At 41.1% G+C, this 72,089-nt stretch overlaps 2 protein-coding genes across 2 annotated transcripts; both read right to left on the bottom strand.

The window, feature by feature from the left end:
- Positions 1-20,864: 20,864 nt before the first annotated feature.
- Positions 20,865-38,092, bottom strand: Wbp2 (WW domain binding protein 2). The gene is made up of 7 exons (XM_053771293.2): positions 37,962-38,092; positions 34,297-34,471; positions 26,626-26,785; positions 23,702-23,860; positions 23,012-23,113; positions 21,875-21,957; positions 20,865-21,663 (listed from the first exon to the last, which is right to left on the bottom strand). The coding sequence occupies exons 1-7, from the start codon at positions 38,084-38,086 to the stop codon at positions 21,616-21,618; spliced, it is 852 nt and encodes a 283-aa protein (XP_053627268.1). The 5' UTR covers positions 38,087-38,092; the 3' UTR covers positions 20,865-21,615.
- A 2,333-nt stretch (positions 38,093-40,425) lies between these two features.
- Positions 40,426-64,650, bottom strand: rswl (tRNA methyltransferase roswell). Its single transcript, XM_070104479.1, has 7 exons — positions 64,556-64,650; positions 63,591-63,805; positions 61,765-62,605; positions 53,431-53,547; positions 44,641-44,861; positions 42,070-42,303; positions 40,426-41,008 (listed from the first exon to the last, which is right to left on the bottom strand). Exons 2-7 carry the CDS (start codon positions 63,683-63,685, stop codon positions 40,990-40,992), a joined length of 1,527 nt encoding a protein of 508 aa, XP_069960580.1. The 5' UTR covers positions 63,686-63,805; positions 64,556-64,650; the 3' UTR covers positions 40,426-40,989.
- Positions 64,651-72,089: the final 7,439 nt, after the last annotated feature.

Genomic DNA, 72,089 nt, shown 5'->3' with positions numbered 1-72,089 from the left:
ATATTGTTAACCGGGGGTCCACTGTATATTGCAGAGACTAAACCTTCAATGGACACTGCTTCACTTCCTGTTCCTTCTCTTCCCTCTCCTCCATCTTCACAACCCCATTCTTCGCAACGCTCTGTTCCTTCGCTGCTTGAACGTCTTCCAATACCACCACACGTTGACTTTTCTAACCCCTCTAGTCCGTAGGTGCCTTTACCTACAGATTCCTGGTATTTTCTTCATTGCCAATCATGGCCTATTTACAGTGGAATATCCGCGGCCTCAGGGGTAATCGGGGTGAGCTTCAGATGTTGCTTTCCAGGTTTTTCCCTGTTGGTGCTTGCTTACAAGAACCAAAATTACACTCGGCTGTTTTCCAACCTATCTCAGGCTATAATTTATTGTATTCTTCGGATCCTTTCTCAGATGGGACCTTTAATGAAAGTGCCCTTCTTCTACGCAATGATATTCCGTATTGTCAACTCTTTGTCCATACCTCTCTGCATTACACTGCAGCCCATATCCACTTGAATAAGTGGTTTATAATATGTTCTTTATATCTCTCTCCTTCTCGAGCATTTTCTATCCCAGACTTTGCCTTTCTTGTTTCATCCTTACCACCACCACTTCTGTTACTTGGTGATTTTAATGCCCACCATTTCCTCTGGGGGGTCTCATTGTGACTCACGTGGCATCCAGTTGGAGGCTTTTCTCGCCTCTCACCCCCTCCATGTTTTAAATACGGGTTCTCCCACCTATTTTGATCCTCGTACTCATACTCTCTCTTGCATCGATCTATCAGTCTGCTCTTCCTCCACTGCACTAGACTTCACCTGGTCTGTTCTACCGGACTTACATGACAGCGATCATTTTCCAATCATTCTTACTTCTCCTTCCTATTCACCACCTTTCCGTAGCCCTCGCTGGCAATTTGATCGGGCAAATTGGGATCTTTATTCACACCTCACTGCTTTTAGTGAGGTTCCTTCTTCATTCTCCATTGATGAGCTCCTACACCTCTTCTCGACGTCAGTTTATACCGCAGCTTCTCATTCTATACCCCAAACCTCAGGCAGGCATTCTCAGAAGTGTGTGCCTTGGTGGTCTCCTGCTTGTGCTCGTGCACTACGTTTGATACGCGCTGCATGGGGCAGGTACCGGTACAATAGAACAGCTGAGAGACTTCTTGATTTTAAGCAGAAGCGTGCGATCGCTCGCCGTGTCATCCGTGAAGCTAAACGCACTTGTTGGCGAGACTATGTTTCCACCATCACCTCTGCTTCTTCTATGAGTGCAGTCTGGAAAAAAATGAGGAAATTGAGTGGTAAATTCTCTCCTGACCCAGCTCCTGTTCTACGGGTCGCTGGTGTTGATGTAGCAAACCCTCTCGACGTTGCCATTGAACTTGGCACACATCTGGTCCGTATTTCGCAAGGGCTCCATCTATGCCCCTCGTTTCTTTCCTCAAAGTCTGCCAGAGAGTTAGTACCCTTGGACTTTTCTTCTCTCAGAGAAGAACAGTATAATGTGCCTTTTACACTTCAAGAACTAGAGGCAACGCTCTCAGCTTGCCGATCATCGGCAGCTGGGCCTGACGACATTCATATTCGTATGTTACAACATTTACACCGGTCAGCCCTTGTAGTCCTCTTACACCTCTTCAATCTTATTTGGGCACAAGGAGTTCTTCCCCAGCTGTGGAAATCTGCCATTGTTCTCCCTTTTCGCAAACCGGGTACTTCAGGACATGATGCCTCTCACTATCGTCCCATCGCTCTTACTAGTGTAGTTTGCAATGTGATGGAACGTCTCGTAAATCGACGTTTAATGTGGTATTTAGACACACAACAGTCTCTCCGCTAGTCAATATGGCTTTCGTAAGGAACCCCTTACTACACTTGGATATGTATGTTCGTAATGCCTTTGCGAATAATCACTCGGTTATTGCCATATTTTTTGACCTTGAGAAGGCATATGACACAACTTGGAGGTATAATAATTTGGCCCAGGCCCATTCCTTAGGCCTCCAAGGCAATCTACCATCCTTCCTTAAGAACTTTTTAACTGACAGACATTTCCGTGTTCGAGTCAATACTGTTCTTTCCCCGGACTTCGTCCAAGCTGAAGGTGTCCCTCAGGGATGTGTTCTAAGCACAACACTTTTTCTCCTTGCTATAAATGATTTGGCCTCTGTTCTTCCACCCAATATTTGGTCATCACTCTATGTTGATGACTTCGCTATTGCTTGTGCAGGCGCTGACTGTCAACTTATTGCAGTTTCTCTCCAGCATGCGGTCGACCGTGTTTCCACTTGGGCCACCATGCATGGGTTTAAATTTTCAAGTACCAAAACTCACCAAATTACTTTCACTAGACGCTCTGTTATCTCTGATCATCCTTTGTATCTCTATGGCTCTCGTATCCCCGAACGTGATACAGTCAGGTTTCTAGGCCTTCTCTTTGACCATAGGTTATCCTGGAAACCTCACATTACCTCTCTGAAGGCAACTTGTCACAGCCGGCTAAACCTTCTTAAAACCCTTGCTCATCTTTCCTGGGGAGCTGATCGTCGAACTCTGCTTCGCCTACATTCAGCCCTCGTTTTATCGAAACTCGATTATGGTGACCAGATTTATTCCGCGGCCTCTCCTGCTACTCTCTCTAGCCTTAACTCTATCCATCACCAAGGATTACGTTTGTGCCTTGGTGCTTTTCGCTCTTCCCCTGTTGAGAGCCTCTATGCAGAAGCGAATGTTCCATCCTTGTCTGATCGCTGCGATGCCCATTGCCTTCGCTACTATGTACGCCCTCACGATCTCCACAATCCTTCCATTTATAGAATGGTCACCGATATTAGTAGACATTCTTTATTCGTTCGCCGCCCCTGTTTGCTCTGTCCCTTTTCTCTTCGCCTACATTCACTCTTGTCTTCCCTTCAGTTACCACCTTTATATGTTCATGTAGCATCTCACTTTTCCCTACCCCTCTGGGAAGTTCCAGCTGTTCGAGTCTGTTCTTTCTCACTCCCTTGCTCAAAAGCTCAACTGCCTACGGTGGCTTCCCGCTCTCTTTTTCTTGATCACTTCCACTCCCATTCTCATGCCACCGCTGTGTACACAGATGGCTCTAAGTCTTCAGACGGCGTCGGATTCACAGCAGTGTTTCCGGACAGCGTCGTGCGGGGGCATTTACTATCTTCGGCTAGCATTTTTACTGCTGAACTGTATGCCATTCTTGCAGCACTTATTCGTATCGCATCTATGCCTGTGTCATCATTTGTGGTAGTCTCAGACTCCCTTAGTGCTCTACAGGCTATACGAAAATTTGATACATCTCACCTCCTAGTTCTCCGTATCCAACTTTGGCTACGCCGTATCTCTACGAAGCATAAAGATATTTTGTGTTGGGTCCCTGGTCATGTCGACGTACAGGGCAATGAACAGGCAGACACTGCTGCGCGGTCAGCAGTACATGACCTACCAATTTCCTATAGAGGTGTTCCATTTCTGGACTATTTTGCTACAATAGCTGCCCACCTTCGCGCCCGTTGGCAACAACGTTGGTCAACTCTGGTTGGTAACAAACTTCATTCTATTAAACTGAGCATAGGTTACTGGCCGTCTTCTTGTCATCAGTGCCGTGGTTGGGAGACCACACTCTCCCGTCTTCGCATTGTCCACACTCGTCTTACTCATGGGTATCTCATGGAGAGGCACCCTGTACCTCTCTGTGAGCAGTGTCAAGTTCCAGTATCGATTAGCCACATTCTGTTAGACTGCCCTATCTATCAACGAGCACGCAGAATTTACCTCCAACGCCGTCTTCGTTCTACTACTCTCTCTTTACCTTCCCTTCTTGCTGATGGACCCTCCTTTAATCCTGATTCTCTCATTGACTTCTTGACAATGATTTACTCCACAAACTCTGATGATGATACCTTACGCACTCCCCTCAGCCCTTTCTAGCTCAGTCTCTTGCTGCCCTTTACCCTTTCACCATCCACTGCTCCGCTGTTATCCGTAACCTATTACTCATCCACCTCCCTTTTGCCACCTGATGCCCTCGCTTCCTTCCTGCCCTGCAGCGCTGTATAGCCCTTGTGGCTTAGTGCTTCTTTTTGATTATAATAATAATAATCTCCTTGGATTGCATGAGAATGTTTCTATTTACTCAAAGTTAGACAAGCCCTGCCCTCCCCATCACCCTCCAAGATTGTAATTATGTGTGTGTTTAGCAGTTTAACTATAAATAAATAATTTTTTTTATTATTGTGTCCTAGATATCATTAGGGGTAAGCATTAACCTGATAAGGGATCATACAGTGCCTGGTATTTATTTGTATTTTAATCAGGCTTAAGTGCTAAACCAGGAGTCAAAGCACCCGGGGAGTGGAAGGTAATCGGGCCCACTCCAAGAAAAGTGAAGACAGGTTCATTTCCATAGATCAAGAGCCCTCTCACCCTTACATTACATTGCATATTAAGGTAATGATTTTGCTTGGCAGTCACATGCATGTTTATTGTCCATTTTTAATTCGTGTTTCGAACTAGAGCAGTTTCTGCAGTCAAGCAAGTGATGATGGCAAGAAATTTAATCCAAGTGGGTTTTCGTAAATTGAGAGAATCTTCAGGAAATCATGCTCGTGTGACTATACTGTATAAATTACATCTTTTAAATTAAAACTATTAAACTACAATGTAATGTTATTAAATGCTGTTGCATTTAAATAAGACTACATCTGCAAGTATAATATATATATATATATGCTCAATGTAACCATCCTATTACTAATTATTTGTTTGCAGAGGTGCGGCATACCCCCCCCCCCCCCCCCCCCAGTGGGTTTAGAAGTTCCCTTCAATATAATAAGGATGTATTTACAAGATATTAAACCTGTCTGTTATTCAGTGTATCATGTGACCTATACTGAAAGTTTTGTATAATGCATACAGTAGGGCCCCACTTTACAGCATTTCGCCTTACGGCATTCCACTAATACGGACATTTCAAATTACAGTGGGACCCAGAGTTTCAAACTTTTAGTTCCAGAAGGCTGTTTAAGTGCTGTTACCAAAAGAATTTGTTTCCACAAGGAATAATGTAAATTAGATTAGTCAGTTTCAGATATACTTACACAATTGGTCAAGTTGGGAGCAGTTCGAAACTCGGGGTACCACTGTATGACCAAAACTCGCTATAAGGCTCCCTCACACCTGACTTTCTAATACGGTCACCATGCCCTACTCGGTTTGTTTACATTCTGTGAGCTCCACAAGCTCAGAGAATGTTTTATGTATACTTGGTTTTATATATACTCTGATAATTATACTTGTGTACCTGTACCTAAAAACTTACACTGTGCAGGTACACATTAAAATCAGTGTGTCCTATTAGCCTTGAGGATGCCATATTATTAATAATAATAATAATCACCAAGGTGCATTAAATGTCGTTCATATATTACGTTAATATAAACATTTTCATTTATCCATCTATTTTTTTCAAAATTATATAATAAACATGCTACATAACATGTAAATAGGATAAATTTACCTCACAGTAAAATAAATTAACAAATATGAGATGTTAGGTGTAGACGAACGTGTATCAACCAAAACCAGATGCATGTGTGTGTGTGTTTACATCCTCCGCGTCTCCTCTCATTTACTCGCCTCTCACCCTACATTAAGACTACAAGTATTTTAAAGCAATGAGTGTTATGTATTTTTTTTTTTTTTTTTTTTTTTTTTTAGAAAACAGTTAACTACCACAACACAGCAACACTAGAACAGAAATGATAATTCCTTTTTCTTCAGTTTAGTTGCTTCATTTCACAAAAGGTAGTAGGTTGGTAGACAGCAACCACCCAGGGAAGTACTACCGTCCTGCCAGATGACTGTGAAACAAAAACCTGTAACTGTTTTGCATGATGGTAGGATTGCTGGTTTCTTTTTCTGTCTCATAAACACGCTAAGATAACAGGGATATCTTGCTACTCCTACTTACACTTTGGTCACACTTCACAGACACGCACATGCATATATATATATACATACATCTAGGTTTTTCTCCTTTTTCTAAATAGCTCTTGTTCTTTTTTTATTTCTTCTATTGTCCATGGGGAAGTGGAAAAGAATCTTTCCTCCGTAAGCCATGCGTGTCGTATGAGGCGACTAAAATGCCGGGAGCAATGGGCTAGTAACCCCTTCTCCTGTATACAATTACTAAAAAAGAGAAGAAGAAAAACTTTATAAAACTGGGTTGCTTAAATGTGCGTGGATGTAGTGCGGATGACAAGAAACAGATGATTGCTGATGTTATGAATGAAAAGAAGTTGGATGTCCTGGCCCTAAGCGAAACAAAGCTGAAGGGGGTAGGAGAGTTTCAGTGGGGGGAAATAAATGGGATTAAATCTGGAGTATCTGAGAGAGTTAGAGCAAAGGAAGGGGTAGCAGTAATGTTAAATGATCAGTTATGGAAGGAGAAAAGAGAATATGAATGTGTAAATTCGAGAATTATGTGGATTAAAGTAAAGGTTGGATGCGAGAAGTGGGTCATAATAAGCGTGTATGCACCTGGAGAAGAGAGGAATGCAGAGGAGAGAGAGAGATTTTGGGAGATGTTAAGTGAATGTATAGGAGCATTTGAACCAAGTGAGAGAGTAATTGTGGTAGGGGACTTGAATGCTAAAGTAGGAGAAACTTTTAGAGAGGGTGTGGTAGGTAAGTTTGGGGTGCCAGGTGTAAATGATAATGGGAGCCCTTTGATTGAACTTTGTATAGAAAGGGGTTTAGTTATAGGTAATACATATTTTAAGAAAAAGAGGATAAATAAGTATACACGATATGATGTAGGGCGAAATGACAGTAGTTTGTTGGATTATGTATTGGTAGATAAAAGACTGTTGAGTAGACTTCAGGATGTACATGTTTATAGAGGGGCCACAGATATATCAGATCACTTTCTAGTTGTAGCTACACTGAGAGTAAAAGGTAGATGGGATACAAGGAGAATAGAAGCATCAGGGAAGAGAGAGGTGAAGGTTTATAAACTAAAAGAGGAGGCAGTTAGGGTAAGATATAAACAGCTATTGGAGGATAGATGGGCTAATGAGAGCATAGGCAATGGGGTCGAAGAGGTATGGGGTAGGTTTAAAAATGTAGTGTTAGAGTGCTCAGCAGAAGTTTGTGGTTACAGGAAAGTGGGTGCAGGAGGGAAGAGGAGCGATTGGTGGAATGATGATGTAAAGAGAGTAGTAAGGGAGAAAAAGTTAGCATATGAGAAGTTTTTACAAAGTAGAAGTGATGCAAGGAGGGAAGAGTATATGGAGAAAAAGAGAGAAGTTAAGAGAGTGGTGAAGCAATGTAAAAAGAGAGCAAATGAGAGAGTGGGTGAGATGTTATCAACAAATTTTGTTGAAAATAAGAAAAAGTTTTGGAGTGAGATTAACAAGTTAAGAAAGCCTAGAGAACAAATGGATTTGTCAGTTAAAAATAGGAGAGGAGAGTTATTAAATGGAGAGTTAGAGGTATTGGGAAGATGGAAGGAATATTTTGAGGAATTGTTAAATGTTGATGAAGATAGGGAAGCTGTGATTTCGTGTATAGGGCAAGGAGGAATAACATCTTGTAGGAGTGAGGAAGAGCCAGTTGTGAGTGTGGGGGAAGTTCGTGAGGCAGTAGGTAAAATGAAAGGGGGTAAGGCAGCCGGGATTGATGGGATAAAGATAGAAATGTTAAAAGCAGGTGGGGATATAGTTTTGGAGTGGTTGGTGCAATTATTTAATAAATGTATGGAAGAGGGTAAGGTACCTAGGGATTGGCAGAGAGCATGCATAGTTCCTTTGTATAAAGGCAAAGGGGATAAAAGAGAGTGCAAAAATTATAGGGGGATAAGTCTGTTGAGTGTACCTGGTAAAGTGTATGGTAGAGTTATAATTGAAAGAATTAAGAGTAAGACGGAGAATAGGATAGCAGATGAACAAGGAGGCTTTAGGAAAGGTAGGGGGTGTGTGGACCAGGTGTTTACAGTGAAACATATAAGTGAACAGTATTTAGATAAGGCTAAAGAGGTGTTTGTGGCATTTATGGATTTGGAAAAGGCGTATGACAGGGTGGATAGGGGGGCAATGTGGCAGATGTTGCAAGTGTATGGTGTAGGAGGTAGGTTACTGAAAGCAGTGAAGAGTTTTTACGAGGATAGTGAGGCTCAAGTTAGAGTATGTAGGAAAGAGGGAAATTTTTTCCCAGTAAAAGTAGGCCTTAGACAAGGATGTGTGATGTCACCGTGGTTGTTTAATATATTTATAGATGGGGTTGTAAGAGAAGTAAATGCGAGGGTCTTGGCAAGAGGCGTGGAGTTAAAAGATAAAGAATCACACACAAAGTGGGAGTTGTCACAGCTGCTCTTTGCTGATGACACTGTGCTCTTGGGAGATTCTGAAGAGAAGTTGCAGAGATTGGTGGATGAATTTGGTAGGGTGTGCAAAAGAAGGAAATTAAAGGTGAATACAGGAAAGAGTAAGGTTATGAGGATAACAAAAAGATTAGGTGATGAAAGATTGAATATCAGATTGGAGGGAGAGAGTATGGAGGAGGTGAACGTATTCAGATATTTGGGAGTGGACGTGTCAGCGGATGGGTCTATGAAAGATGAGGTGAATCATAGAATTGATGAGGGAAAAAGAGTGAGTGGTGCACTTAGGAGTCTGTGGAGACAAAGAACTTTGTCCTTGGAGGCAAAGAGGGGAATGTATGAGAGTATAGTTTTACCAACGCTCTTATATGGGTGTGAAGCGTGGGTGATGAATGTTGCAGCGAGGAGAAGGCTGGAGGCAGTGGAGATGTCATGTCTGAGGGCAATGTGTGGTGTGAATATAATGCAGAGAATTCGTAGTTTGGAAGTTAGGAGGAGGTGCGGGATTACCAAAACTGTTGTCCAGAGGGCTGAGGAAGGGTTGTTGAGGTGGTTCGGACATGTAGAGAGAATGGAGCGAAACAGAATGACTTCAAGAGTGTATCAGTCTGTAGTGGAAGGAAGGCGGGGTAGGGGTCGGCCTAGGAAGGGTTGGAGGGAGGGGGTAAAGGAGGTTTTGTGTGCGAGGGGCTTGGACTTCCAGCAGGCATGCGTGAGCGTGTTTGATAGGAGTGAATGGAGACAAATGGTTTTTAATACTTGACGTGCTGTTGGAGTGTGAGCAAAGTAACATTTATGAAGGGATTCAGGGAAACCGGCAGGCCGGACTTGAGTCCTGGAGATGGGAAGTACAGTGCCTGCACTCTGAAGGAGGGGTGTTAATGTTGCAGTTTAAAAACTGTAGTGTAAAGCACCCTTCTGGCAAGACAGTGATGGAGTGAATGATGGTGAAAGTTTTTCTTTTTCGGGCCACCCTGCCTTGGTGGGAATCGGCCGGTGTGATAATAAAAATAAAAAAAATAGACACACACAAAGAAAATAGGTATCCAGATTCAATACAAGAGAAGAAAACATTAATTCCTCAGATCAAGGGAAAGGGAACAAAAGAGAATGTAAAAATTATAGAGGAATAAGTTTACTGAGTATACAAGGAAAAGTATACAGTAGGGTTATAACTGAAAGAATTAGAGGTAAGACAGAATGTAGGATTGCGGATGAGCAGGGAGGCTTCAGAGTGGGTAGGGGATGTGTAGATCAAGTGTTTACATTGAAGCATATATGTGAACAGTATTTAGATAAAGGTAGGGAAGTTTTTATTGCATTTATGGATTTAGAAAAGGCATATGATAGAGTGGACAGAGGAGCAATGTGGCAGATGTTGCAAGTATATGGAATAGGTGGTAAGTTACTAAATGCTGTAAAGAGCTTTGAGGATAGTGAGGCTCAGGTTAGGGTGTGTAGAAGAGAGGGAGAATACTTCCCGGTAAAAGTAGGTCTTAGACAGGGATGTGTAATGTCACCATGGTTGTTTAATATATTTATAGATGAGGTTGTAAAAGAAGTAAATGCTAGGGTGTTCGGGAGAGGGGTGGGATTAAATTATGAGGAATCAAATTCAAAATGGGAATTGACACAGTTACTTTTTGCTGATGATACTGTGCTTATGGGAGATTCTAAAGAAAAATTACAAAGGCTAGTGGATGAGTTTGAGAATGTGTGTAAAGGTAGAAAGTTGAAAGTGAACATAGAAAAGAGTAAGGTGATGAGGGTATCAAATGATTTAGATAAAGAAAAATTGGATATCAAATTGGGGAGGAGGAGTATGGAAGAAGTGAATGTTTTCAGATATGTACTTGGGAGTTGACGTGTCGGCGGATGGATTTATGAAGGATGAGGTTAATCATAGAATTGATGAGGGAAAAAAGGTGAGTGGTGCATTGAGGTATATGTGGAGTCAAAAAACGTTATCTATGGAGGCAAAGAAGGGAATGTATGAAAGTATAGTAGTACCAACACTCTTATATGGGTGGGAAGCTTGGGTTGTGAATGCAGCAGCGAGGACGTGGTTGGAGGCAGTGGAGATGTCCTGTCTAAGGGCAATGTGTGGTGTAAATATTATGCAGAAAATTCGGAGTGTGGAAATTAGGAGGTGTGGAGTTAATAAAAGTATTAGTCAGATGGCTGAAGAGGGGTTGTTGAGGTGGTTTGGTCATTTAGAGAATGGATCAAAGTAGAATGACATGGAGAGCACGTAAATCTGTAGGAGAAGGAAGGCGGGGTAGGGGTCGTCCTCGAAAAGGTTGGAAGGAAGGGATAAGGGAGGTTTTGTGGGCGAGGGGCTTGGACTTCCAGCAGGCGTGCATGAGCGTGTTCGATAGGAGTGAATGGAGACGAATGGTATTTGGGACCTGCCGATCTGTTGGAGTGTGAGCAGGGTAATATTTAGTGAAGGGATTCAGGGAAACCGGTTATGTTCATATAGTCGGACTTGAGTCCTGGAAATGGGAAGTACAATGCCTGCACTTTAAAGGAGGGGTTTAGGATATTGGCAGTTTGGAGGGATATGTTGTGTATCTTTATACGTATATGCTTCTAAACTGTTGTATTCTGAGCACCTCTGCAAAAGCAGTGATGATGTGTGAGTGTGGTGAAAGTGTTGAATGATGATGAATGTATTTTCTTTTTGGGGATTTTCTTTCTTTTTTGGGTCACCCTGCCTCGGTGGGAGGCGGCCGACTTGTTGAAAAAAAAAAAAAATCAAGAACCCCTTCACAACATTATTATAATCAAAAAGAAGCGCTAAGCCACAAGGGCTATACAGCACTGCAGGGTAGGGAAGGAAGCAAGGGTATTAGATGGGAGAAGGGAGGAGGGATGATCAGTAGGTTACAGAAAACAGCGGGGCAGGGGATAGTACGGGGGTAGAGGGTAGCAAGAGATTGAAGTAGAAAGGGCTGAAGGTATCAGAATTTGTGAAGTAAGTCGGTTGTTGTCAAAAAGTCAATGAGAGAGTCTGGATGAAAGGTGGGTCCATCAGCGAGAAGGGAAGGTAGAGAGAGAGCAGCAGAGTGAAGACGACGACGGAGGTAAATTCTGCGTGCTCGTTGATAAAGTGGGCAGTCCAACAGAATGTGGCTGACTGATAATGGAACTTGGCAATTCTCACAGAGAAGAGCAGGGCGCCTCTCCATGAGATACCCATGAGTAAGATGAGTATGGCCAATGCGAAGACGGGAGAGAGTAGTCTCCCAACCTCGACACTGGTGATAAGAAGACTGCCAGTAACCTATACTCGGTTTAATAGATTGAAGTTTGTTGCCGAGCATAGTAGACCAACGTTGTTGCCAACGGGTGTGAAGTTGGGAAGATATTGCAGCAAAATAGTCCGTAAATGGAATACCTCTACATGAAACTGGTAGGTCATGTACTGCTGACCGTGCAGCAGTGTCTGCCTGTTCATTGCCCTGTACGTCAACATGACCAGGGACCCAACAAAAAACAATATCTTTATGCTTGGTAAAGATACGGCGTAGCCAAAGTTGGATACGGAGGACTAAGGGGTGAGGTGTATCAAATTTCTGTATAGCCTGTAAAGCACTAAGGGAGTCTGAGACAACCACAAATGATGACACAGGCATAGATGCAATACGGATAAGTGCTGTAAGGATGGCATACAATTCAGCAGTAAAAATACTAGCCGAAGAAACACTGCTGCGAATCCTACGCCGTCAGAAGACTTAGAGCCATCTGTGTACACAGCAATGGCATGAGAATGAGAGTGAAAGTGGTCAAGAAAAAGAGAGCGGGAAGCGACTGTAGACAGTAGGGCTTTCGAGCAAGGGAGAGAGAAAGAACAGACTCGAACAGCTGGAACTTCCCAGGGGGGTAGGGAAAAGTGAGATGTTACATGTACATAGAAAGGTGGTAATTGAAGAGAAGACAAGAGCGAATGAAGGCGAAGAGAGAAGGGACGGAGTAAACAGGGGCGACGAACAAATAAAGAATGTCTACTAATATCAGTGACCATTCTATAAATGGAAGGATTGCGGAGATCATGAAAGCGTACATAGTAGCGAAGGCAATGGGCATCACGGCGATCGGATAAGGATGGAACGTTCGATTCTGCATAGAGGCTCTCGACAGGGGAAGAGCGAAAAGCACCAAGGCATAAACATAATCCTTGGTGATGAATGGGGTTAAGGCTAGAGAGAGTAGCAGGAGATGCCGCTGAATAGATCTGGTCACCATAATCAAGTTTCGATAAGATAAGGGTGGAATGTAGGCGAAGGAGGGTTCGACGATCAGCTCCCCATGAAAGATGAGCAAGGGTTTTAAGAAGGTTCAGCCGGCTGTGACAAGTTGCCTTCAGAGAGGTAATGTGAGGTTTCCAGGATAATCTACGGTCAAAGAGTAGGCCCAGAAACTTGACTGTATCACGTTCAGGGATACGGGAGCCATAGAGGTACAAAGGATGATCGGAGATGACAGAGCGTCTAGTGAAAGTAATTTGGTGGGTTTTAGTGCTGGAAAATTTAAACCCACGTGTGGTGGCCCAATTGGAAACACAGTCGACTGCATGCTGGAGAGAAACTGTAATAAGGTGACAGTCAGCGCCTGCACAGGCAATAGCGAAGTCATCAACATAGAGTGATGACCAAATATTTGATGGAAGACTAGAGGCCAAATCATTAATAGCAAGGAGGAGAAAAAGTGTTGTGCTCAGAACATATCCCTGGGGGACACCTTCATCTTAGATAAAGTCCGGGGAGAGCACATTATTAACCCAAACACGGAAATGCCTGTTAGTTAAAAAGTTCTTAAGGAAGGATGGTAGATTGCCTCGAAGGCCTAAGGAGTGGGCTTGGGCTAAAATATTATACCTCCAAGTTGTGTCATATTCCTTCTCAAGGTCAAAAAATATGGCAATAACTGAGTGGTTATTCGCAAAGGCATTACGAACATACGTATCCAAGCGTAGTAAGGGGTCTATGGTAGAACGTCCCTTACGAAAGCCATATTGACGAGTGGAGAGACTGTTGTGTGTCTCTAAATACCACACTAAACGTCTATTTACTAGGCGTTCCATCACTTTGCAAACTGCACTGGTAAGAGCAATGGGATGATAGTGGGAGGTTTCATGTCCCGTAGTGCCTGGTTTGCGGAAAGGGAGAACAATGGCGGATTTCCACAGCTGTGGAAGAACTCCATGTGACCAAATAAGATTGTAAAGGCATAATAGGACTGCAAGGGCTGACTGATGTAAATGTTGTAGCATACGAATATGAATGTCGTCGGGCCCAGCTGCCGATGATCGGCAAGCTGAGAGTGTTGCCTCCAGTTCTTGAAGTGTAAAAGGCACATTATACTGTTCTTCTCTGAGAGAAGAAAAGTCCAAGGGTGCTAACTCTCTGGCCGACTTTGAGGAAAGAAATGACGGGCATAGATGGAGTCCCTGAGAAATACGGACCAGATGATTGCCAATTTCATTGGCAACATCTAGTGGGTTTGCTATATCAACACCGGCAACCCGCAGAACAGGAGCCGGGTCAGGAGAATATTTACCACTCAGTTTTCGTACTTTTTTCCAGACTGCACTCATAGAGGAAGCAGAGGTGATGGTGGAGACAATCTCGCCAGCAAGTGCGTTTAGCGTCACGGATGACATGGCGAGCGATCGCACGCTTCTGCTTAAAATCAAGAAGTCTCTCTGTGGTTCTATTGTACCGGTACCTGCCCCATGCAGCGCGTTTCAAACGTACTGCACGAGCACAAGCAGGAGACCACCAAGGCACGCATTTCTGAGAATGCCTGCCCGAAGTTTGGGGTATAGAATGAGAAGCTGCGGTTAAAACAGAGGACAAGAAGAGCTGTAAAAGCTCATCGATGGAGGACGAAGAAGGAACCTCTCTAAAAACAGGTGTGAGTAAAGGTTCCAATTTGCCTGATCAAATTGCCAGCGTGGGATGCGAAGAGGTGGTGAATATGAAGGGGAAGTAAGAATGATTGGGAAATGATCGCTGTAATGTAAGTCCGGAAGAACAGACCAAGTGAAGTCTAATGCGGCGGAGGAAGAGCAGACTGAGAGATCGATGCAAGAGAGAGTATGAGTCCGAGGATCAAAATGGGTGTGAGTACCTGTATTTAAAACATGGAGGGGGTGGGTGGCAAGAAAAGCCTCTAACTGAATGCCACGGGAATCACAGTGAGACCCCCCAGAGGAAATGGTGGGCATTAAAATCACCAAGTAACAGAATCGGTGGTGGTAATGACGAAACAAGAAAGGCAATATCCGGAATAGATAATGCCCGAGAAGGAGAGAGATATAAAGAACAGAGCGTATACCACCTATGCAAGTGGATACGGGCTGCTGTGTAATGCAGCGAAGTACGAACAAATAGCTGATGGTATGGAATATCAGTGCGTAGAAGAAGGGCACTTTCATTAAAGGTCCCATCAGGAAAAGGATCTGAAGAATACAATAAATTATAGCCTGAGATGGGAGAAATAACAGCAGAGTGTAATTTTGGTTCCTGTAAGCAAACACCAACAGGGGAAAACTGGGAGAGTAACATCTGAAGCTCACCCCGATTACCCCTGAGGCCGCGAATATTCCACTGTAAATAGGCCATGATTGGCAATGGTAAAGATACCTGAAATCCGCAGGTAAGGGTTCCTACGGACTAGAGGGGTTAGAAAAGTCCACATGCGGAGGCAGTGGAAAACGTTCAAGCAGCGAAGGAACGGTGCGCTGTGAAGAAAGGAGTTGCGCAGATGGAGTAGAGGAGAGAGAAGGAGCGGAGGGTGGATCAGTGTCCATTGATGGTTTGGTCTCTGCAATATATTCAGAGATTGCTTCAAGTGTTTCAGAATTCAGAGACGTCGTATGGGAGACAATATTGGAAATGATAGGGGGAGGATGAGTAAAGATTGGAACTGTAATGGACTGTACCAAGGTAGGGGGGGGCAAAAGGGTGGAGGGAACTGGAGAAGCGTGAAAGGGGACAGAAGAGGCAGAAACCTGGGAGGTGGCAGAAGAGGAAGAAACTTGGGAGGGAACAGGGGAGGAAGGTACAGTATGAGGAGGAGGGTGAACCTCTACACTTGTAACAGAGCCAGTGAGAGGGGGAGAACCAGGTACTGAGACAGGGAAGGGAAAATGAGGAGGTGAAGATGGGTAGGAGGTGTTAACGGACCTTTTTTTGACTTTTGAGAAGTAGAGAGACGATTGGGAGGAGGTGTCATACGAGATCTCGTCGCTACTGAGGCTTGTGAGAGAGAACACGAAGAAACAAGATCAGACTGAGACGTTGAAGTAGGGACGTCTGAGCCGAGGACAGCAAAAGAATTAGCTACAGGAGTGACTATGGGAGAGGTAACCAGAGAGGTGGGTGCAGAAGATGGGATACCAGAAGTGGGGGGACGTTTTGAAACACGGGAATAAGAAACACGAGGTAGTCTCCCTTGGAGGCGGAGATGAGAAACTGCCATGGCATAAGGGAGACCTGCCTCTTTGAGGTAACGGATTTCTCGCTCGTTTAAGTAGACTTGACAACGGCGAGAGTACGAAGGGTGAGCCTCATGACAATTAAGGCAAGAGGGAGGTCGATTGCAAGACGTATTAGAATGGTCATCGGCACCACAGACTGGGCATTCGGCAATAGATCTGCAATATTTCGCTGGATGGCCAAATCGCCAGCAATTTCTACACTGTTGTGGTGTAGGGATCACCTTTCGAACTTGTAACTGATGTCCTGCTACATAAACTGAGGATGGGAGTTCACGGCTGTCGAAAGTTAAACGAGCCACATTGCTAGGGTATCGTCTCCGCCCACGGGCAGGAAGAACGTAAGTGTCTACCTTGAGGATTGGAAGATCTTGGAGTTCCAGCTGTTCAAGAATGTCAGTGCCACATGTCTGGAAATTTTGTTGAACTATGGTATGGGGCAGAATGACGGTACCACTACAAGAATTGAGGGAATGATGCTTTTCAATAGTTACAGGAACAGTATCAATATGGGAAAGACGAGAAAGCTCATGAGCCTGGGTAGCATTCTGTACGGTGACGATGCGCGTACCGCTTATAAGAGCATGAAAAGAAATATCTTTACCAACATGGCGTAGGAGTGCCTTGCCAATACTGTGGTCAGAAAGATAGGCAGTAGAGGAAGTCGGTCGTAAAGTGAAGAATTTAGTCCATTGTGCAGTCTGAAACTGAGCGTGGAAAGGTAGTGAAGGACGTGTCGATCTTTTCTGAGAAGAACGAGAAGGTGGAGAAGTATCATCAGCAGGTAATTGTCGTTGTCGTTTAGGCGTGGGACCAGAGTTGGTCCGACGTGGAACGGGCCGGCGATTCGAAAATTGCCGCACCGTAGAGGGAGAGGCCGGAAGCATAGTCAGAGGAGAGCGAAGGTCAGATAAATCGAAGGAGTCCGTCGAGGCCTCAGTACCTGAAGTGGGTGAGGAAACAGCACCGGCAAGAGGTACAGAGGCATGAGGAGTGTCTGAAGAGTGGTCCAAAGACGAGGCGGGGTCAGAATGGGGTGCGGTATCAAGAAGGGGCCCGGGGGTAGCAGGTTCATGGACTAGGGCTGCCATGGTTAGGTTACTTCTTTCGTTTTGTTTTTAAGAAAAAAAAAGAAATAAAAAAAGGGGGGACCGGGGAGGGATAGTTCCTAGGAGGAATGAAAGGGCCAGAAATCTCCCTCCGCGCCCAAGAAGACCTCAGCACCGCAAGTAGCGCAGATGCAGCATGGAACCCATGCCATACCCTACCCATCATGCCAGTAAACCGGCAATCCGGGATAGCAACCTCACATCTGCCGAGCTACCTCGGTGGACAAAAGAGAGGGCGGCCGGAAATCCGCCACAAAGCATACCTCCTTCGGCCACCACCCCCGGAATCCGAAAGGTGGCTTCCAGAGATACACCCAAAGCCACCCTCCGGGATACCGGAGAGGGATCAGGGCATCCCCAGGCAATCCAGATTCCACGGCAAACTACGCCACCGCCAAGAACCTCAACGGAATGGGATGGACCCCGGTACCCTTTCCCCTACCTAGGAACTAGCGTGCCTGTGTAAAAAAAAAAAAAAAAAAACACCAAAGGCCAAAAAGGAAGGGCGAAAGAGAGGGGTGGGGAGGAGGAGGAGGAGGAAAGGAAAAAGGGGAGGATGGGATAGGGAACGGGGCATTGGGGGGTAATTAGGTTCGGTCTGAGGAAGTAGACCGACAGGTTAATTCCTCAGACCAAGAGCCTCTTCACCACGCCAAGGAGCCCCCCTTGAAGAGGCAATGTGTTCATAATCGGATGACCTGTTAGGCAAAGTATTCCCTGGCCTACTGGAGTTAGGTTTTGACTCAGTTTGAAAAACAAAGGATCACTATATAGATTTGCCAAATGGTTCCACTTGTCTAGATCTAAGCTTCATACACACAAAAAAATTTTTTTTGAAAAAAAAAAAAAAACTACAATGCTGTATGACCGTTGTTGTTTAGAGCTTAGTTGTGATTATAATTCTCAGAGTAGGTACTTAAGTCACCATCATCCATGTGTATCAGCTATAGTAATAACATCAATGGGAGAAAAAATGTTGCATGACATTTACTGGATATATTTATATTTATATATATATAATGTATATATAATAATCACAAAATATATAATTTTTTTTTATAATAAACTGAATATCTTTCAATATCTACTCAAGTAGAGAGAATTCTGCAACAAAAATAATGTTCAATACAATCACAACAAACTTGAGTCTACAATCCATTCGTATGATTTCATACTACTGTGCTATGCTATCAAGGCAAAGGAGCCCCAAAATATAAAAAGATGTTAAACAAAAAATAGTCTAAATATAAAGCTAGTTTCCTTTACAGTTACAACCAATTATTAAGTTTCAAATTGTAAAAGCAAAATTAACTGGACATGCATCTCTCATGTCAACCCAGTTACTGTTGGGTCTCTATCACCCTCAAGCACCAAGACTGACTAGATCTACAACTTAGTTTCCCACTCCCCACTTTTAAACATTAATGTCTATATAACCCACAAGTGAAAATATTTCATTGCTTGTTTTTATACACACTATGAAGGCTAACTTTCAAAATTTCCATAAATATTACATACTATTTTAATACAGCCTGAGTTAACAAATATGAACTCAGTGAAGATCTACAGTATGCAAAACTTTTTTCTGAAGTTACATTGGTACCTCACTGCACACTGCTGAAATTCTATCACAAGGACATATCAGAACCTAGACTCAGCTGTAGGATCTAACAGTGTACACATCTGAAGCTATGAAAATAAATACACTATCTAGAGGAATAAAATACAACCAGAACCGAGGACTACCTCAAAAAATTACAGTACACATTCCTTTTGTAACACAAGGATGCCTGAACTCTAACATACAAGCCATATCATGCTAGAGCTCAACAATGTTTCTCAAATTAGGTGCTGCAGAGCTTCTTTCCACAAAAGATTTAAGAACAGAAAAGTGTGATATGGGATAAATTTAAAATTATCAACTACTTTCATTTGAAACAGACATTTAAAGAATAATAAATCATAAGTAGTTCCAGTTGTCGTAGTTACACTTTTAAATGTGCAAGACCTTTTAACAAGAGGAAAGTGTATACATCACTCTTACAAGAAAATAATAAATTGATGTAATAAATTTCTTTACTATTTTCAAAATAAATGTATGCAACAAAACATGTATCATGTCAATACTTATCCTAGGAATGTGAAGGAAACTGTTAAGAGCTGGTTAATGCTTCCTCTCTATCTGGAAATTTCATTATAAAAAAGTAGTAAATTTACATACATATATAACCCCCATGTTAATTTATGGTGCATTAATGTGAAACGATGATTCCAGCATTAACTTTAACACTGGTGAAAAAACAACCGTGGTGTATCTCTTTACATAATTTAATAAATACATAGCTTGTTCATTAAGTTTTCATTTACTACAGAAGTTTAACAATACAGGAAGCAACCTTTTCATAAATTACTAAATTTTTGAAAAAGTTCATCTCAGTCAACCCAGCCTTTCACAAATTTCCACAAAATGACATGTATGTTTCTACATTATTGTAGTTTATGGTTATGAATCATGAGGAAACTAACTCACCAATTTACCATGAGCCTCAACCTCTTAACTTACAAAAATAAACTTATAAAAACTTATAAAAATAAATGAATAACAATGGCAACTATTTAGCAATGCTTCTATTTTATCAGTGTAAAATGCACTAGAGAAAAGGTGATAAACTCATTATGAAGTGTTTTTCCAACTTGCTTTATGGTATAACTATTGACATATAGCAGCCAGTGACAACTTTGATAAATGTATTAACTTTATAATGAACGTGGTATAATCATTACGAAAGTTAAAAACCCTGATCTTTTAATGTTCCACCAATTTGCACTTAACAACTGAAAATTAGCATTACATATAATTCTTTCCCGTGAGTTGCTTTGTAATCTTACCACACGTTAAAATACTGTAAGTAAAAGTGTTTGATAGTGGGTAACCTCAAAAGGTACTTAAGGTACATTTGTTGCAACTGTGCAGATTTAAAATGCAAAGGTTATTAGTGAGTGCAAATATATCCAGAAGCACTGATATTATATTATGCCAAGACTGGGTCATGAATTATTCAAGAAAGCAGATGGCCTGATTGCATTTATTAAGATTTCAAAAAACCTTTGATAAGTGTGTTGTCAATGTAAGAATAATCTAGAAATAAAAGAAACTATTATAATAAATGAATGATTTGCCATATGAAAGAATGTGAACAGTAATATAAGGGAAAATGTCAGTGTGGTAAATTTTAACTAATGGAGTTCCACAAAGATCAGTACATACTTACATAAATATATACAATATTTTTAATTTATATAACTAACTTGCCAAAAGGAATAAAGTATACTGAATGAATCTGATTGTATTGATACAGAAAAACCTATGTAAAATAAGTAAACTTCAATTTAAGAATAAAAGGACTGACATGTATACAGTATATGGTTTAACACTGATTCTGCTAAATACTGAGTTTCAAACACCATTTAGTGAAGCTGGTGCTAACAAACAAACCATACATAATATGAACCAATGCAGTTTGTGACCTAGCAAAAATAAGGAAGAACTCTAATAGAAATGATACTTCCTACAAGATGATGCAGATAAACAAAGTAAATGGGTGGCAGAAGATTAGGAAAAAAAAGTGGCATGTAATGGAAATAAAAAAATACATAACCAAATGAAGAATATCTTCCATGGGAAAGTGGAACAAAATTCTTCCTCTGTAAGCCATGCGTGTCTTAAGAGGCTACTAAAAATGCTGGAAGCAAGGAGCTAGTGACCCCCTTCTCCTATATAAATTACTCAATTTTAAAAGAAACTTTTGTTTTTCTTTTTAGGTCACCCTGCCTCAGTGGGATATGGCTGGTTTGTTGACAAAAAAAAAAAATGTAGTAGAAAGTGATCACACATTAACAGCATTTGACAAAGGGGAGGAGAGTTTATAGTGATAATTACAGACAAAATATTGTCACTGGAAGATCACAAATAGTCATGAGAAACTTGCATACTAGATTGGCAAACTTCAAAATAGCCTTTAGATATACGGATGATGATATGCTACAAAAATGCCTATAGCATACATTCGACCTAAACTGGTATGTAGTGTGTTGGAGGTGTCTACACCTTAAGAAAAAATGTAAAATAAGATTGAAGATGTATGCATCAAAATGGTTCCCAGAGCTATGAAATGTTAGTTATAAAGAAAAATTAAAAACATTAAAAAATGCCCTCATTAGTTAACAGTAAATAAAAGTGTAGACATTATGTCACATTATAAAAAGATATGAGAAAATAAAGTAAATTTCTTGGCATAATGAACAAAAACAATATTATAACCAGAAAACATGTCAAAAGGATACAAGAAGTTTTTTTTTTCAGAGTGGTAGCATAATGGAATGGGATCCAGGAGGAAGACTCATGTGCTACAACCACTGGACACTTTAAAATATATGGCAAGCATAGCACAAATAAGTAATCATATGCAAAAAAAAATATACAACTTCCAAAATATATTATGGAAATCAATTGCAACTAAGTGGTATTATATAAATTGTAGGATCATATTCTCAGGAGCAATGCTGATAAGACCTCTGGATAAATCGAGAAAAGTTCCCTCTTCATTGGGATTTCTTGGTAGCAGCATCATACGAAGGTGGCGACTCAGACTGTTGAAACATGAATAAGGCTTTACTTGTACTTTTTTATTTAATTATTCAAGAGCATTATTATAACAGTATTTTATGCTAATTAATGTCGGCTATCTCCTCTCACTGTTTTTTTTGTTGTAAAGTTCTTGAATTACAGTTAAATTTTAATGCTCAGCTCTAAAACTTTTGATTAAATTTACTATTTAGGTGTTATGAGTACAGTACTTACATATGCTGGTGGGGGAACATAGGCATACTGAGGGTTGTTGGGATCATAGTATGCACTCTGAGCTGCCTCTTGAGCCTTAGCATCTGGGTGAATATATAGAGAGAAGGTATCACAATTTTGCTCTACAATATTTAAATTGTTTACCAATTGGTAGCTTTAAAACAATTCTTGAATATCCTCACTATCAGCCATTTACATTCCTCTATGAACTGAAGGCTCCCATATCATATTTCAAACTAATTTAGAAGACACTTATGACAGACAATCCCATTATTTGTACAAGGTTTTGGGTGACACCTTGTATAAATAAAAGGTTCTTTGCTATGTCTTTCTACCACCATTTGTCAGCTTATACCCATTATTCCACATAAGACAAATGATATAGAACCCAAAAGCAATACACCATACCACATTGCACTATAATACATTTAACGTATAAAGTAAGTCTGACTAAGACAGTCTTGGAATGCAGCCAAAGAACAGAAGAAAAACCTCATAAAACACAGGGCTTTTTTTTCCTCTCTTTTTCCAGTTTTTTTTTTTCCAATGAGTCGGCTGTCTCCCACTGAGGCAGGGTGACCCAAAAAGAAAGAAAATCCCCAAAAAGAAAATACTTTCATCATCATTCAACACTTTCGCCTCACTCACGCATAATCACTGTTTTTGCAGAGGTGCCCAGAAATACAACAGTTTAGAAGTATATACGTACAAAAATACACAATATATCCCTCCAAACTACCAATATCTCAAACCCCTCCTTTAGAGTGCAGGCATTGTACTTCCCATTTCCAGGACTCAAGTCCGGTTATATAAAATAACCGGTTTCCCTGAATCCCTTCACTAAATATTGCCCTGCTCACACTCCAACAGCTCGTCAGGTCCCAAATACCATTTGTCTCTATTCACTCCTAACTAACACGCTCACGCACGCTTGCTGGAAGTCCCAACCCCTCGCCCACAACACCTCCTTTACCCCCTCCTTCCAACCATTTCGAGGACAACCCCTACCCTGCCTTCCTTCCCCTACAGATTTATACGCTCTCCATGTCATTCTACTTTGATCCATCCTCTCTAAATGACCAAACCATCTCAAGTTGCTAGTATAAATTAATTTTTTTTACGAAGCTCTATACAAACCTGCAGCAGAGAGGCCAGTGGCTCCTGTGGCAGTGGGGTACCCATGCAGTCCTCCTATCCCAGGGTATGGAGGAGGAGCCTCATACATGAATACACCATCAGCTGAAAAAAAAATCCAGAAAGTGTCACTAAAAATAATTATATACATTAGCACCAGCTTATAATTATTATAATCATGGGGGAAAGGGGGTCAGAGCACCTTAAGGAAATTGGAGGTAATCAGGCTCAATCTAAGGAAAGAGAAGCTAGGTCCAATTCCTTGGGTCAAAAGACCCTCATTGGCCTCATGGAACCTCCCTTGAAGGAACATCAGCTATAGAATTGGATTTAGTAATGAGAGAGACAGGCAGACAGATACAACCACACTCAGTAAGGAAGGGAGGGTGGGAGGTTAGGTTAGGTTGTTAAGTTAGGTGGAGGCAACAGTTCCCTATTATGCTAATGGATGTTGAAGCGGAAACTGACGTAGTAATGCCTGACTCATACTACTCTTCCAAATACTATTTCTATTACAACCAACAACCACACTATATAAAACATTAAAATCTGCAAAATAAGTGATGTCACAAATATTACAAAATTTTTTTCCCTTTCTATTTTACTAGCAAGTTTTTAAGATTTCCTGAAAGAGAAGGCATAGTTTTCTAATGGTACTCTCGTGGTACCTTAACACGCTAAGATGTGACACACCTGGTGGGCGATCAGGGAAGGTGTTGACAGGTGGCACCCATCCGTAGTAGCCACCAGCAGGAGGAGCATAGGCAGGGGGTGGAGCCTGGGTCCAGGTGGATGCTGGTGGTGTATAAGGCGGTGGTGCATCACGGTAACTCGTGTCCATGTTGCGATTGGCTGTAGAGAGATCTCATTTTAAGTGATTTCATATTTATCACTACAGAAAATACACACACCTCTGGTGTAAAATTTACCCATGGCAACAATGAAGAAAGGGAGGATGTTATATGTGGAGGTGGAGTTAATGGAAAGATGAAGAAGGTATTCTGACAAAATGCTGAATATTAATAAAAGGCAGGTGGTAATTTCATGCATTGGGCAGGGTGTGGTAACACTGATAACTCCAAGCAGCAGCTTGGGTGAATAAGGAAAGACTGCACAAGGAAGTGGGTAGAATGAAATGAGGTAGAGCTGCTGGAAATGGGTTTTGTTAAAAGCAGGTGGAGATATAGTGTTGAAGTGGTTCGTGTATTTGTTCAACATATGTATGAGTATGTATGGGCAGATGGCGAGAATACTTTGAGGAACTTTTAAATGTCGACGAAGAAGGGGAGGTGGTAATTTCATGCACTGGCCAGGGAGGTATACCATCTTTTAGGAGTGAAGAAGAACAGGATGCGTGTGTGGGGGAGGTGCGTGAGGCATTACGTAGAATGAAAGGGGGTAAAGCAGCTGGAACTGACGGGATCATGACAGAAATGTTAAAAGCAGGGGAAGATATAGTGTTGGAGTGGTTGGCATTTTTGTTTAAAAAATGTATGAAAGAGGGGAAAGTACCTAGAGATTGGGGGAGAGCATGTATAGTCCCTTTATATAAAGAGAAGGGGGACAAAAGAGATTGTAAAAATTATAAAGGAACAAGTTCACTGAGTATACAAGGAAAAGTGTACAGTACAGTTATAATTGAAAGAATTAGAGGCAAGGCAGAATGTAGGATTGTGGATGAGCAAGGAGGTTTAGAGTGGGTAGGGGATGTGTAGATCAAGTGTTTACATTGAAGCATATATGTGAACAGTATTTATATAAAGGTAGGGAAGTTTTTATTGCATTTATGGGTTTGGAAAAGGCATATGATAGAGTGGATAGGGGAGCAATGTGGCAGATGTTGCAAGTATACGGGATAGGTGGTAAGTTACTAAATGCTGAAAAGAGTTTTTATGAGGATAGTGAGGCTCAGGTTAGAGTGTGTAGAAGAGAGGGAGACTACTTCCTGGTAAAAGTAGGTTTTAGACAGGGATGTGTAATGTCACCATGGTTGTATAATATATTTATAGATGGGGTTGTAAAAGAAGTAAATGCTAGGGTGTTCAGGAGAGGGGTGGGATTAAATTATGGGGAATCAAATACAAAATGGGAATTGACATAGTTGCTTTTTGCTGATGATACTGTGCTTATGAGAGATTCTAAAGAAAAATTGCTAAGGTTAGTGGATGAGTTTGGGAGTGTGTGTAAAGGTAGAAAGTTGAAAGTGAACATAGAAAAGAATAAGGTGATGAGGGTATCAAATGATTTAGATAAAGAAAAATTGGATATCAAATTGGGGAGGAGGAGTATGGAAGAAGTAAATGTTTTCAGATACGTACGTACTTGGGAGTTGACGTGTCGGCGGGTGGATTTATGAAGGATGAGGTTAATCATAGAATTGACGAGGGAAAAAAAGGTGAGTGGTGCGTTGAGGTATATGTGGAGGCAAAAAATGTTATCTATGGAGGCAAAGAAGGGAATGTATGAAAGTATAGTAGTACCAACACTCTTATATGGGTGTGAAGCTTGGGCTGTGAATGCAGAAGCGAGGAGGCGGTTGGAGGCAGTGGAGATGTCCTGTCTAAGGGCAATGTGTGGTGTAAATATTATGCAGAAAATTCGAAGTGTGGAAATTAGGAGAAGGTGTGGAGTTAATAAAAGTATTAGTCAGATGGCTGAAGAGGGGTTGTTGAGGTGGTTTGGTCATTTAGAGAGAATGGATCAAAGTAGAATGACATGGAGAGCGTTTACATCTGTAGGGGAAGGAAGGCGGGGTAGGGGTCGTCCTCGAAAATGTTGTAAGGAAGGGGTAAGGAAGGTTTTGTGGGTGAGGGGCTTGGACTTCCAGCAGGCGTGCGTGAGCGTGTTCGATAGGAGTGAATGGAGACGAATGGTATTTGGGACCTGACGATCTGTTGGAGTGTAAGCAGGATAATATTTAGTGAAGGGATTCAGGGAAACCGGTTATTTTTATATATAGCCGGCCTTGAGTCCTGGAAATGGGAAGTACAATGCCTGCACTCTAAAGGAGGGGTTTGGGATATTGGCAGTTTGGAGGGATATGTTGTGTATCTTTATATGTATATGCTTCTCAACTGTTGTATTCTGAGCACCTCTGCAAAAACAGTGATTATGTGTGAGTGAGGTGAAAGTGTTGAATGATGATGAAAGCATTTTCTTTTTGGGGATTTTCTTTCTTTTTGGGTCACCCTGCCTCAGTGGGAGACGGCCGACTTGTTAAAAAAATGTATGAAAGAAGGAAAGATGCCAGAGAATAGGCAGAGAAGCATGCATAGTTCCCTCATATAAAGGAGAAGGTGACAAGAGAGAATATAAGAATTATAGGAGGATAAACCTGCTGAGTATGCTGTGCAAAGTTTACAGTAGAAATATTACTGAAAAGGTAAGGTTAAGACATACCCTTTGCAACTTCTCTTCATAATCTCCCATAAAAACTGTGTCATCGGCAAAGAGCAACTATGACAACTCCTACTTTGAATCAAATACGTGATCTTGTAATCCCACATCTCTCTAACACCTTAGCATTCTCCTCTTTTACAAATATGCTAAACACATTTACACATATTTGTACAAACCATAAAGCTATCTGCCACAACATTTTGAAGCAGATTACTAACCCATTGATGCCACTTTTAGCATGGCCTGTCCAAACTCTATTGCTCCGCCGTGTTTGAATGTCAACTTGAACTTGGCTTCTCCATTCCAGCCACCATTAGGCTGTGAAGTCACTGTCCCTTTAATATAGTTGGCACCAAAGACAGGCTGCTCAAGCTCAACCTGTAATAAAAATGATCGATATATTAACTAGATATATAATAAACTGCTGAAGGGCAAGGATGGAGGATAATCATGTTTCTACAACAGTACCTCTTGAGATAATGTAGAATTTCTTAATTAATCTGAAAGAAATAACAGGTTATGACAACACATACATATTTGGGTCTAAGTATAGGTATCCAAAATCTGAAGCAGTTTTAATAATGAAGATAGAAATATACTTTATGAGTAATACTGTGTATTATTTTTTCCCATACTACCAAAGACTCTTCTTACCTCCACTACTGAAGACTTTTTCTTTCTTTCTTTCAACATACCAGCCGTATCCCACCGAGGCGGGGTGGCCCAAAAGAAAAAACTAAAGTTTCTCTTTTTAAATTTAGTAATATATACAGGAGAAGGGGTTACTAGCCCCTTGCTCCCGGCATTTTAGTCGCCTCTTACAACACGCATGGCTTACGGAGGAAGAATTCTGTTCCACTTCCCCATGGAGGTAAGAGGAAATAAACAAGAACAAGAACTAGAAAGAAAATAGAAGAAAACCCAGAGGGGTGTGTGTGTGTATATATATGCTTGTACATGTATGTGTAGTGTGACCTAAATGCAAGAAGAAGTAGCAAGACATACCTGAAATCTTGCATGTTTATGAGACAGACAAAAGACACCAGCAATCCTACCATCATGTAAAACAATTACAGGCTTTCGTTGTACACTCACTTGGCAGGACGGTAGTACCTCCCTGGGTGGTTGCTGTTTACCAACCTACTACCTAGACTACTGAAGACATCTTTAAAAAATATTGTCTTCTCTTCCTCCTACAAGACTGTATAAACAGTACCAGCAAATACTTTGTGCTGTACAGTGAGATTATGTTGTTCAATAACCTAATAAAAAACAATAACTGGACACAAACTTTACCCAATATTGCAAATTGCAATAAATTTTCTATTTGCTTTATAAAATATCATTACTGAAAATTTTCAAGTGGGAAAACATGCATTTTTATTTATAAAAATGTATAAAAAGTTTAAAATATTGGCAGGATTAACTACTAAGGGATGGTATGCTTTAATTAGTTTATTATCCATGGTGCATTCAACAGTATTACATTATATACACTTATATCATACATGGAAAAGCCCATAATTATGCATGAGCTGAAACAGTGTACAAAAAAGTAGTTATAGATAGAGAAATAAGAATATTAAGTATAATCATTATTTTAAGTGATAACCCTTCATTATTACAAGAGATACAGTGATAAGAATTTTAGGTACAATAAGCATTCTATGTAAAAACTCTTATTTCTTATGAGAAAGGAACTACAGACAAACATAAAACTGTAGAAAGGAAATATACAGAGGCACACAGAAACTAAGACAAGTGATTACATGACAAAAAACTTTAATAAAAATACTTAATGAACCTATCAATACAGGGTTGTCATAGGGCAGCAGCTTCACTCCGCTATTTCTCACTTACATCAATGATTTACTCAATGCCTCTCGGGAACTTAAACCAGTTCTTTTTTGCAGATGACAAATTTTATTATCTTAAATCCAGATGCAATTCTCCTCACTATGACTGTTAATGATGAGCTAATAAAAATAACTACTGTAATGAGAACCAACAAACTCACTCAACAGTAATAAGATCTTCTTCATGGATTTGGGGATTAGAGCTAAAAATATTCCAAAGAACACGAAAATAAATAATACAGAATAAGAGCCAAGACAAGGAACGTTCTTAGGTTTACATCTGCACAGCAAACCAAAATTCAACACTTGTATCCACCACATACACAAATAAAACCCGCATATAGAAGAGAGGAGCTTACTATGTGCAAGTTATTTGTGCATTGTTCCAGCCACGGTATTGTGCCTTTTTTTGTTATCCACCACATTTTTTTTTTAACTGTCTCCTACCGAGGTAGGGTGGCCCAAAAAAGAACCACTTTCACCATCAATCACACCATCATCCATGCACCAGAAGTGCACAGATATGACAGTTCAGATGTCCCTCCATACAGCAAGTATCCTCACCCCCTCCTTTAGAGAGCAGGCATTGTACTTCCCACCTCCACGACTCAAGTCTGGCTAACTGGTTACCCTGAATCCCTTCACAAAATGTTACCTTGCTCACATTCCAACAGCTCATCAGACCCCAAAAATTATTTGCCACCACTCACTCCTGTCAACAAACATTACTCACTCTGTGCTACCCTAATCTATCCTTACCTCACTTATGGTATATGTACAGGTGAATTCAACAGCGAGTCACACTTAATCCATCATACTGTGACAAAAATCTGCTATTATATAATGAACTCTCAATCAGGTTAAGATAAGGTAAGATTTCGTTCGGGCTTTTAACCCCGGAGGGTTAGCCACCCAGGATAACCCAAGAAAGTCAGTGCGTCATCGAGGACTGTCTAACTTATTTCCATTGGGGTCCTTAATCTTGTCCCCAGGATGCGACCCACACCAGTCGACTAACACTCAGGTACCTATTTGCTGCTAGGTGAACAGGACAACAGGTGTAAGGAAATGTGTTGAAATGTTTCCACCTGCCGGGAATTGAACCCGGGCCCTCCGTGTGTGAAGCGGGAGCTTTAGCCACCAGGCCATCTGGCCACACGATAACATATACTCTCACTATTCAAATTACTTAACAAGAGACATAATAACATACAAAATACTCGGAGGAATTGATAGGGACAGGCTATGTGAGAGGCAGTAAACAAGTGCTCAGGGGCACAGCTGGAAATTAGACACACACAAGTCACAGGAATGTCAGGAAATATTTCTCCATTCTCAGGGTGGTCAAGAAGTGGAATGATCATGAAGTGGTGGACAAAGATTATACATAGTTTTAAGAAAAGGTACAACATGGCCCATGAGGCTAGGAGAGAGTGAATCTGCCATGCTCCAAGTTGAGAGGTGCAGCCAGGAGCTAAGACTAGACCCCTGCAACCAAATATAGGCAAATACATGTATGTACTTATTACGTTGTATGCTAAAATTCTTCTTTAAGAACTGTAACAGAATACATAGGAAGACAAGAAATAGATCTGTCTTTGATATACCATATGTTTGATACAACTGGAGTAGAAGTTCCATACAAATTAACACTTTTATTGTCACAGACTCCCAAAATTAACATTACTCTCAAAGTCTACTTAAAAAAAAAAATATTTTTTACCCTTCTGAAATGGTAGAGAAGCTTTCTGGAGGTGATGACACCAAAAGTACAAAATCTGATGGAAAACTTATGGAATTATGCAGACGAAAAGTTAGTAGTATCGTTGCAATTTACATATCGGCAATTTTGCTAAATTTGAATCCTATTTTAACCCAATTCCATTGCTCCACTACCACTTCTTAGCTATTACACTTGTATGCCTTCCGTTCTATTGACTGACCACAAGAAACCGCCCATTCAACTATCCTATAAAGTGCACAGAATTCAATAATTTGGCAAATTAAAAATACCAATTTAAAAATAAGAGTCCAATATAAACAATGTAGACGTATTTGCCACTAAAACAACATTTCCTCAGTTCATTAAACATGTTCCCATACCTCTCCTGTATTACACTTGCCTTCCATTTTCAATTTTTAATAACACAAAAATAGAAGATTTACTATTTCTTGGATAATAAAATATAACCAGGAATGATTGGTCATGGTTTAAAGTGTTCCAATAAAAGAATCAGATCTATTAAATATCCATTAAAAAGACTAGGGGCATAGGGGAGGCCTTACACATCCTCAGGAATATAGGCAAAAATCGAACATGTCTGCCACTCTGAGCTCAATTTCAAGTTACTTTCTGTTCTGAAACCACTCAAAATCATCTCTAATCCATTATGTCTTCTATTCTATCAAATGATAACAAGAAATAGCCAATAAAACCATCCAAGAAAACACCTAAGTCTCTATTTTAAACCATACACACTCTCAGAGTTTTGTTTTTCCCATCATACACAGCATGGGGCAGGATTTTTTTTATCTTTTTACACTGTGCACATTCACTGCACAGACTCATTCCCTCATATCTAGGCCAAAATTTACCACTCATAGCTTATCTGAGTGAGCTGATCTCAAGACAAAGAACTACATGAGGAACCCTGGCCCCAATAATGTGGTTCTATGTAACAGCCACTGAAAGAGTTAAATGCCTAAAGATGTGCAACTCTTGACCAGAAAATTCCAAGTTTCCCGTCTACCAGCTACATTAAAACACTGTTAGAAAATCTACATAATGTCAAAGAGTTTTAGTTTGCCTGAAATACTCAGAATAACCTGAAGTTTTTCAAAAATATTAATCAAGTACCCTAATTTTGTAACAGTTATGTATATTTTTTAAAATAAAATTTATATTATAGTGGTCTTACACTCTTCAAGTTTAATACCATCCAATACTTTTAAGACAAAATTACATTCAATATCCTGAATATAGTAATGGTACACTAAAGTCAAATACAAGTGAGAGGAAAAAAAACCCTGTAATATTCAGTACATCTTCATTCTGAATATCTCTACACAGTACATTTGTTTCCAGACCTATTTATTTCCTCTAAAATATGCAAATACTAACTACTATGTGCTATTTTCTGGCAGTGTGTTTGCTGCTGCTGCTGCTGCAGCAGCAGCTCAGTGTTGTAATGAATTGTGTTTATTGATGAACTGTATAAACACATTGATTATAACCCTGAAGACAAGCTAATACAGATCAGCAATAACCAGGAAGCGATGAGACAGTGTACAAGTGATAATATATTGGCAGGTGATAACTGACTCACTATCACATCTTATCACTAGAAGCCACACAGTCACACTATCATTACTTAATTCCATCACCAATGCATCACATTTAAGTTATCTTACTGTATGTCAAGATGACCTATACTAAATCTGCCAGCAGATTTAATGTCATCTACTGGAAGATCTTTGGCTAATTAATCTGCAAGAATTTAGCTTTTATTTTTATGATGACGAAATGTAACTAGGATTGTAGTCTGAGGGATATGTTGTCAGAGACATCACAATGTTGTCAGAGATACAACATATTTTTGTTAGACTCGATGGTTGCCTTCCTACAAACCATTACGAACCAAATTAATTCAAACTAAACACTGTCAGCAACTCATACACCCACCCACTCTTTGCATTAAAATGACCAGTTTCTTTCTTTCATCATCTTCCTTCTCTTTCTCTCTCTCTCTCTCTTCTCTCTCTCTCTCTCTCTCTCTCTTCTCTCTCTCTCAGGACATGCTTACATAACTCTCCTCATTGTTCTTACAAAATATCATAAATGCTTACAAGAATTTTCAAGCATTTATATCCCTTATTGTTTTCTTTAAATACTTTTATAACTTTCCCTACTTCAACTTCTCCTTTCATAAACTTTTATAACTATCAACTTACTGTCACAATTATTATACTGTCAGAAGTATAGTAATTGTGAAAATACTGCACTTCCAAGTTACTTCTCTCAAATTTTTTCAACATTAAAAGAAAAAATGTAAACACAACCTAAGTCAGCAAGATAAGAACTAATTAAAGCTTCACCAATGCAAGAAAGCAAGATGCCTTACCTCCGACTTGAGTTTGAGGCATGAAAAATGCAAGTCATGGATAAATATGAATTCTGTGAAACTGGTATATATGTTTTGGTGTTGAGAGACTAACTGAGCAATCTAAACTAATTCACACTAAATCTGAGATGAGTGGCATTTCAGAGAGAAGCTTGCCTTACAGGTTTGTATAGTACATAAAATTTTTTACTACAATCTGATCTGGTTATAGTACAATACACACACACATACATACATTATAGTCTACTAAATTATTAGTATTAGTAAAAAAAAAAATTACACACTAAGAATAGATTTAAATATACAACAACTCTCATTAACCCTTTCAGGGTCCAAGGCCCAAATCTGAAGTGGTGCCCCAGTGTCCAAGAATTTTCCAAAAAAAAAAATTTATTTTTTCTTATGAAATGGTAGAGAATCTTTTTGCGAAGGTAATAAAACAAAAAGTACGAAATTTGATGGAAAATTGACGAAATTATGCTCTCGCGAATTTTGATGTGTCAGCGATATTTATGAATCGGCGATTTTGCCGACTTTGACTTCCATTTTAGGCCAATTACATCATTCCAGTCGACCAAATTCTTAGCTATTTTACTAGTATTACTTCTATTCTATCGATTAAGCACAAGAAATTGCCAAGTCAACTGTTTCAACTACAAAATAAAGTGATCGGAAATTGGTAATTTGGCCAATTTAACACAAAGTTCAAAATATTCCAATTTCAAAATAGCATCCAGAATAAACAATATAGGCATTCCTGGCACTAAACTAACATTTCCTCGGTTCATTAGTTACGTTTTGAGGCTTTACAAATAAATCCCATTTTTATTTTTTATTTACATAATGAATTTTTATTCACACCAAAAAATAGAAGATTTACTGTTATGCAATATTGTAATAATTGTATAAATATCACCACCACATTTGTGAATGTGTATTAGATCCACCAGCTGGCGTGTATTAGACGTGTGAGGTCGTTTGTTTATTCTTGAACATCGACAAAAATTTAACATTTCTGCTACTTTGAGCTCAGTTTCAAGCCATTTCCGGTGCTAAAACCAATCAAAATCATCTCTATTTCTGTAATATGTCTTCCATTCTATCAAATGAGACCAAGAAATTGCAAATACAACTATAAAAAACATACGAAAAAACACTGCAAAGTTGCTGTTTTAATCGAAAATCTTGGTTTCAGTTTTTTTTCTCTCATTATACACAGTGTGCTGCAGGATTTGTTTTATGTGGTGCACACATACCACATAGATGTATTCTCTCATATCTAGGCCCAAGTGTACCACTCACAGTTTATCAGAGTGAGCTGAGCTCATGACGTAGATCTACGGTTTGGACACTGAACGCAAAGCCGTAGATCTACGGGACGGACCCTGAAAGGGTTAATAACCCTCAGCCAATCCACAGTTGACTTTTTTAGTGCACCAGCAAAGACAAGTGGCGTACAGTATTGTGTAGTTGTTTTTTAAAAGCATTACTCTCCATCAAATAAGCTTTATAGCACAGTACATTACAAAAGCTTTATAATAATTGTAAGAGTAAGGACAATATTTTGGACTAAATACAACATGAGAATGAAGATTTTTTTTTTTTATCATTTAGCCAATCCCATCAAGGTAGGGCGACTCAAAAAAGAAAACAAACTGAACATCACTTACTCAGTAATGTCATGCCAGAAGAGCATGACCCATCAAACTGCAACATCCCCACCCCTCTGTCAGAGTGCAGGCATTGTACTTTCCATCTCCAGGACTTAAGTCTGGCTAACCAGTTTTCCTGAATTCCTGAACAGCACATCAAGCCATAAAAACTACTTAATTCCACTTACTCTGATCTGTGAAAGCAATGAAAATACAGAAGGTGCATAGAAATCCAATGACCAACTGATAGGATGACTCACCCCCTTCAGCGAGAAGAAAGGTGCAGCAAACGACTGAAGACGGTCCTTTGAATCCTTGTTGTTGAAGATGAAACGATGCGATGTTAAGTATAAGCGGCCTGTCTTGCTTCCCTTCATCTCAGGAGGCAATGCTCCTCCAAACTCCATCGTCACATGATCACAGTACAAGATTATACTGAAGCAAAAAATACACATGTGTAGATTAAGTTCAAGTCTACAGCTTGAATAACAAACCCAGACAGTGCCAACCTGTCTTCATGGTCACAAACTTACATACTATGAAGATAATCAATGATAAAACAGACATACTTATGAATTCAAATAATAAAGAATGTAAAAAAAAATTGAAATACTGCATTGTTGTCTAGCTAAACATTGTCAGTCAGTCTTAAAGGTTCCAGAAACAAGTGAAATAAAAACTGAAGCAGTGTGTATCAAGATGAACTGGACACCCTGTGAATACTGTACAGTACTCCCTTTGGATATTTAATGCTTTGAAGGTCTATACTTTTACTGTGCTGACATTTTTCTGAGCACCTATTTATTGCAATTTAATTGTAAACAACAGTATAGTGATACCTTATATAATTCACCAAACTATATATTGCATTTACTAGCATAATAATAAATGTTCTTTAATCTGCATTACAAATACAATTGTAAAACAAAAACAAAAAACAAAATAGAATTTTAGCTTTAACAGCCTTTTGTTTCATTCTTTCAGGAAGTTAATTTTTTAAGTACTACTGTAAAGAGCATTAACTGTATATTCAAAGAAAGCACTAAATCCAGGAAGTGCTGACATCATTCCCTGTACTGTAGATCTGTATACTGACATGACTAGAGTCAATATAAGAACAAAAGAACATAAGAAAGAAGGAACACTGCAACAGGCCTACTGGCCTATGCAAGGCAGCTCCATTTCTCCCATCAGCTTAAGCCATTGCCTTGACTTAGCGAGGTCAGACACGTCACTTAAGGGAGGAGCAGTGCATCCGACCTAGTAGCACAAGCTAGTCAGGTTCAACTCTCACCCACCCACACCCACTCATGTATTTATCCAACCTATTTTTAAAACTACACAACATCTTAGCGCCTATGACAGTACTCGGGAGTTTGTTCCACTCATCCACAACTCTATTACCAAACCAGTGCTTTCCTATATCCTCCCTGAATCTGAATTTTTCCAATTTAAAACCATTGCTGCGAGTCCTGTCTATGTTAGATATTTTTAGCATGCTATTTACATCCCCTTTATTAATGCCCATTTTCCATTTATACACCTCAATCATATCCCCCCCTAATTCTATGCCTTTTTAGAGTGCGCAGATTCAGGGCCCTCAGTCTATCCTCATAGGGAAGATTTCTGATACATGGAATCAACTTTGTCATCCTCCTCTGTACATTTTCCAGTGCATTTATATCCCTTCACTGAGATTCACCAGAGACCAAGGTGAAATGTTGGTCAAAAGTGGTTTCCTGATTCATCATCATTTCCTGGCCTAATCAAGTTTGCAGTGAAAGAAGTACCAGAGAGGGATAGAAGCTGGTTGAGAAATCAAGTATTTCCTTTAGGCTAAGGTCTCTGGAGGAGGCTAGGAGTCCCAACAGAATCACCATAAGCTGGAAGTGATCTGTTTTCCAATTGATAAAGCCAGTGGTTGGATTCAACTGGTATTCAGATTAAGTTATACGTATAGGCCATCTTTTAATGTATATACTGTAAGTTAGTTTAAAATAACAAAAAGGCACAATACCGTGACTGGAACAATACACAAATAACTCGCACGTAGGAGAAGGGAGCTTACGACGACGTTTCAGTCTGATTTGGACCATTTACAAAATCACACTAACTTTGTAAATGGTCAAAGTCAGACCAAAACATTGTCAAAAGCTCCCCTCTCCTAAGTTAGTTTATATTTAGGTTCAAAAACACACATTTAGAATTTTGTTTGTAGAGTATATAACAAGTGTCCATGTGTGCATGCATATGTAAATTAATCTTGGAAAAGTCACTATTTCTGTTGGAGTCCTTCTGTAACATGAATATCCCTTCAAAGAAGGTTCCCTAATGCCAGTGGGACTGTTTGATCCAAAGAATTGAACCTGCCCTCCCTTTCCTCCTGGATTGAATATGAATGTTTCCCAGTTTCCTCAGGGAAGAACTAAACCCCTAGAAGTTTATTCTAATGTAGAATTTGAGGTGGTAGGCCACAATAAAGAATACAATACTGTGTAAGGATAAATAAGGGCGGAGATGACAATAAAAGTCAAGTTAGGAGGGGCTGTGAGGAATGCTAAAGGAAGGATTATCAAAGTTTGTGTAATAAATCAGTTGCTATCAAAAAGTTGAAGAGGGAGTCTGTGTCAAAGGTGGGTCTGTCAGCAAGGAGGGAAAATAAAGTACGAGCATTAGAGCAGTGATGACATTGGAGGAAAATTCTGTGTGCTCGTTGATAGACAGGACAGTCCAACAGAATATGAGAAATTAAAACAGGAACTAGACAATTCTCACAAAGTGAAACAGGATGCCTCTCCAGGAGTGCATCTGATGTGAAGACGAGAGTGTTGTCTCCCAACCTCAGTATCAATGACAAGAAGAAGGCCAGAAACCCAAATTTGGTTTGATAGAATGTAATTCGTTAAGAATCACATTAGACCAATGTTGTTGCCAACGGTTGTGAGGGTGGATAGAGATTACAGCAAAATAGTCAGAGAATGGAATACCTCTACATGAAACTGGTAGGTCGTGTATGGCAGACTGCACAGCAGATTCTGGCTGCTCATTGCCCTGAACATCAACATGACCAGGGACCCCAACAGAAAACAATTTCTTTATTTCTGCTAGTAATGCAGCGTAATCCAAGTTGCATATGAAGAACTAGGGGATGAGGTGGATCAAATTTTTTAAAGCTTGCAAAGCACTAAAGGAATCTGAGACGATTACAAACTTTGAAGTAGGTATAGATGCAATACAGATGATTGCAATGAGAATGGCATACAACTCAGCTGTGATATATACTCTCAGGTAGTGGCACGGAAGCAACAACTTTGGCAAGCTTTAAAATATAGGTTAGATGGATACATGAGTGGGTGCGAGTGGGTCAGCAGGCTTGTATAATGGAGTGTTTCTTCAAGCACATAAGAAATGGTATAGGTATAACCATAATTTTTAAAGGGGTGGACTGGTAAGCCAGCGGAAGGCCTCGGTCAGATGACCAAAAGCTTCAACGGCAGGTTATCATCTAAGACCCGCGTCAGAAAACACTTGTCCTGTTATATAAGTATGTAGCTTTTATTATTAATAAACATTATAAAATTAATGTAGTAACATGAATATCAACACAAGTTACGTAATAAATTTCTAGTTAGACTTTGCATACATAACACTTCTTGAGAGCATACATGTTATGGATGTATAAAATATACATCACGTAAGTAAATTTATTTAGGCACAGGTACATATAAATGCAATTATGTGTAAATTACCTAGGATAACCCCCCAAAAAGCAAGACTATTTCCATTAGGGTCCTCGAGTAGTGAACAGTGACTTCCCATTACTGTCTATTACGAAGCCTCGTCAAACACACTCCCGCAATATACTCCGCGTTAAATATATCGCCGCGAGATAGGAACATAATACATATTTGATGATTAATCTCACCATTCTCCAGCATATATAAGGACACCCTTGCCCGCATGAGACGTGTTCACAGACATGATGGCTACTGTCACTCTCACACACACACTCCACCACACCCACCATAACCAGGAATTATTCTCCTGCATTATATATCCACATATATACCATACATGCTATATGGTTTTAAATTTATAAGGTGTATTTTCTACCACAATAATATTTCATCAAGTCAAAATAGTGTAATGAAACAATTACTTGAAGTATTTAGGGGAAACGATATGATATTATGTATCATTCGTACCTGCTATATATTTGAGGAAAAATTTATTACCGACAAGAACATATATATTTTATTAGTTTGATTTAGACTGAGGAGTGTTGCTAACATCTATTTACATATTTATTATGAAATTTTCACGAGAGATATTCCCCAAAACAGAGGGACGCTGAGACATTGATGATGTTATGCATTCGAACGACTGACTTCCTCTTGTATAAATCAGCGACTTTTATTTTAAACCTGTTTTGTATATTAATTACATTGAAACTATCCTTAAATGTATGTAATAAATAATGATCCACGAATTAAATAATCAGAGGAATAATTACTAAAGTAATAAAAGGGTGGATTGGAGCTACAAAACCGCATGGTCTATACGAACATGGTATCAGCTGACCATGACGTCACAGGTTTCCGGCATACACAGGAAGCCTTTATTGCTGCGTCATTTAATTAATGTATTATTAAAATTCATCTTTCAAACGATGGATAAATAATGTTTTAAAAGCCCATCGCATACACAACATTTATTTAGTCCATTTTTGTCAACTTCGTAAATGATGCAATTATACTGACATCTCGTAAGACTGTTATCTAATAAATCTTTCAAGATTTTTAATAGCAAATTATTAACTTAGGATGTTTCTTATTGTACTTACTTATTCCTGTCATACTCCTTTATACAGGATGTTTTTCCCCTCGTCATAATTATTACTGCTACTACGATCAAAACTAAGTAAAGGACCCCAATGGAAATAAGTCACTGTCTGACTTTTTTGGGTTATCCTAGGTTCTCTACACATATGCTGCTATGTATGATAATTCTATGTAACTGTATTTGTGTATACCTGAATAAATTTACTTACTTACTTAGCGCTAAACCCACAAGGGTCATACAGCACTGGATGCCCCTGTCATACTTCATCACACAGGATGGTTTTCCTGTCATTCTCCTTCATACAGGATAGTTTTCTTGTCATACTCCTTCATACAGGATGGTTTTCCTGTCATTCTCCTTCATACAGGATAGTTTTCTTGTCATACTCCTTCATACAGGATAGTTTTCTTGTCATACTCCTTCATACAGGATGGTTTTCCTGTCATTCTCCTTCATACAGGATAGTTTTCTTGTCATACTCCTTCATACAGGATGGTTTTCCATTCATACTCCTTCATACAGGATGGTTTTCTTGTCATACTCCTTCATACAGGATGGTTTTCCATTCATACTCCTTCATACAGGATGGTTTTCTTGTCATACTCCTTCATACAGGATGGGTTAACTGTCATACTCCATCACACAAGATGGTTTAACTTTCACACTCCATACCCAAGGATGGTATCCATCATGAGCCATCATACAGGATGGTTTAACTCATACTCCACCTAGGATGGTTTTCTTGACATACTCCATTTTTTACGGGATAAAGAGCAAGATTCAATTCACTAGCAAGGAACCTAACCAGACCGTCATGTTCCACAAGCCAACTTAAAATTTGCAAGACTTGCAATACAGCATACTTAATAACTGGTTTATTCACTCTTTGGGGGTTTGTCTTGTCTATTTACACTCCTTAAAGAAGGTTCTTTGATGTTAGTGAGGGGCTCTTGATCTAAGGAGCTGGAACAATGCTTCAATTATTTGAATAAAGCCTGCATGCCTGTCACTCCTTGAGGCATTGTATGACCCCTATGGGTTTAGTGCTCCCCTTATGAATGTGATAATCAAAGTATCTTGTATCCTTATGATAGGGTGTTGTATCTTTATCATGGGGTGTTGTATATCCTTATGCTGGGGTGTTGTATCCTTATGATGGGGTGCTGTATCCTTATGATGGGGTGCTGTATCCTTATGATGGGGTGCTGTATCCTTATGATGTCTTGTATCCTTATGATGGAGTCTTGATCTCTTATAAAGCTGTTCTAGTGATTTTTTTTATAAATTTGATTGAAAAAGTACATCTAAAACTGAATAACATGTAGAAAGATGTTTATTGTAAGCACTATTAAATTTAGGATGCATTTTTTAAACACACAAAAAACACTATGTAAAGAAATTTTTTAAGATAGCTCACTGCATTATTATTACTGTACACAGTATTCACAAAAATGGCACTAAATCTGTTTGGGTCATTCAGTTACCTTTTTTTTTTAAATAACTGACAACACAAGTTTCTTAACTCAGGAGAAAGAAGAAACACAAAATTCATTATTTGTATCTTTATACATACAGATTATTCAAAGGTTTATTGAAAATGTGTTAATATGGCCTGCAAAACATCACGTATGTGCTCTTCAATATAATTAGTTATTTACTACACATTCCAAAAATTTATCACCAAATTTTTAATGTTCATAAATTTTCATCCATAATCAATGAACTTTATATTTTTTCTAAAAATTGATTAAAGTCAAGGCATTCATTTACATATATTACTGGTATTCTGTTTCAGAATATTTCAACAAATTCCCTAAACACTGGCTTTTCTGTTTACTAATGTACAATCTAATTCCCACTAAGCCAGTGGCTGAACCAGAGTAGATTATAATTTTTTTTTTTAACTCAATGGTCGTCTCCTGCCAAGGCAAAGTGAAGTGAACACAAAAGTTATTAACCTGTATGGGCTACTTGTTGCTTGGCCAGTGCAGAGATTTTCATATACCCTTATCATTGCTTATCTTTCTTCTATTTGCTGCACATTTAAAATATTCACGTGTCTTCAATACTCTTGTACTTGTGTCTTAAAATCTTGTGCCTCTTCTACATGTCTAATCCATCTTGTATCTCCTGCAGAGAAAAATGTATACAAATACAGTATCATTTCTTTTCTATATGAAAAGTGAGACTTGTTTCCTACAGGTAAAACCATTATCACAGATAATATGCAAGTTAGAAGCAGAACCTATACTACTTTAAAAGTGACAGGATGTTATTATGACAAATAAAACACTCAAGGTAGGTTATATTTCACAACATTTAAATATGTGACTATGATAGTTATTACACTCAAGACATATTTTACATCAGAACAGTGACAAGATGTTACTATAACACTCAAGACATGTTTCATAACTCTGTACCCAGGCTTCCCACAAGGCATGACAATCTCTGGTAAGAGTTGTAGGAAATTCCAACAACTGGCAAAATACTGATGCTCCTACCCACTACAAGACAAAAAAAATTGACTCAAAGAGGTCATATCCCACCTGCAGGAGGTGGATATTTATGAATAATACTTGTAAATAACAAAAAGGCACAATACCGTGACTGGAACGATACACAAATAACCCGTACATAAAAGAGAGAAGCTTACGACGACGTTTCGGTCCGACTTGGACCATTGACAAAGTCACACTAACCAGAGGTGGAGCAGGACGGCTATATATAGGCAGGAAGAGGTGGTGGTAGTAGTAGTAGTACAAGAATTGTATATAATACCGACAAGATGAAATTAAGACACATGCACAACACCCGGGCATCCCAATCGTAGACGTTTCGCCATCCAGCCAGCCACTGGATGGCGAAACGTCCACAACAAAGACAACCAGACGCCGCACACTACTACTACTACTACTACCACCACCTCTTCCTGCCTATATATAGCCATCCTGCTCCACCTCTGGTTAGTGTGACTTTGTCAATGGTCCAAGTCGGACCGAAACGTCATCGTAAGCTTCTCTCTTATGTGCAGGTTATTTGTGTATAATAATACTTGTAATTTGCAAGCATGAACATACACACTACTGCATGACAAATATTTTATAGCTTTCTAATGTATTAACACAACTGAATGAAAGCATTTCATGAACAAGCTTTGTAAAATACTTCATAAAAAATCCAGTTTGTACCTATGTGTCGGTTCCAGGGAGTAGGAGTAATGCCTGACTCTTTTCTGCTTGCTGATTCTTTTCCGTATTACATCCTCCAGCTCCACCTCAGAGTTTGTGGATTGTAGTTTTCTCCTAGGAACATGCCGCAAAGAATACTGCCAGTCATCTGCAACAATACACAAATAACCCGCATATAGAAGAGAGGAGCTTACGACGACGTTTCGGTGCAACTTGGACCATTTACATATCAGTTACCATGATGGTATATATGGTACAGTATACAATTATGGCAATTTTTTTAACACATCAGCCGTCTCCCACTGAGGCAGAGTGACCCAAAAAAAAAAGAAACACTTTTACCATCATTCACACATAATCACTGTCTTTGCAGAGGTGCCCAGACATGACAGTTCAGATGTTACTCCAAACAGGAAATTGGATGTATGGAGTGACATCTGAACTGTCATATCTAAGTCCCTCTGCAAAGACGGTGATTATATATGAATGATGGTGAAAGTGTTTCTTTCTGTTTTGGGTCACCCGGCATTTTAGTCACCTCTTATGACATGCATGGCTTATGGAGGAAGAATTCTGTTCCACTTCCCCATGGAGAAAGAGTGAATATGGGAGAGAATTTGGAGGAGAGTGAATCAAGTAGAGGAGGTCCCCACAACACAAACCTCCTCACAAAAATTTAGGAACCAATTACTGTAACTTTCTATAACCACTGAGGCAGTACACATGGCTTAAGCCTATTTATCATTTGTGTTATTAATTTTTATATAAACTAGTGTGAAACTTGAAACATCAGGAACTGAACTTGTTTAAGGGCCTCCAGTATAACATATGAGTAAGTCTCCTTACATGTGTTGCCCATGTTCACTTAGCAGTAAATGGGTTTCTGTGTGTTAGCCAACTGTTGTGGGTGGCACACAGGGGATGGAAGTGTACCTTACATAGGGCTGAGCTTTAATAAAAAGCTGAGAAAGGATAACAAAACTTAGCCTGTAAATTGGACTAAAAACTACAAAAACATACCTGTATGAGTCCTGGAGGTGGACATGCAGTGTCTGCATTCTAAAGGAAAGGTGGGGATATTTTCAGTTTAGAGGGGCACCTGAACTGAAGTATTGGCATACCCCTGAAGAGACAGTGATAGCATTAATGATGGTGAAAGAGTTTCTTTTTTTTGGGGGGGGGGGGGGGGGGGGAGGAGGGGGTTACTCTGCCTTAGTGGGAGATGGCCATTATGTTTAAAAAAATCAATCACTCATTTACTCTCAACAAAGTTCTTTTCCCCAATCCTGTTTATTACTACTACTCCTGAGCTGTTTACAAACTACATTTTCTCAATTACTCAACTGCTCACTCACATCTGGTTTCTTAGTTGTTCTCTCCTCACCTCTCCCTAAAACTTACTAAAAGATACCTTTCAGTGCCACACTTTTTATCACAGGTATTTCCCACCAAAGTACAGTGTCCCTAAAAGGGAAATATTCTCTAGTTGTCTTTAAAAGAAGTGCTTGGGCTTCACAATTCAAATAACTCTTCATACTACTACATCCTCACCCATCCTTCAAAGCACAGGCAGTGTCCCATCTACAAAATTTAAGTGTGGATAACTGGCTTCTCTTAATCCCTTCATATATGTTTCATTGTTAACACCACAAAAGTAACTAATATCCCAAAAAGTCACTTGTCTCCACTCACTCTGATCTAACACACTCACCCGTTGGATGCTCAGGTTTTCAATCCTTATTCACACCTTCCTACCAGTCATCCCTGGAAGACCCTCCAACCAGTCATCCCTGGAAGACCCTCCTACCAGTCATCCCTGGAAGACCCTCCTACCAGTCATCCCTGAAGACCCTTCTACCAGTCATCCCTGAAACACCCTCCTACCAGCCATCCCTGGGACACCCTCTACACCTTCCATCAACCCCAGCTTTTAACATGTAAATTCCCAATGTAACAGTCTCCTCAATAATATAATTAACAGATCTTTACATGCCAAACTTCAGTTCTGGAGCTGGGTAGTACTGTATAGTACCTGCTCTCAAATTATTATTATAATCATGGGGGGTGCTAAACCCATAGGATTATACAGTGCATGTGGGGGAGGGGGGAAGGTATTCAGGCTCAATTCAGGGAACTGGAGCACAGATCCAATTCCCTAGATCAAGAGCCCCTCACCAGCATCAAGGAACCTCCTGAGGGGGACCTGCTCTCAAAACTAAGAATAGGTGGGGGATGTTACAGTTTAGATGATAATTTGTGATGTGATGCCTGCTTACTTTTGGCAAGGAAGCTAATGCATTAGTGATGGTGAATGATTCTTTCTTTGGGTCACATTACCATGGTAGAAAACTACCAAATGTGTTAACCAATTTTTCTATAATATCCTTTATTCATCTATTCTTCTATCAGAATTGTCCTTCTTTCCTGCTCTAACTTTATTATTTTCACTCTCAGACCACAGCCATGTTTCTTATCCTAGAGAGAATCAGGATTGTAGCATGTCACCATTATGCAACCCTCTACCACACTCTTCCTCTCAAACCTCAAAGTTATACAAATGTCATATCTTACCTGTCAAGAGGAAGCTTCTTCATTTTAATACCTTCCTTTTTAGCTTTAGCAAGGGTCAGGGGAGCACCATTAGATTTATCCACTAATGCACCAACAATGTAAATAGCATCGTGGTCATAGTTTTCCATATTTTCGTTACAGTGAGGCGTGAGATACACCAACTTGTCTCGAGGAAATGTATCCAAATAGCTCTCTGGTGTCATTATCAATGGAAACTCTGGCTGTAAAAATCAAATATCATATTAAACAAAATACATTATCAAGAATCACAACCCAAATACTATACAATAATTGAGCAAAGAGAATAGTTATAGAATATTAAGTGTGCATCCCATCTCGCTCATCATCACAAGATGAATGAACAGAATAGTGTCTCTTAAACTTATTCTTATTTTCATTTGTATATTTGCTGCATGTTTTTAACGGCTTCTTCCTTTTTTCCTTTGAATACTATTTTATAATAGTTTTATACTTATTATTTTCAATTTTTTTTTTTTCAACAAGTCAGCCATCTCTCACCAAGGCAGGGTGACCCAAAAAGAAAGAAAATCCCCAAAAAGAAAATACTTTCATCATCATTCAACACTTTCACCTCACTCACACATAATCACTGTTTTTGCAGAGGTGCTCAGAATACAACAGTTTAGAAGCATATACGTATAAAGATACACAACATATCCCTCCAAACTGCTAATATCCCGAACCCCTCCTTTAAAGTGCAGGCATTGTACTTCCCATTTCCAGGGCTCAAGTCCGGTTTCCCTGAATCCCTTCACTAAATATTACCCTGCTCACACTCCAACAGATCGTCAGGTCCCAAATACCATTCGTCTCCATTCACTCCTATCGAACACGCTCATGCACGCCTGCTGGAAGTCCAAGCCCCTCGCCCACAAAACATCCCTTATCCCTTCCTTCCAACCTTTTCGAGGACGACCCCTACCCCGCCTTCCTTCTCCTACAGATTAAAATGCTCTCCATGTCATTCTACTTTGATCCATTCTCTCTAAATGACCAAACCACCTCAACAACCCCTCTTCAGCTCTCTGACTAATACTTTTATTAACTCCACACCTTCTCCTAATTTCCACACTCCGAATTTTCTGCATAATATTTACACCACACATTGCCCTTAGACAGGACATCTCCACTGCCTCCAACCGCGTCCTCGCTGCTGCATTCACAACCCAAGCTTCCCACCCATATAAGAGTGTTGGTACTACTATACTTTCATACATTCCCTTCTTTGCCTCCATAGATAATGTTTTTTGACTCCACATATACCTCAATGCACAACTCACCTTTTTCCCCTCATCAATTCTATGATTAACCTCATCCTTCATAAATCCATCCGCCGACACGTCAACTCCCAAGTATCTGAAAACATTCACTTCTTCCATACTCCTCTTCCCCAATTTGATATCCAATTTTTCTTTATCTTCATCACCTTACTCTTTTCTATGTTCGCTTTCAACATTCTACCTTTACACACACTCCCAAACTCATCCACTAACCTTTGCAATTTTTCTTTAGAATCTCCCATAAGCACAGTATCATCAGCAAAAAGTAACTGTGTCAATTCCCATTTTGTATTTTCAAAATACTAGTATGAATTAACATTATAATATCATTTTTATCTATATTTTCCACAATGTATGGGCAAGACTCTAGCACCATCAACTTCAATATTCTGTCCTTCCTAAAACCTCTTCTATTTAATGTACATTCTATCTTTGACTATGTATACATGGTTGATCTATTGCAATGATAGATTTATTTTAATATCCTCTTTCTTTCTAATTATCTTCTGCATCCCTTTTTTTGCTCTTTTATTGTATACATAGTGTACTGTATACCTGACTCTCTGGGCCCCCTCTACTCTACTCCTCAATATTGTACCTATCTATACCATTCATTAATGGCTGGCCTTTACTGACTTAGCACTTTTCATTTATTAGCTTCTAAAACTCCCTTACTATATCTGCCCCCTTGTCCTCTTCTCTGCCTCCTTCATGCTACTTTAATCACAATGTACTGTAAATATAGCAATATAAAAACTCAGATGAAGTTGTAATAAATGACTGTCAGTGAATAAACAGAGAAAGGTTCAAACAGTAGTCCCAATAATTGTCAGGTTCATCGCTCTACCCCCTTGGATGCTATTAAAAACCTGGCTGCTGAGGTGGTAGAACAACGAACTTGACAATATTAGGACCAAGGTTCAAGCCTCTCATCTATCCTACTGTTTATTCATAGCAATACTACCTATAACATCTCAACACCAGGTATAACACCCCAATATACACTCATCCATACACCTTCCCATACTAACATAGATGAAACATATTAATATATACTTTCCTACACTTCCCTGTTAAAATATCTATGACATTTCAATATGCGCTAGAACCTCCATATCCATGGGTCTGGTACCCGCGGTTTCAGTTATTCACAGTTTACCATGGCCTGAAAATAACCCTTAAATTTGTCTAATAATGGCCTCAAAGTGCAAAAGTAGTGATGGAAGTTCTTCAAAGCCTAAGAGAAGCCGTGAAGTGCTTCCCATCGGTGAAAAAGTGATAATTCTCCACTTATTAATTATTTATTTATTATCACACTGGCCGATTCCCACCAAGGCAGGGTGGCCCGAAAAAGAAAAACTTTCACCATCATTCACTCCATCACTGTCTTGCCAGAAGGATGCTTTACACTACAGTTTTTAAACTGCAACATTAACACCCCTCCTTCAGAGTGCAGGCACTGTACTTCCCATCTCCAGGACTCAAGTCCGGCCTGCCGGTTTCCCTGAATCCCTTCATAAATGTTACTTTGCTCACACTCCAACAGCACGTCAAGTATTAAAAACCATTTGTCTCCATTCACTCCTATCAAACACGCTCACGCATGCCTGCTGGAAGTCCAAGCCCCTCGCACACAAAACCTCCTTTACCCCCTCCCTCCAACTTTTCCTAAGCCGACCCCTACCCCGCCTTCCTTCCACTACAGACTGATACACTCTTGAAGTCACTCTGTTTCGCTCCATTCTCTCTACATGTCCGAACCACCTCAACAACCCTTCCTCAGCCCTCTGGACAACAGTTTTGGTAATCCCGCACCTCCTCCTAACTTCCAAACTACGAATTCTCTGCATTATATTCACACCACACATTGCTCTCAGACATGACATCTCCACTGCCTCCAGCCCTCTCCTCACTGCAACATTCATCACCCATGCTTCACACCCATATAAGAGCGTTGGTAAAACTATACTCTCATACATTCCCCTCTTTGCCTCCAAGGACAAAGTTCTTTGTCTCCACAGACTCCTAAGTGCACCACTCACCCTTTTCCCCTCATCAATTCTATGATTCACCTCATCTTTCATAGACCCATCCGCTGACACATCCACTCCCAAATATCTCAATACTTTCACCTCCTCCATACTCTCTCCCTCCAATCTGATATCCAATCTTTCATCACCTAATCTTTTTGTTATCCTCATAACCTTACTCTTTCCTGTATTCACTTTCAATTTTCTTCTTTTGCACACCCTACCAAATTCATCCACCAATCTCTGCAACTTCTTTTCAGAATCTCCCAAGAGCACAGTGTCATCAGCAAAGAGCAACTGTGACAACTCCCACTTTGTGTGATTCTTTATCTTTTAACTCCACGCCTCTTGCCAAGACCCTCGCATTTACTTCTCTTACAACCTCATCTATAAATATATTAAACAACCACGGTGACATCACACATCCTTGTCTAAGGCCTACTTTTACTGGGAAATAATTTCCCTCTTTCCTACATACTCTAACTTGAGCCTCACTGTCCTCGTAAAAACTCTGGTGGCTAAAGCTCCCGCTTCACACACGGAGGGCCCGGGTTCGATTCCCGGCGGGTGGAAACATTCCGACACGTTTCCTTACACCTGTTGTCCTGTTCACCTAGCAGCAAATAGGTACCTGGGTGTTAGTCGACTGGTGTGGGTCGCATCCTGGGGGACAAGATTAAGGACCCCAATGGAAATAAGTTAGACAGTCCTCGATGATGCACTGACTTTCTTGGGTTATCCTGGGTGGCTAACCCTCCGGGGTTAAAAATCCGAATGAAATCTTATCTTATCTTATCTTCAGTAACCTACCTCCTACACCATACACTTGCAACATCTGCCACATTGCCCCCCTATCCACCCTGTCATACATCTTTTCCAAATCCATAAATGCCACAAAGACCTCTTTAGCCTTATCTAAATACTGTTCACTTATATGTTTCACTGTAAACACCTGGTCCACACACCCCCTACCTTTCCTAAAGCCTCCTTGTTCATCTGCTATCCTATTCTCCGTCTTACTCTTAATTCTTTCAATAATAACTCTACCATACACTTTACCAGGTATACTCAACAGACTTATCCCCCTATAATTTTTGCACTCTCTTTTGTCCCCTTTACCTTTATACAAAGGAACTATGCATGCTCTCTGCCAATCCCTAGGTACCTTACCCTCTTCCATATATTTATTAATTAAAAGCACCAACCATTCCAAAACTATATCCCCACCTGCTTTTAACATTTCTACCTTTATCCCATCAATCCCAGCTGCCTTACCCCCTTTCATTTTACCTACTGCCTCACGAACTTCCCCCACACTCACAACTGGCTCTTCCTCACTCCTACAAGATGTTATTCCTCCTTGCCCTATACACGAAATCACAGCTTCCCTATCTTCATCAACATTTAACAATTCCTCAAAATATTCCCTCCATCTTCTCTGGTGGCCTGGTGGTTAACACTCTCGCTTCACACGGTGAGGGCCTGGGTTCGATTCCCAGCCAGAGTAGAAACATTGGACGTGTTTCTTTCCACCTGTTGTCTATGTTCCCCATCAGTAAAATGGGTACCTGGGTGTTAGTCGACTGGTGTGGGTCGCATCCTGGGATACTGACCTAAGGAGGCCTGGTCACAGACCGGGCCGCGGGGGCGTTGACCCCCGGAACTCTCTCCAGATAAACTCCAGATAATACCTCTAACTCTCCATTTAATAGCTCTCCTCTCCTATTTTTAACTGACAAATCCATTTGTTCTCTAGGCTTCCTTAACTTGTTAATCTCACTCCAAAACTTTTTCTTATTTTCAACAAAATTTGTTGATAACATCTCACCCACTCTCTCATTTGCTCTCTTTTTACATTGCTTCACCACTCTCTTAACCTCTCTTTTTCTCCATATATTCTTCCCACCTTGCATCACTTCTACTTTGTAAAAACTTCTCATATGCTAACTTTTTCTCCCTTACTACTCTCTTTATATCATCATTCCACCAATCGCTCCTCTTCCCTCCCGCACCCACTTTCCTGTAACCACAAACTTCTGCTGAACACTCTAACACTACATTTTTAAACCTACCCCATACCTCTTCGACCCCATTTCCTATGCTCTCATTAGCCCATCTATCCTCCAATAGCTGTTTATATCTTACCCTAACTGCCTCCTCTTTTAGTTTATAAGCCTTCACCTCTCTCTTCCCTGATGCTTCTATTCTCCTTGTATCCCATCTACCTTTTACTCTCAGTGTAGCTACAACTAGAAAGAGATCTGATATATCTGTGGCCCCTCTATAAACATGTACATCCTGAAGTCTACTAAACAGTCTTTTATCTACCAATACATAATCCAACAAACTACTGTCATTTTGCTTTACATCATATCTTGTATACTTATTTAACCCCTTTCTATACAAAGTTCAATCAAAGGGCTCCCATTTTCATTTACACCTGGCACCCCAAACTTACCTACCACACCCTCTCTAAAAGTTTCTCCTACTTTAGCATTCAGGTCCCCTACCACAATTACTCTCTCACTTGGTTCAAAGGCTCCTATACATTCACTTAACATCTCCCAAAATCTCTCTCTCTCCTCTACATTCCTCTCTTCTCCAGGTGCATATATGCTTATTATGACCCACTTTTCGCATCCAACCTTTACTTTAATCCACATAATTCTTGAATTTACACATTCATATTCTCTTTTCTCCTTCCATAACTGATCCTTCAACATTACTGCTACCCCTTCCTTTGCTCTAACTCTCTCAGATACTCCAGATTTAATCCCATTTATTTCCCCCCACCGAAACTCCCCTACCCCCTTCAGCTTTGTTTCGCTTAGCGCCAGGACATCCAACTTCTTTTCATTCATAACATCAGCAATCATCTGTTTCTTGTCATCCGCACTACATCCACGCACATTCAAGCATCCCAGTTTTGGAAACATAAACACATATGCAGTTTAATGTGATCCTTTATTGACAACGTTTCACCCACACAGTGGGCTTTTTCAAGTCACAAACAGATCTACCTGGGGTGGAAGGTACGGGAGCACTCGAAGAAGAAGTCAACAACACTCTTCCTTTCCTTGATGTTCTTCTCTGCAAAACTGACCATGAACTTCGTTTTAAAGTCTATCGAAAACCAACCAACCAAAACGATCTTCTCCACTTCTACTCTCACCACGACACCAAAACTAAACGTGGTGTAATTATAGGCTTCTTCCTGCGCGCACTCAGAATCTGCAGCAATGAGTTCCTTGAGGAAGAATGCACTATAATTGAACAAGTATTTTCAAAACTCCACTATCCTCGTCACTTCATCAGAGACTGCAGACGGTGGGCATTAAACATCTTCAACACACCCAGAGAAGACACTGCGGAGAAGAGATACATAGTCCTCCCCACCAACTCCATTGCCAAACATGTTTCCAACATCTTTTCCAATACATCATTCCAAGTATCTACCTCCACAACCACGACCATCAAGGACATCACCAGTAGTAGACAGGACAAGCTTCCATCCTCTGCAGGGGTATACATAATCCCTTGTAATGACTGCAACAAATTATACGTGGGTGAAACATCAAGAGACCTCCAAACACGTATTTCAGAACACCAATACGCAAGCAGGACTGACGATACAAGGAATGCCTGTGTACAACATCGCAATTCACACAACCATTTAATTAACTACAGAAACTCAAGACTTATCGCCACAGAAGACAACACTCAATACCGAAGAATCCTGGAATCATCATTTATCTCTATAACCAACAATTTCAACCAGAACAATGGCTTCTATAACATAGCTGAACCACTTGCCAAGAAATTTCTTCATCGCTATCCCACATAAGAACATAGAACACTGCAGAAGGTCTACTCACAACTTGTCCAATACCCCCGCCAAGCTACCCAAGATTCTATAACCCAACCCATTGGATCATCAGATGCAGCATTCTCCACCTGACCTCAACATTCTGAACCTGACTATAAATGCTCCTGTACCTTCCACCCCAGGTAGATCTGTTTGTTACTTGAAAAAGCCCCCTGTGTGGGTGAAATGTTGTCAATAAAGGATCACATTAAACTGCATATGTGTTTATGTTTCCATATTGTCGGTATTTTATACCATTTATTTTCATCCCAGTTTTATAAAGTTTTTCTTCTTCTCTTTTTTAGTAAATGTCTACAGGAGAAGGGGTTACTAGCCCATTGCTCCCGGCATTTTAGTCGCCTCATACGACACGCATGGCTTATGGAGGAAAGATTCTTTTCCACTTTATAATAGGTATGTATAGGACTTATATATAGGGTTCGCTACTACCCGTAGTTTTGGTATTTGCGGCAGGTCCTTATAACACTTCCCTCGTGGATATGGGGGTCTTATTGTACATTTGTTCATACGCCTTCCCATATTAACATATCTATAACATCTCAATATACACTCTTTTATACACCTTTCCATGATAACACTGTACATCTATAATATCAATAAACACTCCATTGTACCCCTTCCTGTATTAACATGCTATACCGCCTCAATACATGATTCTTCATACAACCTTTGATGTTAACATAGCTATACCACTTCAACACACACTCCTCCATACATTTATCTCATGATTCTTTGTTTTCTTAGTTTAAACTATACCACAAATGTTATTCAGGAATACCTCATGTTCTTTAATGACCTATGCTGGTGGACACCAAAGGTTTTCTGCCATAGATAAAACTGGGATCATTCCACACCACAGGCTTGTGGGTACACTCCACTAGTTCTTTCCATCTGAGCTCTAGGACCTCTATTTTCTTCCCTTATTTTCCATGCATGTCTTTAGTATTTCTGACTACAATTCTTCTTTCTCACTGTCCTTGTTATCACTGAAACAATGATGTAGTGCTGTATTCAGTATTTAATACATACTGTACTGTACTCTGATTTAAGTCAATAATAAGCATATTGTATAATACATACTATTAAAAAAGTACATAAAATACAATATGTATCTATGGGGAAGTGGAAAAAGTATCCTCCCTCCATAAGCCATGCATGTCATAAAAGGCAACTAAAATGCCAGGAGCAAGGGACTAATAAAACTTTCTCCTGTATTAATTACTAAATGTAAAAATGAAGAAAAACATTTGTTTCCTCTTTTTCGGACCACCCTGCCTTGATGACAGACAGCCAGTGTGTTAAAAAACAAAAATACAATATTGAATAGTAGTAGTTTTTTTTTTCAACAAGTCGGCCGTCTCCCACCAAGGCAAGGTGACCCAAAAAGAAAGAAAATCCCCAAAAAGAAAATACTTTCATCATCATTCAACACTTTCACCTCACTCACACATAATCACTGTTTTTGCAGAGATGCTCAGAACACAACAGTTTAGAAGCATATATGTATAAAGATACACAACATATCCCTCCAAATCGTAGTATTGTACCATAATTCAAGGCAGAATATTCTTACCTGGTACATTGTGGGGATGAACTTAGCCAGTCGCTGCATGGTGTCTGCAGAGCTGTCTACATTACAGAGGTGTATGGCATATGGATCAGCATGGACCCTGTTCCCTCCTATCAACATCTGCCAAACATTCAAACAAATGTCTGTAAAAGCAAATCCCTTTATTTACAATGTACTATAGATAAGAATCAAGAGGATAGGAATAAGAAATTGTTGCTTTCTAAAGAAGATGATCTTTCATAAATAATGTGGTAATTTATTTTAAAATATAAAATAAAATCTTACTATATAATCAACATTTCAGTGAATTTGCATGAACAATAAGAGAAAAAGTAACTTTAACATATCAAAGAATTATTATTACAGCACTGTCATGAGAGATGTTACATGATATAGTAAATTGGTTTCAGTTAAGAACTCAAGAGTCTAGAGTGAAAGTGGGAGCATCAGCAAGGACGGCAGACGAAGTAAGAAAGAATCTGAAATGGCAATAAAGAGATGTTGAGCTGCCAGAACAACCTGACATTCTTGGCACAGCTATATTTATTTTTTACCCCAAATTTTTGTATAAACAAAATTCCTCATACAAAAAATACAGCAGCACCTCAATATTCAAACTTAATTCATTCCAGGAGGCTGTTCGAATAGTGAGTTGTACGAATATTGAATAAATTTTTTCCATAAGAAATAATGTAAATTGGATTAATTCATTCCAGATGCCAAAAAATTACCATTAGTGCTGTTTCCCAGGGCGTCTCACCTAAGATCTCTATATAACTGCTTTGCTTTTTCACAGCTTAATGTTTCAGTAACACTGTTTTGTTTAAGTCAAATACCGAGTTAAAGTTTTCTCGAAAATGTTGGATAAATATTGGATGTACAAATATGAAGGTTCCACTGTATATACCCAGTACAATGGACCCCAGCCTTATGAACGCATCGCCTTACGTTAAATCCGCCATATGAAACATTTGAACGCAAAAATTTTGCCTTGCCTCACGACAAAAAACTCGCCTTACGTGATTCGTCCGGGACACGTCCCATGTGTGGCCTCAGCGCCAGTGTTTACAAGCCAGCCAGTGCAGTCGCATCTACGCATACATTCGGTAAATTTCACATTATCCCAGTGTTTTTAGTGCTTGTAACTGCAAAATAAGTCACCATGGACCCCAAGAAAGCTTCTAGTGCCACCCCTGTGGTAAAAAGGGCAAGAATTAGTATGGAATTGAAAAAGAGATTAAGGAAATGTGTGCAAAGTGGGTTGAACTGCAAACCTTTACGGATGAAAATCACCCTGACACAGCTACTGCAAGCCATGTTGGCAACCTGTACAATGACAATGTTATGGCCCATTTTAGGAAAGCTTTAAAGGAACGGGAAGTACAGAGCTCTATGGACAGATTTGTTGTGCGACAGAGGTCCAGTGACTCTCAAGCTGGTCCTAGTGGCATTAAAAGAAGAAAGGAAGTAACCCTGGAAAAGGATTTGCTACCTCAAGTCCTAATGGAAGGGGATTCCCCTTCTAAACAATAACAACTTCCACATTCTCCCCTCCTCCCATCCCATCAATCATCACCAGATCTTCAATAAAGGTATGTGTCATGTATTCTATTCTTAGTAGAGTAGTAATTGTGCATGCCTTCTTCAGTTTGTGTGTATTAAAATTAATATTTCATGTGGTAAAATTTTTTTTTTTCATACTCTGGGGTGATTGCACAGATTAATTTGACTTCCATTATTTCTTATGGGGAAAATTAATTCACCTTACGATAATTTCTGCTTACGATGAGTTCTCAGGAACGGATTAATATTGTAAGGCGGGGGTCCACTGTACTACATGTATATTTGGTTCATCAAAAATATGGATATCCATGTGCTGAGGCTGACATAATATGCAGTATTCCTGTCAAGAATAAGAGATCTAAGAAGTTTATGTGTCGCTGGTGAATTTCAACAATTTGTCTCTAATCAGAAATATTACCTGGAGTTTACCTGGAGAGAGTTCCGGGGGTCAACGCCCCCACGGCCCAGTCTGTGACCAGGCCTCCTGGTGGATCAGAGCCTGATCAACCAGGCTGTTACTGTTGGCTGCATGCAAACCAACGTACGAGCCACAGCCCGGCTGATCAGGAACCGACTTTAGGTGCTTGTCCAGTGCCAGCTTGAAGACTGCCAGGGGTCTGTTGGTAATCCCCCTTATGTATGCTGGGAGGCAGTTGAACAGTCTCGGGCCCCTGACACTTATTGTATGGTCTCTTAACGTGCTAGTGACACCCCTGCTTTTCATTGGGGGGATGTTGCATCGTCTGCCAAGTCTTTTGCTTTCGTAGTGAGTGATTTTCATGTGCAAGTTCGGTACTAGTCCCTCTAGGATTTTCCAGGTGTATATAATCATGTATCTCTCCCGCTTGCGTTCCAGGGAATACAGGTTCAGGAACCTCAAGTGCTCCCAGTAATTGAGGTGTTTTATCTCCGTTATGCGCGCCGTGAAGGTTCTCTGTACATTTTCTAGGTCAGCAATTTCACCTGCCTTGAAAAGTGCTGTTAGTGTACAGCAATATTCCAGCCTAGATAGAACAAGTGACCTGAAGAGTGTCATCATGGGCTTGGCCTCCCTAGTTTTGAAAGTTCTCATTATCCATCCTGTCATTTTTCTAGCAGATGCGATTGATACAATGTTATGGTCCTTGAAGGTGAGATCCTCCGACATGATCACTCCCAGGTCTTTGACGTTGGTGTTTCGCTCAATTTTGTGGCCAGAATTTGTTTTGTACTCTGATGAAGATTTAATTTCCTCGTGTTTACCATATCTGAGTAATTGAAATTTCTCATCGTTGAACTTCATATTGTTTTCTGCAGCCCAGCCTGACTTTTTGTCCCAACTCAAGCAGCAGGTGTGAGATCTAGATCTGACCATCATTTCTAGTATCCAGGTAGCACAGCTCCACTCATCATTGTGTCTGCTTTATTTTATTCATTAGGAAAAATGACCCGAGACGAGCATTTCTCACTGGGCGTTCGACTTACGATGGGGTTACATTTCGACAAGCCCATCATAAACTGAAAACATTGTGAGTCGAATATGAATACATGATATGATAAATAAATAAGCAAATAAATAACTACTGTTGTTGAATAAGTAAATAAATAAATAATTACTGTAACTAAATACAGAAGGGCCCCGCTTTATGGCATTTCGCCTTACGGTGTTCCGCTAATATGACGCTTTCAAATTATGACCAAAACTTGCTATACGGCAACCCTTCTTTCTAATACAGAGCACCCCCACCTGGTTTGTTTACATTCTCCATGAGCACATCTCTCTATTGTCTGGAAACTTTCCAAAATTTCAAGTGTTTTAAAGTTACTGCATATTTTATATGTGCTCTGATAATAATTTTTTTATTATTATTATCACACTGGCCGATTCCCACCAAGGCAGGGTGGCCCGAAAAAGAAAAACTTTCACCATCATTCACTCCATCACTGTCTTGCCAGAAGGGTGCTTTACACTACAGTTTTTAAACTGCAACATTAACACCCCTCCTTCAGAGTGCAGGCACTGTACTTCCCATCTCCAGGACTCAAGTCCGGCCTGCCGGTTTCCCTGAATCCCTTCATAAATGTTACTTTGCTCACACTCCAACAGCACGTCAAGTATTAAAAACCATTTGTCTCCATTCACTCCTATCAAACACGCTCACGCATGCCTGCTGGAAGTCCAAGCCCCTCGCACACAAAACCTCCTTTACCCCCTCCCTCCAACCCTTCCTAGGCCGACCCCTACCCCGCCTTCCTTCCACTACAGACTGATACACTCTTGAAGTTATTCTGTTTCGCTCCATTCTCTCTACATGTCCGAACCACCTCAACAACCCTTCCTCAGCCCTCTGGACAACAGTTTTGGTAATCCCGCACCTCCTCCTAACTTCCAAACTACGAATTCTCTGCATTATATTCACACCACACATTGCCCTCAGACATGACATCTCCACTGCCTCCAGCCTTCTCCTCGCTGCAACATTCATCACCCATGCTTCACACCCATATAAGAGCGTTGGTAAAACTATACTCTCATACATTCCCCTCTTTGCCTCCAAGGACAAAGTTCTCTGTCTCCACAGACTCCTAAGTGCACCACTCACTCTTTTTCCCTCATCAATTCTATGATTCACCTCATCTTTCATAGACCCATCCGCTGACACGTCCACTCCCAAATATCTGAATACGTTCACCTCCTCCATACTCTCTCCCTCCAATCTGATATTCAATCTTTCATCACCTAATCTTTTTGTTATCCTCATAACCTTACTCTTTCCTGTATTCACCTTTAATTTTCTTCTTTTGCACACCCTACCAAATCCATCCACCAATCCCTGCAGCCTCTCTTCAGAATCTCCCAAGAGCACAGTGTCATCAGCAAAGAGCAGCTGTGACAACTCCCACCCTGTGTGTGATTCTTTATCTTTTAACTCCACGCCTCTTGCCAAGACCCTCGCATTTACTTCTCTTACAACCCCATCTATAAATATATTAAACAACCACGGTGACATCACACATCCTTGTCTAAGGCCTACTTTTACTGGGAAAAAATTTCCCTCTTTTCTACATACTCTAACTTGAGCCTCACTATCCTCGTAAAAACTCTTCACTGCTTTCAGTAACCTACCTCCTACACCATACACTTGCAACATCTGCCACATTGCCCCCCTATCCACCCTGTCATACGCCTTTTCCAAATCCATAAATGCCACAAAGACCTCTTTAGCCTTATCTAAATACTGTTCACTTATATGTTTCACTGTAAACACCTGGTCCACACACCCCCTACCTTTCCTAAAGCCTCCTTGTTCATCTGCTATCCTATTCTCCGTCTTACTCTTAATTCTTTCAATTATAACTCTACCATACACTTTACCAGGTACACTCAACAGACTTATCCCCCTATAATTTTTGCACTCTCTTTTATCCCCTTTGCCTTTATACAAAGGAACTATGCATGCTCTCTGCCAATCCCTAGGTACCTTACCCTCTTCCATACATTTATTAAATAATTGCACCAACCACTCCAAAACTATATCCCCACCTGCTTTTAACATTTCTATCTTTATCCCATCAATCCCGGCTGCCTTACCCCCTTTCATTTTACCTACTGCCTCACGAACTTCCCCCACACTCACAACTGGCTCTTCCTCACTCCTACAAGATGTTATATGTACTTGTTTACCTGTACATAAATACACTTACACACTGTGCTGGTATGCAGGTACACATTAAAATCACTAAGAGTGTCCCTCTAGTGTTAATGCCATAGTGTAACTAATACAGTGGAAACTCAGCTTATGAATTTAATCCGTTCTGTGACCTTGTTCATATCCCAATTTGTTCGTATGCTGAGTCAATTTTCCTCATTTAAATTAACTGAAATGCCATTATCCGTTCCAGCAGAATTCCTGCTCTCAGGAGGCACGACAAAATACTTCAGTATGATGCTAATATCAACTCTAAGGCTTATTAACCCGTAAACGGTCCAAGCTACAAAAGTAGATCTACGTTTTTTTTTTTACATATTTTCAAATATAACAAAAAAAAAAGTAGATCAATGTTTTTTTACACATTTTCAAATGTAAAAAAACAAAAAGATCTACTTTTTTTACATACTTTCAAATGTTGAAAAAACGTATATATACGTTTGGACCGTTTACGGGTTAATCTATCACGATTCATCTAATATGGCATAATGAACAATATAAATAACATAGAAACTTGATATACACTCTAGAATGAATAAAATATGTCATTACATATGTGGCTAGTGGTGACAGTGGCAGAAGAGAGTGGTCGCAGGCATTCTCGCTCCCACTATGAAAACATCATCCCATGCTTCCCCTTCAGAGGTGTTAGTATAAGAGAAAACAGAGTTTGTGAGGTTAACTGCATTAGATCACTACTTTCATAAGGAAAACATAATGTAGAAATAAACTGGTGTACATACGCCATTTACCTTGGAGAAGAAATGCTGGCAAAGGTTGGCGGTGGAAAAGATAGGCAGAGCAACGTATGCTGTCAGGAGTACATTTCGTTTCGTCCTTTTTCTATCACTTAATCACTTAACTGCTACACTGTAAACGCTACACTTCATCACTGAAGTTAACTGCTACAATTTTTATTTTTATCTCACTTCACTATTCACTGATTTTTTACTTTTTCTCCATGCTTTTCACACTTTCATCTGCAGGGCATTTCAATAAAAAACTGTCCACTATAGCCTTTATAGACTCCTTCTGCTTTAGTACTGTACATATCATAGAACTGCTACACTGGTACTCACTTGCCAAATCCTTAACCCTCGCACCTAGTTTGTGTTTATCTATGATTTCCTGCTTTAATTCCATGGAAATCATCCTCTTTTTCTTCTCAGCACTGTTCTTTGCACTTGCTTTCTCATGACCCATGGTTAGAAAAAAGAAATTTGGCAAAATAACTGCACGAAATGTAAGGAAAACACGAGAATTCCTTCCACTGCGAGGTAAGCTCTGTAAGGACACGTGCACTGGTGAGCGTTGTTTCGGTACTCACTCTGCCATCTCATGGTGGTGTTCTGACACTCATTTATTATAGTACACACATGTATGTATTATCATAATTATTATTATAGTATTATGTATTATTATTTTATTTGATTTGATTAACACATCGGCTGATTCCCACCAAGGCAGGGTGGCCCGAAAAACAAAAACTTTCATCATCATTCACTCCATCATTGTCTTGCCAGAGGGGTGCTTTACACTACAGTTATAAAACTGCAACATTAACACCCCTCCTTCAGAGTGTAGACACTACTTCCCATCTCCAGGACTCATGTCTGGCCTGCCGGTTTCCCTGAATCCCTTCATAAACGTTACTTTGCTCACACTCCAACAGCACATCAAGTATTAAAAACCATTTGTCTCCATTCACTCCTATTAAATATGCTCATGCACGCTTGCTGGAAGTCCAAGCCCCTTGCACACAAAACCTCCTTTACTCCCTCCCTCCAACCCTTCCTAGGCCGACCCCTACCCCGCCTTCCCTCCACTACAAATTTATACACTCTCGAAGTCATTCTGTTTTGTTCCATTCTCTCTACATGTCCGAACCACCTCAACAACCCCTCCTCAGCCCTCTGGATAATAGTTTTGGAAATCCCACACCTTCTCCTAATTTCCGAACTACGAATTCTCTGCATTACATTCACACCCCACACTGCCCTCAGACATGACATCTCCACTGCCTCCAGCCTTTTCCCCATTGCAACATTCATCACCCATGCTTCACACCCATACAAGAGTGTTGGTACAACTATACTATCATACATTCCCTTTTTGCTTCCACGGACAAAGTTCTTTGTCTCCACAGACTCCTAAGTGCACCACTCACCCTTTTCCCCTCATCAATTCTGTGATTCACCTCATCCTTCATAGACCCATCTGCTGACACGTCTACTCCTAAATACATATCTGAATACATTCACCTCCTCCATACTCTCTCCCTCGAATCTGATATCCAGTCTTTCGTTACCTAATCTTTTTGTTATCCTCATAACCTTACTCTTTCCTATACTGTATTCACTTTTAATTTTCTTCTTTTTACATGCTCGACCAAATTTACATACCCTACTTATAATGATGTTTTGGTCTGACTTGGAGCATTAACCAATCACAACAGTGTGAATGATTAACTGTCCCACAATATATAAGATACTGGGACAGTAAAACAAAAGAGTATGGACAGTTCGAGTAACAGTGATTTTAAGGAAAGACCATCTGGGAAAAGCAGGATACATTAGATGTATCTGGCACTTACATTCCACCTTCATGAATTGAATTAGGCTCAGGAGGTGCTTTCTGACAACATTTTCAAAGAAGTTGGCAGATGCTAAATTTTAAAACTATCTAATCAACACCAAATTCAGTTTTCTGTAAAAGAAAAATAGAATAAAAAAATATACAGGTACCACTTAACTCAATGGTAGAACATTTGGCTCACAACCAAAAGTATCTACGTTCAATCCCAAGCAAAGGAAGATGACAAAGTCTCCTTACACTTCCTGCATCTTTTCACACATTTAATAGGTTTACTTTTTTTGTTGTATTCTGCGGAAGGCCCTAAAGACTATATGGCACAGACGATTTACAGTATGTTTTTGTCAAATGTTAGGGTAGTATCAAAACCTAATGGCAACTGTTTTTAATTTTTATAAATTATTATGCAGCAGCTCTAAAACTAAGAACTAGTGTCCTTGACTGCCACACTATGACATACATGCACAATTCTCACACTTTATATGACACTTACCTGGATCTGGAAGGCACAATTTTGTCGTTCCTTTGTTGTCATGTGATTTTCAAAGTCCATATCTAGCACGAGGGGTTGACCAAACATCATGGCAGAGATGACACGTGAGTTAAAGAACTGATTGGTGGTAGAGTCAAGAACCTTAAGGAATATACTATTTCTGAACAGACCATATTGGATGTGTTCATTATCTGCTGCTTTCTCTCTCTCTTTCTGTATACTAGTTTCTTCTCTAATTTTTCTTTTAATTTCTCTTTTTTTCTTTTCATTTAACTTTTTCATTTCGGTTATGAAGAGATACCTGAGGAACTTTTTACGTCCATGGAAAGAACCTTTGGTGAGTAATTCCTGCCACTTATTGGGAGTAAAGGTGGAGGGCACAGAAAAACCTTCCTGACGTAACAACTCCACCTCTAGTTTAATCAACTCCTCCATATCCACCTCTTCATCTTCCTCTGTTACAACTGAGGGTGTTCCACCACTTACTTTTACCCCATCATTGGTGATGATGTTAGTTTCTGCCTCTGCAACACTATCAGCTCTGATACTAGCATTATTTAATTCAAAATTTACCCTCTTGGTCCTTGTATTATCAACAATGTCATGGCTTATTTTATATTCTTCAGTTAAAATTACAGAATCTGACACTGGCTTATGATCATCCTCTGTATTTTTAAAATCCCCATCAATTTTTTCACCTCTTGTATGCTGCTGGTTTGATGTGCAATACAATTTCACTTTTCCTAACTGTAACTGATGATCCATCTTCATTTTAACCCATTTTGGATGTTGGCAATTAGTGACTCTGGACCCACAACTTTTTGCAAGTTCAGAAGAAAATCTGCAACAACATAAATAACATTAAACAAGCATACAGTCAATGGATTTGGGTTTTAAACTATATGGTCTCATTTACCCATATAAGTTTTATGAAGAAAAAAGGTATGCTGTACTCCATCTCCCATTAGTAGTTATTTCCTGTGGCTGCTGCTATACCAAACCTGTGATCACTTATTGCAATTTTAGTTCCATTCACACTAAATGTGCAGCTAAACTCAGTATCTGTGGCTAGGTGCAGTAAGTGCTACAACCACTGGATGTATTAGGAAATATTGACAGATTAAAGACTGACAATGGAACACCACAAGTGTAACTCTGCTCGTGTAACTACAAATAGGTAACTGCAAATATGAAAATATTGTACCAGTAGGTATTTCTTTCTTAGCTCATCATTCACTGAATAATAGTACACAATTAGTAAGATGATAGTACTACTTCCAGAATGTCTAAGAAGCTTAATGTAACTTTTCTGAATTCACTGGATATACAATATCTGAACTACCAGTAAAGGCCATATAATATAATTAACAATTTTAATTTCTCTCAAACTCAATTTTAGAAATAACATTATATAAAAATATTATATGAAAATATAGTACTGTATGTTATACATTTTATTTACCACATCAGTCATCTCCCAACAAATTAAATACATTTACCATTAATTATAATTTTTTAAAAGAAAAAATATCTATGCTACTGACACAAGACAATTATAATAATTATGGGAAGCCCTAAAACCACAGGGGTCACTTGGGGGAGTGGAAGGTAATCAAATTTGATCTAAAGAAGGGAAGGGTATCAATTAGTAATTAGACCCTTTAACTTTTAAGGTTTAAATAATAAGATATTAAAAAACCCTAATGGAAATAAGTCACTTTGTCTGACCTTTTCTTAGGTAATTTACATACATGTCACTATATACAATAATTTGTCTAACTGTATTAGCATGTACTTGTACTTAACAAGATATGAAAAAACAGTACCTAAGGTGTAGTGACCGTGAAGGTGCTGCCCATCTTCGTAGATACAAATGGCAGCGAGAAGATACACACAGTGTGGCTCCGACTCGAGCTGTCATGGTTTTATTGTAAGTGTCAGGTGGTGACACTACTCAAGTGTTCTCTTCCACTGCAGATCACCTTTCCTTCTTCACCACTGATCAGTCACTTTCTGTTCCACTGCCAGTTACTAATTCTTTCTGTTGAATAAAGAAAGACCTGAGAAATATACTGTTAATTTCTATTTAAGCATTAGGATTAGTTTGCCTGTAATGCACCTCATGTTAATGCCTTTTATGGCTAACAATATTTTATTATATATACACCACAGTACTTGTATACTGCGGAAAACAAATAAATTTGCTATTTATTACACTTTTTTTGGGTTATCCAAGATAATTTACACTATGTATGATAATTGTACTTATGTGTACTTGTGCCTAAATAAACTTACTTCAAGTACCCCAATAGAAATAATAATATAATATTGTACTATTAGAATCAAGGGGAAAGTGCTAAACTCGTAGGATTGTACAGCGCCTGTGGGATGTGGAAGGTATTCAGGTTCAATTGAGGGAACCAGAGCACAGATCCAATTCCCTAGATCAAGAGCCCCTCACCAGCATCAAGGAACCTTCCTTGAGGGGATAATAATAATAATAATAATAATAATAATAATAATAATAATAATAATAATAATAATAATACTGTGACTTTTTTTGGTTATCCTGGTGCGTAATTTACACACATTACTATGTATAATAATAACTTGTGTAATTGTACTTACGTTTACTTGTGCCTAAATACACTTAATAGAAATAACAAGAACACCAATGAAAATATTTTTTGGTTACGATACGATTATTCTGGTGGGTAATGTACACCCATGTTACTATGTATGATAATTGTACTTATGTGGACCTGTACTTAAATAAACTTTACTTCCTTACTTAATTATTTACGTAAATAAACTTTGTGAGAGATGAGAGTAGGACGAGTGTGACTGAGATGCTCCAGTGGTTCAACTTATTATATACCTGTCACATTCTGGTGAATTATTCTCAATAACTTCATATTTATAAGTTTATTAGCCTAAAAATAAATGACTAAAATTTTAGTGTAAGATTAGTGAAAAATCTGTGTAATGTGAGTGTAAAATCAGTGTAAAATCAGCATAAGAATGAGGTTCTGAAAAGTCTGAACTTATTTACCTCTCACATTGTAGTGAATTATTCTAAATAACTTCATATTTATAAGGGTTTATAATAGACTGGTGTGGGTGGCATCCTGGGGGATAAGACTGAAGGCCCACAATGGAAATAGGACAGACAGCCCTCGACGATGCCATGTCTTTCTTGTATTATCCTGGGCGGCTAACCCTCCGGGGTTAAAAATCCGCAAGTTTTATAGCTGGATGGTTAGCGCACTCAGCTCACACACTGAGGTCCAGGGTTCGATTCTCCTCCGATACGGCTGGAAAACATTGGGGAAGTGTTTCCATAAGACACCTGCTGTCCCTGTCCCTATTCACCATCAGTGTAAAATGGGTACCTGGGTGTTAGTGGACTGGTGTGGGTGGCATCCTGGGTGTTAGTGGACTGGTGTGGGTCACATCCTGGGTGTTAGTGGACTGGTGTGGGTCACATCCTGGGTGTTAGTGGACTGGTGTGGGTCACATCCTGGGTGTTAGTGGACTGGTGTGGGTCACATCCTGGGTGTTAGTGGACTGGTGTGGGTCACATCCTGGGTGTTAGTGGACTGGTGTGGGTCACATCCTAGGTGTTAGTGGACTGGTGTGGGTCACATCCTGGGTGTTAGTGGACTGGTGTGGGTCACATCCTGGGTGTTAGTGGACTGGTGTGGGTCGCATCCTGGGTGTTAGTGGACTGGTGTGGGTCACATCCTGGGTGTTAGTGGACTGGTGTGGGTCACATCCTGGGTGTTAGTGGACTGGTGTGGGTCACATCCTGGGTGTTAGTGGACTGGTGTGGGTCACATCCTGGGTGTTAGTGGACTGGTGTGGGTCACATCCTGGGTGTTAGTGGACTGGTGTGGGTCACATCCTGGGTGTTAGTGGACTGGTGTTGGTGGCATCCTGGGTGTTAGTGGACTGGTGTGGGTCACATCCTGGGTGTTAGTGGACTGGTATGGGTCACATCCTGGGTGTTAGTGGACTGCTGTGGGTGGCATCCTGGGTGTCAGTGCACTGGTGTGGGTCACATCCTGGGTGTTAGTGGGCTGGTGTGGGGTCACATCCTGGGTTTTAGTGGGCTGGTGTGGGTGGCATCCTGGGTGTTAGTGGACTGGTGTGGGTCACATCCTGGGTGTTAGTGGACTGGTGTGGGTCACATCCTGGGTGTTAGTGGACTGGTGTGGGTCACATCCTGGGTGTTAGTGGACTGGTGTTGGTGGCATCCTGGGTGTTAGTGGACTGGTGTGGGTCACATCCTGGGTGTTAGTGGACTGGTATGGGTCACATCCTGGGTGTTAGTGGACTGGTGTGGGTGGCATCCTGGGTGTCAGTGCACTGGTGTGGGTCACATCCTGGGTGTTAGTGGGCTGGTGTGGGGTCACATCCTGGGTTTTAGTGGGCTGGTGTGGGTGGCATCCTGGGTGTTAGTGGACTGGTGTGGGTGGCATCCTGGGTGTTAGTGGACTGGTGTAGGGTCACATCCTGGGTGTTAGTGGACTGGTGTGGGTCACATCCTGGGTGTTAGTGGACTGGTGTGGGGTCACATCCTGGGTGTTAGTGGACTGGAGTTTACCTGGAGAGAGTTTCGGGGGTCAATGCCCCCGCGGCCCAGTCTGTGACCAGGCCTCCTGGTGGATCAGCGCCTGATCAACCAGGCTGTTGCTGCTGGCTGCACGCAAACCAACGTACGAGCCACAGCCCGGCTGATCAGGAACTGACTTTAGGTGCTTGTCCAGTGCCAGGTCACAGTGTGGGTCACATCCTGGGTGTTAGTGAACTGGTGTGGGTCACATCCTGGGTGTTAGTGGACTGGTGTGGGTCACATCCTGGGTGTTAGTGGACTGGTGTGGGGTCACATCCTGGGTGTTAGTGGACTGGTGTGGGTGGCATCCTGGGTGTTAGTGGACTGGTGTGGGGTCACATCCTGGGTGTTAGTGGACTGGTGTGGGTGGCATCCTGGGTGTTAGTGGACTGGTGTGGGTCACATCCTGGGTGTTAGTGGACTGGTGTGGGGTCACATCCTGGGTGTTAGTGGACTGGTGTGGGTCACATCCTGGGTGTTAGTGGACTGGTGTGGGTGGCATCCTGGGTGTTAGGTGACTTGTGTGGGTCACATCCTGGGTGTTAGTGGACTGGTGTGGGTCACATCCTGGGTGTTAGTGGACTGGTGTGGGTCACATCCTGGGTGTTAGTGGACTGGTGTGGGTCACATCCTGGGTGTTAGTGGACTGGTGTGGGTCACATCCTGGGTGTTAGTGGACTGGTGTGGGTCACATCCTGGGTGTTAGTGGACTGGTGTGGGTCACATCCTGGGTGTTAGTGGACTGGTGTGGGTCACATCCTGGGTGTTAGTGGACTGGTGTGGGTCACATCCTGGGTGTTAGTGGACTGGTGTGGGTCACATCCTGGGTGTTAGTGGACTGGTGTGGGTCACATCCTGGGTGTTAGTGGACTGGTGTGGGTGGCATCATGGGTGTTAGTGGACTGGTGTGGGTCACATCCTGGGTGTTAGTGGACTGGTATGGGTCACATCCTGGGTGTTAGTGGACTGGTGTGGGTGGCATCCTGGATGTCAGTGCACTGGTGTGGGTCACATCCTGGGTGTTAGTGGGCTGGTGTGGGGTCACATCCTGGGTTTTAGTGGGCTGGTGTGGGTGGCATCCTGGGTGTTAGTGGACTGGTGTGGGTGGCATCCTGGGTGTTAGTGGACTGGTGTAGGGTCACATCCTGGGTGTTAGTGGACTGGTGTGGGTCACATCCTGGGTGTTAGTGGACTGGTGTGGGTGGCATCCTGGGTGTTAGTGGACTGGTGTGGGTGGCATCCTGGGTGTTAGTGGACTGGTGTGGGTTACATCCTGGGTGTTAGTGGACTGGTGTGGGGTCACATCCTGGGTGTTAGTGGACTGGTGTGGGTGGCATCCTGGGTTTAGTGGACTGATGTGGGGTCACATCCTGGGTGTCAGTGGACTGGTGTGGGTCACATCCTGGGTGTTAGTGGACTGGTGTGGGGTCACATCCTGGGTGTTAGTGGACTGGTGTGGGTGGCATCCTGGGTGTTAGTGGACTGGTGTGGGGTCACATCCTGGGTGTTAGTGGACTGGTGTGGGTGGCATCCTGGGTGTTAGTGGACTGGTGTGGGTCACATCCTGGGTGTTAGTGGACTGGTGTGGGGTCACATCCTGGGTGTTAGTGGACTGGTGTGGGTCACATCCTGGGTGTTAGTGGACTGGTGTGGGTGGCATCCTGGGTGTTAGTGGACTTGTGTGGGTCACATCCTGGGTGTTAGTGGACTAGTGTGGGTCACATCCTGGGTGTTAGTGGACTGGTGTGGGTCACATCCTGGGTGTTAGTGGACTGGTGTGGGTCACATCCTGGGTGTTAGTGGACTGGTGTGGGTGGCATCATGGGTGTTAGTGGACTGGTGTGGGTCACATCCTGGGTGTTAGTGGACTGGTATGGGTCACATCCTGGGTGTTAGTGGACTGGTGTGGGTGGCATCCTGGATGTCAGTGCACTGGTGTGGGTCACATCCTGGGTGTTAGTGGGCTGGTGTGGGGTCACATCCTGGGTTTTAGTGGGCTGGTGTGGGTGGCATCCTGGGTGTTAGTGGACTGGTGTGGGTGGCATCCTGGGTGTTAGTGGACTGGTGTGGGGTCACATCCTGGGTGTTAGTGGACTGGTGTGGGTCACATCCTGGGTGTTAGTGGACTGGTGTGGGTGGCATCCTGGGTGTTAGTGGACTGGTGTGGGTGGCATCCTGGGTGTTAGTGGACTGGTGTGGGTCACATCCTGGGTGTTAGTGGACTGGTGTGGGGTCACATCCTGGGTGTTAGTGGACTGGTGTGGGTGGCATCCTGGGTTTAGTGGACTGATGTGGGGTCACATCCTGGGTGTTAGTGGACTGGTGTGGGTCACATCCTGGGTGTTAGTGGACTGGTGTGGGGTCACATCCTGGGTGTTAGTGGACTGGTGTGGGTCACATCCTGGGTGTTAGTGGACTGGTGTGGGGTCACATCCTGGGTGTTAGTGGACTGGTGTGGGTGGCATCCTGGGTGTTAGTGGACTGGTGTGGGGTCACATCCTGGGTGTTAGTGGACTGGTGTGGGTGGCATCCTGGGTGTTAGTGGACTGGTGTGGGTCACATCCTGGGTGTTAGTGGACTGGTGTGGGGTCACATCCTGGGTGTTAGTGGACTGGTGTGGGTCACATCCTGGGTGTTAGTGGACTGGTGTGGGTGGCATCCTGGGTGTTAGTGGACTTGTGTGGGTCACATCCTGGGTGTTAGTGGACTGGTGTGGGTCACATCCTGGGTGTTAGTGGACTGGTGTGGGTCACATCCTGGGTGTTAGTGGACTGGTGTGGGTCACATCCTGGGTGTTAGTGGACTGGTGTGGGTCACATCCTGGGTGTTAGTGGACTGGTGTGGGTCACATCCTGGGTGTTAGTGGACTGGTGTGGGTCACATCCTGGGTGTTAGTGGACTGGTGTGGGTCACATCCTGGGTGTTAGTGGACTGGCGTGGGTCACATCCTGGGTGTTAGTGGACTGGTGTGGGTCACATCCTGGGTGTTAGTGGACTGGTGTGGGTGGCATCCTGGGTGTTAGTGGACTGGTGTGGGTCACATCCTGGGTGTTAGTGGACTGGTGTGGGTCACATCCTGGGTGTTAGTGGACTGGTGTAGGTCACATCCTGGGTGTTAGTGGACTGGTGTAGGTCATATCCTGGGTGTTAGTGGACTGGTGTGGGTGGCATCCTGGGTGTCAGTGGACTGGTGTGGGTCACATCCTGGGTGTTAGTGGACTGGTGTGGGTCACATCCTGGGTGTCAGTGGACTGGTGTGGGTCACATCCTGGGTATTAGTGGACTAGTGTGGGTCACATCCTGGGTGTTAGTGGACTGGTGTGGGTCACATCCTGGGTGTTAGTGGACTGGTGTGGGTCACATCCTGGGTGTTAGTGGACTGGTGTGGGTCACATCCTGGGTGTTAGTGGACTGGTGTGGGTCAACTACCATTAGAAAACATCTTATCTCCCTAACTACACGAATACCACCTGGTGGTTCACACTTACACTCACTCACTCATTTGACCATAAACAGAAATATTAATCTCAATCTTAAAATAATGAATCCTGTGATACTCCAATACTGAAACTATGTACTGTGCCAAAACAAAAGCATTCACATTGATAAACTCACAAACTAGTATTTAGTCACTTAGCCATAATACCAACTTGCCTCATAATTTGTAATATTTTAAAATTAAGAATTAAACTAAGTCTACCCGAAATGCCTAGCCATGCTAGGTGTTCTAGTGGTACACTCTGTAATCATTATTTTACTACATGTAAACCACACAATAACCAAATTCTGTAAACTCAGCATTGTAATCCTTATAGAGAATAAACTTTGAATTGAATTGAATGTATGGATCCTGCCTCCACTGGAGTTTACCTGGAGAGAGTTTCGGGGGTCAATGCCCCCGCGGCCCGGTCTGTGACCAGGCCTCCTGGTGGATCAGCGCCTGATCAACCAGGCTGTTGCTGCTGGCTGCACGCAAACCAACGTACGAGCCACAGCCCGGCTGATCAGGAACTGACTTTAGGTGCTTGTCCATTGCCAGCTTGAAGACTGCCAGGGGTCTGTTGGTAATCCCCCTTATGTGTGCTGGGAGGCAGTTGAACAGTCTCGGGCCCCTGACACTTATTGTATGGTCTCTTAACGTGCTAGTGACACCCCTGCTTTTCATTGGGGGGATGGTGCATCGTCTGCCAAGTCTTTTGCTTTCGTAGTGAGTGATTTTCGTGTGCAAGTTCGGTACTAGTCCCTCTAGGATTTTCCAGGTGTATATAATCATGTATCTCTCCCTCCTGCGTTCCAGGGAATACAGGTTTAGAAACCTCAAGCGCTCCCAGTAATTGAGGTGTTTTATCTCCGTTATGCGCGCCGTGAAAGTTCTCTGTACATTTTCGCTTTCCAAACTATTCCACTTCCTGACTACTGTGTGGCTGAAGAAATACTTCCTAACATCCCTTTGATTCATCTGTGTCTTCAGCTTCCAACTGTGTCCCCGTGTTGCTGTGTCCAGTCTCTGGAACATCCTGTCTTTGTCCACCTTGTCAATTCCTCTCAGTATTTTGTAAGTCGTTATCATGTCCCCCCTATCTCTCCTGTCCTCCAGTGTCGTCAGGTTGATTTCCCTTAACCTCTCCTCATAGGACATACCTCTTAACTCTGGGACTAGTTGCAAACCTTTGCACTTTCTCTAGTTTCTTTACATGCTTGGCTAGGTGTGGGTTCCAAACTGGTGCCGCATACTCCAATATGGGCCTAACGTACACGGTGTACAGGGTCCTGAACGATTCCTTATTAAGATGTCGGAATGCTGTTCTGAGGTTTGCTAGGCGCCCATATGCTGCAGCAGTTATTTGGTTGATGTGCGCTTCAGGAGATGTGCCTGGTGTTATACTCACCCCAAGATCTTTTTCCTTGAGTGATGTTTGTAGTCTCTGGCCCCCTAGACTACTCTGTCTGCGGTCTTCTTTGCCCTTCCCCAAACCTCATGACTTTGCACTTGGTGGGATTGAACTCCAGGAGCCAGTTGCTGAACCAGGTCTGCAGCCTGTCCAGATCCCTTTGTATTTCTGCCTGGTCTTCGATCGAATGAATTCTTCTCAACAACTTCACGTCATCTGCAAGCAGGGACACCTCGGAGTTTATTCCTTCCGTCATGTCGTTCACAAATACCAGAAACAGCACTGGTCCTAGGACTGACCCCTGTGGGACCCCGCTGGTCACAGGTGCCCACTCTGACACCTCGCCACGTACCATTACTCGCTGCTGTCTTCCTGACAAGTATTCCCTGATCCATTGCAGTGCCTTCCCTGTTATCCCTGCTTGGTCCTCCAGTTTTTGCACTAATCTCTTGTGTGGTACTGTGTCAAACGCCTTCTTGCAGTCCAAGAAAATGCAATCCACCCACCCCTCTCTCTCTCTTGTCTTACTGCTGTCACCATGTCATAGAACTCCAGTAGGTTTGTGACACAGGATTTCCCGTCTCTGAAACCATGTGTCAGTGGGTGTCAGTGGACTGGTGCGGGTCACATCCTGGGTGTTAGTGGACTGGTGTTGGTGGCATCCTGGGTGTTAGTGGACTGGTGTGGGTCGCATCCTGGGTGTTAGTGGACTGGTGTGGGTCGCATCCTGGGTATTAATGGACTGGTGTGGGTCACATCCTGGGTGTTAGTGGACAGGTGTGGGTCGCATGCTGGGTGTTAGTGGACTGGTGTGGGTC

Source organism: Cherax quadricarinatus, chromosome 5, assembly GCF_038502225.1.
Source record: "Cherax quadricarinatus isolate ZL_2023a chromosome 5, ASM3850222v1, whole genome shotgun sequence".
NCBI lineage: Eukaryota > Metazoa > Arthropoda > Malacostraca > Decapoda > Parastacidae > Cherax > Cherax quadricarinatus.
This window is presented reverse-complemented; position numbering and strand designations above follow the sequence as displayed.

Excerpts from the sequence above, each read along its gene's own strand:
- rswl (XM_070104479.1), bottom strand. The coding sequence starts at position 63,685 with ATGACAGCTCGAGTCGGAGCCACACTGTGTGTATCTTCTCGCTGCCAT. Across the intron at positions 62,606-63,590 it reads TCACGGTCACTACACCTTAG|ATTTTCTTCTGAACTTGCAA; the intron begins GTACTGTTTTTT and ends ATGTTGTTGCAG. Across the intron at positions 42,304-44,640 it reads AAGAAGCTTCCTCTTGACAG|ACTGATATGTAAATGGTCCA; the intron begins GTAAGATATGAC and ends ACCATCATGGTA.
- Wbp2 (XM_053771293.2), bottom strand. The coding sequence starts at position 38,086 with ATGCAGGAGAATAATTCCTGGTTATGGTGGGTGTGGTGGAGTGTGTGT. Across the intron at positions 34,472-37,961 it reads CTTATATATGCTGGAGAATG|TATAATCTTGTACTGTGATC; the intron begins GTGAGATTAATC and ends TTTTTGCTTCAG. Across the intron at positions 21,664-21,874 it reads ATGTTCCCCCACCAGCATAT|TCTGAGTCGCCACCTTCGTA; the intron begins GTAAGTACTGTA and ends ATGTTTCAACAG.